The following is a 71,531-nucleotide window of genomic DNA, read 5'->3' as shown; positions in this document are numbered from 1 at the left end:
TTCTCATTTGCCCCTTACCAGTCCTCAGTAGCTTTGCAGAATGCATTTCTTTCATCCAGTCAAAGGCTCTGCTATGTCTACCTGGGCATCAGTACTTGTTTCTCACTTTTGATGAATTTAGCAGCCCTCTCAGGTGCACTTTCCTCCTGCTTCCATCTGCCTTGCTCCAGCCTATGGTGGCATGGGGCGAGGCTGAGCAATGGTCTAACGTGCTTCATTAGGGAGTCAGCCCTCCTACTTTGCTCCATGTTCAGCAGCTATCTGCCTGTATTACTTTAGAGCTTGCATCCTAGATTTTAGTCACTCCTGTGATGTCTAGATAACGATACTTTAAATCTATTCTCAATAGCACTTGAGTCAAAACCACTTCGTCTCGAGTACAGCTGTCATTAGTTGCCTATGCTATGCAACAGCTTCAAACTATTTCAGTGAGCAGGGAGAAATAAATGGAGCTATCTAATCAATAAAGCAGGCTGAACTTGAAGTACCCATCCTTTATTTAAGCTTCTTTGCAGAGAGTCAGTGCTTTATTAATCTTAATCCTGAGAACTGTAGGAAGTTAAAAGAAAGTAATTATTGACATTCACTGCACTTAGCCAGGAAAGTACTTCCCTGTTGGGAGTTCTGCAGGAATACAGACACAATCCAGGGAACAAAGGGTCATCATCAAAAGGTATTTTCATTTGAAAAAAACTAAAATATCAGTGATGAAAACCAACATCAGGCTGCAAATAACCATGGAGAACAAACCTCATGCTTGATGACTGTGTACAGCCACATCGCTGCTTCCATCCATACACAGTTCCCTATTTGGGAAATATTTTCAGGATCACACAGTGCATATGAAGAGAAAAATGCCAGGAGCTCAGATGTGTGACTTTTAGCCAGGTTTTATGGCAGTGCAAGTTTCTCTGGAAAGGTGTGAAACCACCAACCCCAGAGGTGAGCAATAGTAGGAGTATTTGTGCAGCAGTAATTGCCAAGCTTATGCTTGAAATTAAGAAAGTTTTGTATCACTTTTCTCCTTCTTCTCAACAGTGCAAAAACAGAATAAGATCCTTATCCTGACATTTCAGCCCATAGAAACACAGCCCACTCTGTTGTGGCTCAGCTTTGAACACGGTGTCTCTCATAACAACGTGGAAGGATTGCCGTGTGTGGGTACAGAACATAATAATTCTGCTAAGTATCTGTTTGCAGATCAAATCACACTGTGATTTTTTCCTCCAGAATAATAGCCTAGAATAGTGTAGCAGAAATGCTTCCAAAATAACCAGTTACCTGCCATAGTAATTTCCACACCCAGAGTCTAGCTCAGACCCAGGGTTAGGAAAAAGCTGAAGCCTGCCTGACCAGTGGTAACTTTGCCATAAACAAATAAGATTAGGCTGTCTATGAAATAGTATCATAAACAGAGGGTCACTGCTGTCACAGCACCCCACCTCTGGTACTGTCTGTTTGGGATAGTTGGCTTTTTTCCCTAGTGTTTGAGGACACTGGTGCCAGACAATACCTTTCCCATCTGAGTGCAGGCTGAGCTTGCACTGGTTATGTATGTGTGGGGGTGGAATATAAACCAAATACCTTAAAAACTGCTTGAACTGCCTTCAGTTGTGTTTGTCTCATGGCTTTACAAATGACCTTTTTTACTTTCAGATACTGATTTTCCAGAGAAGCTGGAAGTCAGGTGGGAGAGGAAGGAATGGCTCATCTTTGCACATCCATAAGCACAAAGAAGCACTGGTGCCCATTCCTCTTCATAGCAAAGACTGTGGTACACATTAAACTGTGACTGATGACAGCCTGGACAGAAAAGGCATTGGATGACTCACATTCCAAAAGGGTCAGGAAAGCTTCCTTTTTGTGTGGATGTGTAACAACAAGCTGTTATCCAAGTGCCTGTTTCTCAGATAGTACCAAAGGCCACAGCTTGGTGATCACCTAGATGTCTGGGACTGGGGACCAGTTGATTTTGCAGAATTCAGTCCTAGCACCATGGCTGTCTCTGCAACACAGACAAGGATGGAAAACAGGGAACAAGATCATCAAAACTTAGACAAGCTCACCTTTATTTCATTTCACTGGGGAATTCATGTTTATGCAGTTGAATCTAATGGACCACTTGTGATCAGGCAGCACCTTGAATGACTAAGACTTTGGAAAGATTTTCACCACACTGCAGCCAGCAGTATTCACAGAATCATAACATAATTTGCGTTGGAAAATACCTTTATGAACATCAAGTTAACCTAACACTGCAAAGTCCACCACTAAACCATGTCCCCACATCTTTATCCATGTAGAAAGTAGGTGCTCAGTCTACACCATTCATCTACATTTATCTAGACAGCAGGTTCTCATCTCATATCCCAAGGCAGGTGAGGCTTCTCTCTGAGACTTTTTGGATTATGGAGACTGAGAAAATTGGGAAAATGCAGTTCTCTCACCCTTTTATAGAGCTGGCCAGCCAACTCAGGTCCTTACTTGTTAAGTAGCTGAATGGTTCCCCAGCTGAATGTTCTGCTCCTCTTGGCCATGCTATTTATTGCCAGCTGTATACAGGAGCACAGCTCGAGCTGCTGCAGACTGAGAAATACGTGTTCATGCTGTGGGGTAGGACAGGGAGAGAGGAGGCTTGTTGCTGTGTTGGAAATACAGTTATAAGTGTTGATAAAAGCAGCTTGAATATTATCTTTGGCAATTATTATCGGTGTCCTGCTTCTCCTGCCAAAGGCTGGTGAATAAACCTGAGGGCTGTGTGGAAGGCAGACTCACTAAGCCATACCCACAAGGAGCACAGTCCTGCAGTGCGGTGCCATACGGCTCTGTTTGCAGAAAGCCAAATTCCTACCTTGTCTGTCTGCATGCAAGGCTAGGAAAATCCCTCCTGCATGGGATGCTGAAGGCACAATCTTCTTCCTATCCCTGCTCCAGCTCTCCACATGCTCCCACTCACAAGTCACACGTTGTCTCTCCATCTCGCTGCCGCTGGCTCTCTCAGACCATTTCTGGTTTGCTGCCTGGTCACACCTGTAGGAAGAAGGAGTTAGGCCCTGTGCTAGCACTTCCTGGGGCCAGATCTATGTGTCACCATGGCTGTGAAGTGCCTCAGCACATCTGTGATCCTGGAAGGATGAGAACAGCAGCAAAGACAGTTGTCAGGCCTGCAACCCCATCCTTATGTCTGGAGCCTTCTGGACGCCAGAAACCCAGCCCCAGAGCTGATCAGTATTGCCTTCACCCATTGCCTAGTCCCACAAGCTTCAAAGAGTAGGCTCTCTCTCACTTTTGCTGTGTTAATAATTCTGTTTCTCCATATGCTGAATGCTTCACACCCATTCTGAGATCCAGGAACTAAGAAATGTTACACATATATAAAACTTCATCCAAAAAAGTCAGCATGCCACGGAAGCCAGAGCAAAAAAAAGTGCCCTGCTTTGGCTGTTGTGGGAACCAGGAAGGAAATATGAAATTAATATTAAACTTTCCAAAGTCGCACATGGCACAAAATTAGCCAGTTGCCACAGTTACAGTTACAGGGCAGCAAAGCTAAATTTAATGGCAAATTACATGACTTTCTGGAGGAGAATGCAATGATACTTCATGGTATCCACTGAATAAAACTGCCTGAAGAACCCAGACTGATGCTTCATTCCAGCATCAAATGTTGCAGTTGAACTGGATTCCATGTTGCAAAACATCCTATATCCTAGGTTACAGGATTTACCAACTTCAATTTTATTTTCCTTATTTTAGTGAGAGTGCAAGGTGCAAACTCATTCCAGCAAGCCTAAGTCTTCTCAATTAGGTGGCTCATGGAAAGGCATGAGGTTCTTTAGAGAGCAATTCAGACCTCCACAGAAGTGAACTGCAGTCCTTGGAGGAGCAGAAATAGAACAAGCTTTCATAAAAACTCCTGCAACAGATTAGGAGCTGCTGTCTGCAAATGATCTAACAAATTCCCCACCAAGAATTGTTGTCAGCATGAAATAGAAATGTGATAATAAGAAAAACTACAATAGCATGTGTATGTTTATTTCTTACATCCCCACTTTCGGATTTTGTTTTGTATTCTAAGTTATTCTTCTTTCCCTCATCCCTGAAACTCCTTTATTTCTGTCACCAAATGCCTCTCCAATTTCTCATGCTCTCAGACACACCTCTCTCCTCCCCTCCTTTTTCCTTTTGCTGTGAAAGCCGAAGGTCTCAGCCTGGCCTGGTGTGCCTCTTCTTTAGCAGTGGTTTTTGGAGCAATTTGTGGAAATGTGCACTAGAGGATACACAGTCCGCTTTCATAAAGCCTTCCATGGAGAAGAACCAGGAGTGACAGGTAGAGTAGCAGGATGAGAGGGGAGAAAAATTTCTGCCCAGCCATGGCCCCTAATGTGCGGAAATTCCAGATCTGATCTCCACAACAGTTCTTTTCATACACAAAAATAATGAGTCACTGCATGGAGAGTATCAAAAGAAATTCAATTTTTCTGTCATCCCATGAGGTCCAGGGCAGGGGACAAGGCTCTTAGGATTTTTTCCCACATTCCTGCCATCCTGTTGAGTTGGGATGTTGCTGCCATCCCCTCATGGCAGCAGCAGGGGCTATTGTCCTATGCACTCACTGCCAGTCACTCCCAAGCATGAGCCCTTCACAGTGCAGCATGAGTCAGCTTCTACATCTTTCTCTCATTCATGTACCACTTTTCTCATCTTCCTACTCAGATCATCACACTCAAAGACTTCCTGCCATAGCATTACAGGCATGCATTTATGCAGGATCCATACAGAGTGCCACCATACAATGAATCCAGCTCTACTGTTCATCACCAGCACTCCGTGGGGGTAGCATCATTGTGGCAGGCCTTGGACTTATGTCAACACCATCAGCCCCTGTTTCTGTGTGACCTATAAAACTAAATCAGATGGGAAAGATCTTCAGGCTGAGAAATTAACAGGCCACTTCAAGAAGTTGAGTGAAACAAAGCATCTGAGCAACTGTGCAGCAGTGCTGTGGAAAACAACATTTCTCATTCCAATTAGTCGGTTTTGATACACACAGGCATCCTGGCAGCAGGTAGATCACACCAAAGGAGCTGAGACTGAAAAGTGCTCTCACCACTGTAAACAGATGAGGCCATGCTACAGATAAATAAGAGAAGCAAGGCAAAAAGGCTGGTCATGTCAATGGTAAAAATGGGCAGGAGTTAGGAGGAATAGGAAGAGGACAGAGAAGAGAGAAACAGGCATATTGGTGGTGAAGCTCTCAGAATTGTGGCTCCCAAAAATGTTTGCAAGGAAGAGGAACTCTAGACTAGGTCTGTCCCACAGGAAAAAGGGTCCATCCACAACACCACTGTGTGTTTGTGTTAATAGTTACTGCATCACCTCTCACAGAGTGGTGTGACCTTCTGCCACCTTAATTACTACCCAGGTGCTACTGCTTCCAGTGCAACAGAGAGAAGAGACAGGGCTGCTGCCTGGTGGGGGATAGATGACCATTTTCACTTGCCTCACAGCAAGAGAGCCACTGTGCTTGCCAGATGGACCAACACTTCTCTCTGCCCTCTCAGCTCATAACAAACCCATCCTGGGAAGAGGGCACAAAACTTCTCCTGGAAATGTCCATGGAATCACCAAGAGACCCTGCAGTTCCCAGCAGCTTTGTGCCCTACATTCCTCAGGAAACTGCCTTATCCAAGCAGAAAGCAGAGGACAAGAGGCAGCACATCCCACACAGACACAGCACACCCACGGATGTGCCTTCAGCAAGGAAAACTTAGTCTGAGGAGGCATTGGCTGAGCTGGGTCCTTGCTGCCTCCACTGCAAAGCCTTACCATTTGCTGAGGCTAAAAGTCATCATGGAAATGACCAAAACAGAAAAGTAGGTGGAGCTAGCAGGGAATCATCTACCAGTACACATTAAAAATGAATGATCAGCAAAAAAGCTTCTCTCTTCCAATGAGGAAATAATGATGGATGGTCAGATGAAAAATTAGTAAGAAGACAGAAAAGAAATTTTCAGTCCCTCCTGCAACTCAGCAGTCATAAGTCTTCCATTAATTTTAGTTACAGAGAGATGATGTATTAATTAGGTTTTGCCCAAGGCATGTCACTTTAATTAAATATCTATTCAAACTAGGAAAACAGGAAAATGGTTTATTTTCTTTCCTAATTCCTTATCAAGAGTTTAATATTTTCTTACATAATTTCAAAGAATAGCAAACAACTTTTATTAGAAGTGAAGTCTGAAATCCTTAATGAGGCACAGAAATTAAATCAAAGCACGGAGTTGTAGAATACATGGTTTACAAAGATTGGTCACATATTTAATGGAGAAACTATCAGCTTGTTTAAATAGTTGTATATTTTATATTTGACATGAGCTGAAATCCCTACAGTATTTGAAATATCACAGTGCCTTCTGTGAGCCTTCAATTGCAGAATTGCATAATGACTGGTGCCATATAAATGCTTTCAGAAGGATCTGACCTGCTTCAAAATAACAAGACAAGCCTGTCAGGTAGAAACAGGGTTCAAATTGCCTGGATATGACTCAGCACCTTCATTCCCACTGCCCTTGGCTATAAAATACAGAAATACAAAAGCAGAGGGATGAACCATTTCACATCTGGGTTGTAGGTGCTTGAGCCAGCCCCCCAAAACAGATGCCAGAGTTCCCTGCCCAGAGCACAGAGAAGGAGTGTGCCAGAGACAGGTGTCCTCAAGGGCCTTTGGAGGGAGGGGATGCTGCCTGTACACATCTGCTTTATCACTGACATCAGAGAGAGGTAATATCCCTGTGGAGATCCTCAAATTAAAATATTATTTGACCTTTGGGGCTTCCCCAATCACTTTACAAGAGTGCTTTGCTATTATCTCTGTTCAGCAGAGAGCAGAGTGTCTCTGCCCAAAAAGGCTGTTCCTGTCTCCTTTGCCCTATATACCATGAGATACTCTTAATCATCCTGAAATTATCCATATGAAGAGGAGAGGAAGGCTCCTATTTAGAGGAATTTTATTGCTGCTAGGGCAATATGTGTACAAGGTGCCCAAAAGCCAGACTGCTTTATGAGCTGTTCATTGTGGGGGTGAGGGGGCTGTAAACTAATAAAACTATTTTATATAGAACCTTGTGTAATGGAGCCAGGAATCCTACAAAGACATCTACACCAAGCGAGTGATGAAGTCCTGAACCTGAACTTTTACAGAAACCTTCAGTTCACTTTTAACAGATTCCCACCAGCAGGAAAGCGAAAAAACTTTAAATAGAAAATAAATGTGCTTTCTGGCTGTTCTGTTCTCAAGGAGGGGAAAAAAAGAGGGACAAAAAAAGAAAAACATATATTAAACGTAGAAAAATTACTGCCACAGGTTAGAATAAAACTCTTCAGAATGAAAGCTGAAGGGGGCCTATCCAAGGAGTCTGGTTACAATGTCTGTGATAAATTGCATCTAGTCATACTTTGCATTTATTTTTGCAGTCCAACGTCATTCAGGCCTTTCAAAAAGCAGTTTGGTCATTTGTGTTTATTCCTTAATAGAGGAACTTCAGTAAAGTTCATGGAAAATAAACTAATATAGTGTTTGATCTTTTTGGATAGCTTAATCAAATCTGTTCTTGAAAGCTGTAGGTGAAAAAAACTGGCATCTCAAGGCTTATGAAGAAGATGAATACATTTTCCACAACACATCAACCACTGACACTTTTCCCATGCATTTATCAGAAGGGAAGTTGCATAAAATCTTGTTGTTTGTCAGTCTTATTAAACCAGCTAACAAAGAAGGTCACTTGCCAGCAAAGTTGAGCTCTGAAACACTCAGTGTCTTTCTCCAGCCATTGCAGTATTGTGAATTTGCGTGGGAAGCTTCCTCCTGAGGAATTTTGCATATATATATATATATATATATATATATATATATATATATATTCTTGTTCTCAATAGCGCCAGCCATATGCTGTTGAGAAAAGAGAAGAGAAAATCAAGCAATGCATTTTCCCTCATGATTTTATTTTATAAAGACATAATTTTATATGTGTATATGGTGCACCTAGCCTGCAAGTTATCCAGGGATGCCCCTATTCCTTCTTGCTTTTGTTTTCCCCACTTTCCCTGAACTTCTGGCTTTTCAGATGGGTAAGCAAGAAATCCACCTCATCTCCTCAGTACTGCTCTTGTCTCCCTGACCACAGGACTAACTGGTCTGACAGCAAGACTCTTCAGCTGTTCTTCACCCTTATTCTCTCAACTGCACGGCAAAGCATCAGTGACGAAAAATAACATAAGACCTCAATAGCATTGCACATAGCTTCAAATGAAGGAGCAGAGCTGGGACCAATGCCCATGTAGGAAATGTTGTGCAGTCCTGACTAGGCAGGGACAGCCTTCAGTTTTCTCAGAGAAGGTCTGGAACCTGCTGGAGGGGCTTCTTAGAGAGCACCTAAGAGAAGAGGGGTTGTGGTCTGTCCCTCAGGCAGCAAGCCAGGGAGGATGCACATGTGCCCAGTGACACCAGGGATATTCCAAAGCAGATAAGGTTAGGTACCAATAAAAGCACCTGCAGAGTTCCTCACAGAGGGGCTTTTGTGGAAGGGGTGAAGTGGTTGTGTGACAGGTAGAAAATGAAGAGAGTTCTCAAATGGCCAAAGGTGGCAGAAAAAGGGATATTTGCTGTATGGTGGCCAGGTAAAAAGACTGGCAGGAAAACATGGCCATCTACTAGCATAAAACTAGCCACAAAGCACAAATCTAGAAAAATATGATTAGTATTTATGTACGCATCCCGAGGTGTCACTTTCTAAAATCTCTTGGTTGGTAGCATACATGCATGCAGATGCAATAAGTCCCTGGAGTCAGAAGAGATTGTGCGTGCCTGGGATCACAGTGGGAACTCACACCTGTGTGGCTCTGCCCAAAGCACCTCAGTGTAAAAATCTTCTGTACAACCACCATGGCTTTCCTGCTAGAGTGCAAACATCTTTTCAGAACTAGAAAGGACCTGGCCATCACAACAGGATGTCAGCTAAATGCAAATCCAGGAGATCTGTCCTGCACAGCAGGTCAATCCAGGGGCTGAAAATCAGCGCCAACAGCTGCACTCAGCTCCAGAGAGGATTTACTCACCTACTTGCAATAATCATTGTGCTTGTCCTCAGGTATAACTGTGTAGGTGATCAATGCCACTGAAAATCTGACAAGATACCATGAGCACTTGAAACGGAGCCATCTCTGAGTGAAAAAAAAATTAGGCATCTTCATTTTAATCACTTTAAACCTCAGCAGGTATGGTGAGAAAAGGGCAAACTGAGTGTTGGGAGGTTTTCTTTTCCAAAGCTCATTGATCAAAAGGTGTGGAATTGTCTTACATGGAGTTTCTTGCATTCTTTTTTGTTCTAAAAGGAGCATCCTTAGGAAACAGCTCTCTTGGCGATGATTTGGTGCAAGGAATTGCATAGTTAGGGATGTAATTGTGCTCTCTGAAAAAGTTACAGGAAAGATGGAGAGAGATAACTCTTTTCTTTTGCTTAGAATATCTATTTTTAAAATTATATAACACCTATAATGAAAAATCCCTAATACAGACTAGCACAGGAGTCCCAGATATAACAGTGCTTGCCTCTTAAGTTAATCAAACCAGGAATGTTTCCTACTAAATGGAATATAGAATTGTGCAAAGGATTTTGTCAGATATTTACAGAATTGTTAAGGTCATATATTTGGACATGACCTCATTACACAGATGTCTAACAGTTATGATAAAAAATAAATTCCTTGCTGTAAACCACATAATGCTTCAAGACTGCTTTTTTTACTGGGCACTGCTGACAACTATATGTAATCAAAGCTGCTTCTCCTCACCAGATGTACAAGAATCCTCCACTTCAGATGTATTATTTGTAAAGCATTAGGGATCCAGAATTAGATCAGCTGTTCTTGAAACAGGCACCATCTATACCTTTACTGGCAAGACACAGTTTTCCCTCCACTTACCTTCACCTGTGAACAATCTGAACAAACAAGAGACCTGACAGAGCCTGCAGGATTTTTCCTCTAGTAACTTAGAGGACAGGAGTTCTACTGTGGAGAGGTGCAAAACTTTCAAGAGCATGCAATTATCATGGCTCTCCCAGTTCTTTGTGGCCAAGTTCAAATATTTCTTACAACTCTGATGCAAATATTTTGGCTTAGAAGCAGCTGTCCAGAGGGTCACAGATACAAAACCTAACTCACAAAATGGAAATAGCTGCTGAGTGGCAATTGCTGCTGGCCCACGTGCTTGTCCACACTTCTGCAGGGGGGATGACCAGGCTTGACCTGAACAAATATTCCTTTTGAAAAATAATCAGCGAGGGGAGGAAATAAAGAAAAAGCTAAATTGTCTCTGACATGAAAGTGTTGACCATGCTTTGAGAAGTAAGTTGCACTAAAGAACTCTGGCAGTCCCTTCCAGCCTGCGTCATTCATGATCCTGTGCATAGCTCCTAGTGATACCTCTGCTCAACTCTAATGGTAACAAAATCAAGAAAATTCACCTCAAAACAGCTCAGAACATCAAGAATTTCTAGGCACAGTGTCTGCCAATGCAAATGAAGAACTGTAAGGAAATGTATGAGCCTGATGAAGCCAAGCTGTGGGAAAGGACCTGGCGCTTCCATTACTGGGAGCACATTCCTGAGGGTTAGGTCAGCTTGCAACGTGAGTCCCCTCACTGGAAAAAGGTCAGCGGAGGGACAGAAGAAAGACTGCCCTAGTGCTTCAAACTCTAACACTGGTTAGTGTTAAACTCTAACACCCACCTCTAGCTTTCCTAATGAAGGCAGGTGCTTTGTCTTAATTTGGCACTGCTTAGTGATCTGCAGCACTGACCTCGCCGAAGAGGGAGCTGCATTTCAGCTACAACTAGCTTATAAGAGAGAAAATAATGAAGCTGCCTTTATTTGAGCACAAAACATCTTCCTGAACAACAAAAAAAGATGATTCCACAAAATTGGCATGGCTTTACTTTCACGCTGCTTTTCTACTTCAAGCTCTGTTGCACTTGTTAAAGTTTGATCCGCTGGAGAGCAAATACGTGTTTTAAGTGAGGTGGAAATTAAAGTAATGATTCTTAAACAACAAAGTAGCTTCTGATTTGGTTCCAGGCAGTCTGGAGAAAGATGAACACCTCTGTGAATACTGTTGTTGAGAAAGTTTTCAAAAGGAAATAGCTGAAAACAATTGTTGTGATTTAATCCTGCCTGACAATTAAGTACCAAGCAGTATTTGGAGAGGAGAATCTGGTGGAGAGGAGAATCTGAAAGAAAAGGGAAACCCTGTGGATTGTGATGAGAACAATTTAATAACTGAAACAAAATATAATAATTATAGTAATAATTGTAATGATGAGGAGAAAGAGAGTAACAGAAGCAAAACAAGTAATGCACATTACAATTGCTGACTACCCACTGACCAATGCCCCAAACTGAGCCTGGCCCCAAACAGAGCTCAAAACCCTTCAGGTGACTCTCCCAGTTTGTATGCTGGACATGATGTTCCGTGGTGTGGAATACCCACCCCTTCTGTCAGTTCAGGTCACCTGTCCTGACCATGCTCCCTCCCAGTTTCTTTTGCAGTTCCTCGCTGGCTGAGCATGAGACACTGAAAAGTCCTTGACCTGGGATAAGCACTACTTAGCAACAGCCAAAACATCAGTGTGTTATTGACATGATTCTCATACTGAATCAAAATCACAGCACTGCAGCAGGGCCTCAGAAGAAAATGAGCTCTGGCCGGTCCCAAATCAGGGTAACAATCTAGCTGGTCTTGCTCACATATGCCACAGGTGGGCTGAGAAAAGCTTTGCATTCTTTTCTTGGAAATACTTCTATTGGAACTAGAATAGATTTTTTTTAATCAAAAATTTAATTACTTCTCTTATTTTAGCAAATCCACCTTTGTGTTGGTGCCTGTAAGAGACAGATGCTTTATGCTTTGCTATGCCAGGGAATGCAGAAGGAAACATGAGCAGGTTCCAGGAGGAATGAAAACAAACACACAAGGCTGTGGCCCACCAAGCAATCCAGGTGTCATGTGTCTGCAAAGTGAAAAACCGATTTTCAACTCTGCAAGCCTTCCCAAAAATATGTTAAAGGGTAGCACAGATGATTAGAAAAATTTTAAGAAAAACTGAGATATCATAAAAATATATGCCTGTTGGATTTCTCTTCTTTTTCCTAATTTTCTTCCCAATCCCACCTTGCTTGAGGAGCTGAGCAGCTGCCAACAATGAAAAGTTAAAGGTGTAAACTAAAGGGTTATCACAGGAACACAGCTGCAGTGGAAAGCGTGTTACACTTGCAAAATGTTTGAGGAATACCAGTTTGGAGCATCAAACTCATTTGGATGCACAGTTAGAAGCAGTGATGAATGCATCAACTCGTATGCTTTGTCACCACAGGCAACAGTGAGAAAGTTGGAAAAAGGTTTAGGTCTTGTATTTTCTTAGCTGCCTTGATTACTGTTCTTCTTCTGGGTTATTATTAGAGTTATGTTAGGAAAGTCCAATTTAAGTGTGGGTTGCCTGGACAGTCCAATCTTCCCTTGCGCTGGTCTGGCAGCAATCAGAGTTTTCCTGTTTCTAGTGAAGTGGACACCCCACGAAGAGACTCTTCTGATATCATTTTCCAGCATCTTCCTGAAAAGGTGTTGATTTCAGAATGGTACCTGGGGTTCCAGTGTGTGCCTGAGGGGTCAGGCACTGGTAGTGACATGTCCTGATCTGCTGGTGATGACTCAAATTCTCATCCCTCTGCTGACCCATGGACCATGATTGCTTAGAGCCAGCTTGTTTCTGTCCTAGAAAAAATTGAAACATATTCTTAAAGTGTTCCTTTGTTATTAGTAGTAATATTTACAAGTCTGAATACTCTAGTAACTTGAAAAAAGCATCAAAAGTAGAAAGAATACTTGTAATTTTTAAACTAGTCAAACTATGTCAGCATGTATTGTAGAGCATCATTTTAAGATGACAGCAGCCTGTAAGGGCAGAGCAGAGGGCCTTTGTGGACTCTTCCACTCCTTCCCTATTCAAGGACAAATCTTTACAACTGCAACAATGTACTTTTTTTCTACTTCTACTAAAGACATTCTGTAAAAGAAGTTTATTTCATTCTCTTCAGCAGTGTTTCAGAGCAAATTGTAGCATAGTGCAGCTTTATGGGACAGCAATTTCAGTGAGAAGCTTACAACAGATGGAAACCATGAGCTCCTTCCCCTTTTTATATCCTTATTAGGAGAATCAAGAGTCTTGCTTATAATATTAAGAAAGCAATAATCCAGAAGAAAGTAGTCTTCAGGGTGACTGGGAAAATGAAAGAGTAACAAAATTCACCAAGGTGAAAAAACATGAAGTTGTTTTATTTAAAAACAGCCACAAGACAAATATGCAGCCATGTGCCAGTCTGCTTGTAGTCATAAGAACCCAGATGAAGTCAACTCAAAGTAAATAAACCCATAAGCCAGCTTCAGGACACACTTCAGTTCCTCAAGCACCTGTTGCTGCCCTAAGGGAGAGCAGCTAGAGAGCACACAGCAGCATCCTGGGAAAGATGCAGCAGATAACATAGGAAAGTGCATTTTACCCCTCCTGTTTGCCTTTGTCGTGTTAGTACTTAATCACAAAATTTTATGGGCTTTTGTCACCCTAGGACGCTCACCTCCCTCACCTTCTGTTGCTCAGGGCTCAGCCCCTGACACACAAAGAAGCAGTGCTTAAGCCCTGCCCTGGCCACCAAGATATATGTATGCACCCATCATTATTCATTTGTTCACACAAAACCCCTTTGTGTCAAGGGAGCATTTTCCCATTTCAGAGGTGGAAGGAAAAGCCACAAGGGACATTTGCGGATTTCAAGTCCTCAAAGAGACCCAAAGTCAGACCTTTGAGCAGTTGTATTAAATAGCAATTTTCATGCACGGTCTGAAAAAAATCTCCCCCTGACCAAATTTTCAGCTCTTAGCATGCTGGCTCAGACCCACAGTTCAGCTATCTGGAAAATAAAGAGCAGGGAACTTGACTGAAAAACATTCACGTTTCATCTATGGCAGAGGCAGAGCCAGGATTCAGCTCTCCAAGGAAGCACTGGGGCTGTTGCTGCATGTTCCTTGTTTCGCCAAATGCACATCAGCCAACATTTCCCAAAAAATGCAGTTTATAATCCCAACCTTATGGGCTTTTCAGAAAGTATTGCAGAGATTTTGTCTTCAAGGTTTTACACGAGAAATCCTAGAAAGTATGTATAAATCATTCCCTGCTGACTTTCAGTGAATGCAAATGTAGAGTTCCCTGGTAGAATTAAACTTTTAATGCACAGATAAAATGAAAATGGGGAAACACTTCTCCTAATATTTGGAGCATGTGAGAATAACTTGGAATAATTCTACCTTGGTCACTCACAGAGCATTAGTCTGTTACACTGTTACACCCACAGGTAATTTTAGCATACCATCTGTATTTTTCCTGTGGCAGAGAAATACAAACATCCTCTGTCTTTCAGTGGTTGCTGCTCAGTTCTCACTGTGAAATAATGTTCCCTTTTTAGAGATGGAATGGATCCTAATGTCCATCCTGAAAACACTTCAAAGGCCTCTCAGCAAACAAACATTTGGCACCTCCGTATCCAGCATCTACCAGTGCTTGAGTTAAAAGAAACATGGCAAGTGATCACACTTCTGCAGTAACCCAAAATTTTACTCTTGCCTTTGCAACTGCAGAGGAGTGGAGGCTTTGCCTGGACCTCTGTGTATTTTTAAGTTGTGCAGATATTCTGGGATTTGTGTGCTGTAGTAGATGGCTTCTTTGTTCACCCATTTGTGTGAATAATACATGAATGAAGGACTCTTGAGGCTCCTTGTGCCATAATGAAAATATGTCCATTATAGCTTGCTGATTGATTCTTGAACTTCAGCCTGACAACCCAAACAGACAGGATAAACAGTGCAAAAACAAAACCAAAGCTGATCACTTGGCACTCCTCCACTGCCAGCCTTCCCAAAAGAGTACTGACATGTATTATTGCTGCAAGTCTCTCTCCAAGCCCAAATCCAAAGTTATTATGTAGACTTTGGAATGCTTTCAGTGATGCCCTATTATTCACAGAATTAACTACTGAATAGCATCCTCAAATGCCATTGTATGAACTTTGCATCCAAAAGCATCTCATTATTCAGCCCAACAGCCCACTCAAGCACATAGCAACTCCTCTCTTCCAATGTTTGCAACAAGAGAGACACAGGAGAGTTACTTTGAACTGTCAGCCCTGGATTTCCACAGCTGCTTTAAAGTCCTGATGTGAAAGCAGGGAACTGTATATAATGCATGGCCATGAGCTGGCTCCATTTGGACTTTTCTCTCCAAGGACATTACTCAGACAACAATGGAAAAAGCAAAGCAGTTGCTGTTGCAAAAGCTCATCTCTAGGCTGATTGAAGAAAGTGCTGATGTCCCTCCCACAAAGGAATGAACACAAAGCTGGGAGTACTCAGTTCCTTTGAGGAGCCATCCGCACCTTTGTCAAAAAAAAAGGACACCCACTTCCTAGTCAGTGTGATTTTTATAACTATTTCACACTGATTGTGGTTTTTGGCATGGTTGGTATCCAAAGCTGCATGCTGTAAATCAAGTCATGCTACATGGCCAGTAAACCAAAAATGTCACTGATTAATGGGCCAGTGAGCCCACACAGCGTGCTGTAAACTAAACTTAGGTTTATAATCCTTTTCAATTGCAATTGTGTCTTACATCTCTGTTGTGAAGGTATGGTCATGCAAACCTTGATCTTCAGGCAAACTTTGAAGGTCAAGCAGAGATGCTGATAAACCATCCTCACTGCAGAAGTGAGTCGTTAACTACAGTCACCTTCCAATGGTAAATTTTCTGCCTGTGAAAATCAGACCACGACTCTATGATGTAGCACTTGTTCCCTGTATTGCCCACAGCCAGGTTGCTGCTTTTCAGTCCAATATTCTTGCCACAGAATGTTCCTGGTGCTCTTTGCTTAGAGGGAGCTCAGTACCTTAGGAGGACAGGATTTGTACATGGGAGCCTTGAGCAACCAGCAAAGGCCACAGGAGCTGCAAATGTGGGAGAACCTCCCGGATCCTCCTTCTTCCTGACCCACCAGGCAGAATCAATGCTTCCAGGCAGCTGTCAGCAGCATCTTCCTTCTGTGGAAGTGTCCAGCTCACAGTCAAAGCAACAGCCCCCAGGCCAAACCCTCCTTCCAGCAGTGCATCTTGTATCATATTTTGTGGCTTAATCATCCTGTTTTACCTCCTTAGAACTGAGAATCATCAGGTTTTGGGTCAAATATCCTAATGGATGTAGATGTTGAAGAAGGTCTGCTCTTTGGCTGATAACACAGTAGATTCCCTGAAGGCAGCTTCTGTCTCCTGCTGTCACAAGTTTCCATCTCTTGAAATCTCTTTTTAGTTGCAACAGTATCAAAGTGCAGCCTTTGGAGACCCTTTTCCATGAGGTAAATGGATAGCTGTGAGTGGATGCTTTTTTCAATTATTGTTGTCTGAAAGTTTTAGCAAAAATGAGAACGGGGCAAAATAGGTTCAAATCTTTACAGATTGAAGAGGATGTAGAGAACAGGTGTCTTATTTCCTGACCAAGAGCTCAAAGAAACTTTACTAATATAATCTTTTCTCACACCCTCTCTTCTGAAGAGCAGAAGGGAAGGCCCCAGTTTATGCACATCAAAGAGCAGGTATAAATACCACAGTAGCAGGTAGAGAGTTAATTCAGGAATATCTTCAGTTCTTTCTCATTTTCCCCACTCAGACTGATGAAGGATGCTAATCCCACTTTGAGGCACCCAGCTCTCCCTTCCTCACTGGTTAGGTGCCACTCAGCCTCGTGAGTTCCCCTCCTGGAGACATCCCTTCTGCTCTGGGCACTGCAGCACTTGAATCTCACACCATGAAAGTCCTCTTTTCACACCTTTCCTCAGACAGCCACAGGAAGAGAGTTTTATTTTTGATGCTAAAGATGCTCTAAAGTCTTCTGGCTTGAAACATGTTGGCAAGGTCTACCAACCTTCATGCTAGAGAGACACCAGAATAGAATATAAAAATTCATGAAGTGGCTCAAAAATATAAAAGACTGCTTTAAAAGGAAATAAAGAAGCTGGTCTAGAAGAATAACCCAAGCTCTTCTGGGTAAGTAGGCCATTGCTGCATTTTTTTTAAATGCACATTTTAAACATTATTTCCAGCTATCAGGAATATAATATTGTAAATGCTAAAACTTTGCTGAACAAAAATGGGGCAGGTGGCCAAAGGATTTAGAAGAGAGAGGAATAAATAATAATCTTTGTATTAACAGTACACTTTGTATCAAGAATAACCTCTAATAAACACAGCAATTAAGCAAGAGAACTTCTAATATGCTTATATGAGCTGCCTTTCTCCCTTGTGCTGTGTCACAGCAATAGCTGCACATTTCCTGATGATTCCTTCCTTGTGCCTTCTTCCTTGATAATGCTGTCTCTGTGCCATGGTTTCAGCTTTCATTAATTTCCTTCCTTTCTCCAAGGGAAGTTACATTCCCACTGCCTCTTTTCAAAGCCTGCATTAGATTATTGTGCCCATAATTTCATTTTGCAGTACTTCTTTCAGACTGTGATCCACAGTCCCCTTGGAATGGAAGAGCTCTTTGAACCATGTTATTTAGCTCTTGCTTGGCTGAACTTAAATGAAAAAAAAACCTGAAGGAGCACAGAGTGTCTCAGTCCTAACCTCATATCTCATGTAGTGCTTCACTGCATTATTCATAAATAAGGACCTCCTGCAGCGTGGTCAGGAGCAGAGCTGTGTAGATAATGCTGGGATGTGCCACGGTGGAGCAATGAGGCTTCAGCACTAAAACCTTTAGAAAAACCTTTACGAGGTTTACTGGAACTTTGCTGATGGACAGCAAAACTGATGGAGGGGAGAATAGTTGAGGTGCAAGAAAACAAGAGGAAAGGTAATGAATTAAAATTAATTCTTTAAATATATAGGAATTTAATCCTCCATGTTTGACTATTTCTTTCCAAGAAACCAGGGACATGGGACTTCTCATTTCTTTTACTGGTTGGGGATCTTTTATCACTTGAGTGAAAATTACATTGACTTTATATACAGAACCTGAGAAACCCTGTGTGCCATGTAACTCTAGCAGAGCAGAGTAGAAATCCTCCACTAATACTAAAAGCATTAAAAATTGAGTTTTTACTGAATAAAACATGACCATGAATAATGTAGTCTGCACAGTATTTCTTGTGTTATTAATTTGATGGTAAGTTTAATTAACTTAATGCTGCCCTAAATTTTAATTTTCCTTCTACTGCAGAATCTCAAGCTGGAAATGCCAAAGGGCTTTACAGAAGTTTTAGAGAAACACTTGAGTATTGGTGAGAGTGAAAAGAGGACAGCTGGAGCTGCTGGGGATGTAAGGCATGGGCAACTGTGCAGGGAAGTGGAGCACAAACTTTGGTACCTGGGTCTTCCAAAATCACCAGTAATCAAATAATATGCAAGGCTAATGTTGGGAAGGCAGGCAGATGCACACCACAGAATTTATTTCTTACAGGAACTGCACCAAGCTGAGGTAGACTAGGAAGATGTGGAGTGCCTTGTGAGCTGATGCTTAAGGAGGGTTGCCAGCTGAGATGCCTGTTTTTGGAGTCACATGATGATTGATGTTCCAAGAAAAATTTACATTTTTGAGCCCAATTCAGTGGCCAACTCATCATGAATCCCACAGAGATGAGAGGTGTCAGCAGGCAGCATGGAGGGGTTTTTTTATGAGGAGAACCTCCAAAGGGAAGCAGGCTCTAGCAGCAGGGACTATCATTAATAAAATGGTCTCTTCCCAGTTGCTTGGATGCGAGTGTCCTGCTGAAGCAGCAGGGGCTCTTGCCAGTGCTGTGATCTGACAGGTTTTATTCCCCAGGGGATTCACTCACAGGGCTGAAATCGTCTCCTGCAGCTCACACTGGTGTCTTTGAGTATGTACACCCAGGCACAAAGGGTCTGCACTGGGGAAGATCTTTCCACTTGTTCTCTTGGCACTGAGATGTACCCCAGGAAGGAGCATTCAGAAAATTACTTTTTATCTATATGTTTGTTTGGTAGGGCTCCAGCTATGTCAGGCTAGAGCCAGTCTACCCTTACACAAAGGGCAAGAGTCTGACTGCTTTAAAACCAAGGAGGCCCAAGGTGGTCCAAGAGCCAGCATTCAGAAGGGAAGGGTAAATGTAGAGTTACTCTGTGTACTCTATTCTAGCCACTAAATTCTGTACTGTACAGTAAATCTGAGTACACAAAATATATTTATGTGATCCTTCAAATCTTTCTCGGATTTTCTGTCGCAAGGAGAAACACAGCCTGCTGTATTGCAGACCTGCTTTCTAGCAAACTTCCCCCATTTCTTCAAAATTTTCATTGGTAAATTAAGTAGCTGTGCTGCTGGCTGGCTGCCAAGCAGCTCTTTACATTCACAGTTACAAAACAGCATCCTCCTAAAAAGGAGCTGTCACTGACAGCCAAGAAATTACTTTTGTCTAGAAAACAGTACATTTGGCTTTTTGAAGAACCAACCCTTTTGCCCTGGTTTTCCAGGCCAGTGGAGCACAATTCCAGCATTCTCACACACATCTCTGTTGCTAGGTTTTGATTCCCAGCCTTCATCCTTTCAGCATCACATCAAAAATTCTTGGTCCCCATCTTCGGCCAGTTGGTGGGTCTCTCTCTTCCAGGTCCTCCCAGAACTGGAGTTTTACTGGGAGGGAGAAAAGCCACCACAGTTTTCTTCCTGTTCCTCTCTGTCATTGTACATATTCCTCTGAGACAGACGTGGCCTGGCTGCTACTTCTATGAGCAAGGGGCCAATCCACATGCCTGCTCTCAGCCAGAAAACAGTGAAAAACCTCTCATATGAATTCCTCATACCACATATGACTTACAGCTTGTACAGTAATAAGGAAATATAAGGTTAAGAGCTTAAAAGTGCTTCATTTTGCTATTTCCACTTTGCCTTTTCAGGGACAGAAGAACCTTTCAGCTCTTTGTGGATTAATTATTTGTTTGTGATCTCACAGAGAGCTTCAGAGATCGAAGCAGTGTGAGCTGTTCCCATATGGACAAGGCATGCCCTTCCCCATGCCCAGAGATCCTTCAGGAGTGGGGGTGGTAGAGGGACCTGGGAAGATTAAAATCCAAAGGGGATCCCACAAAGACCTTAAAGAAGGATTTGAACACTAGCCTATTTAATCTGTCGTGGAATTTGAAGTGTGAGCTGGACAAGCAAGCGCGGCCAAGTACAGAGCAAGAAGGAGACACAATTTTGGAATAAATCAGCAAAATTTAGTTTTCTCCTCTTTAAAATGTATTTTTATAAACCCATATGACAGATTTTTTGAGGTTAGGTCCACTAAATAGCTACTTTTATTTGCTTTAACTATAACCTGTCTTCACATTTAGGGAATTTCATTTTCCACCAGCAGAGAGATTGACATTTGGAGGGTGTTCCTGCAAAGCTCCTGAGGTCTCTCCCAGACATCCAAGGGCACAACATTAAATCTCACCTGGACAGATGATCTGCAGGGTTTATCCCTGCTCCGGGTATTTGGTGTTCCCTACTCCCAGTAAGTACCAGAGATGTCTCCAGTAAATGGATGGAGTTCACAATAAAGCCAAAAAAAAAGCAGAGTCTCCCTATTAAAGACACTTAACAGCCCAAATAAGCTGCCAGGCACTGGTGGTTGCTGAAATCAAAGAGAAGCACTAAGTCTAATGCTGACAGTCTCTCATATCATGAATAGAGACAGACTTCTCTTAAGCACAGATTGAGAACAGGAGCCTTTTGGAAAACCCCAAAATGGGGCTGCTGCTCCCCTTGATCAAACTCAAATTCATCAACAGAACCAGGCACTGGCCTCCTGCTGCTGACATTAGATTTTAGCCTCTTGCTCATTCCAGTGTGGCATCTTGCAGGTACAGAGCTATATGCCTACAGCTGCTCTGTGCAAACAGCCCTCACATCTTGAAAGCAGACTTTCCAAATCTGTAATGAATATGTTTTAACTCAATAACTTAAATTGGCCCTCATCCTTTAGCATCACTCCAGTGTCAGCAGGCTCCTTCCAGTGGAGATCTACCCATAGCAATGCTTTGCTTTATGTATTTCAAGCCATTCTGTTTACAGGGTTATAACAGCACTGGCTTTCCCTAAAACTAATGATTGCTGCTTCTTTTAAAATTTGGAATTTTCATTTAGTTCCTTTTTCAGGAAGCTGGTGAGTATTCCTTCTCCTCACCAGTTCCACGGGAAGGTGAATAGCTCCCTCAAGTGCCCCATTCAGTCCCTCATCTGATGGAAAATCAGAGCTGACACTTCCTTGGGAATCCTTCTCTCTGTTCTGCAATTCAAGCTGCATCTTATACTGCATCAGACAGAATATGAATCAAAACCATAGCCCAGGAGAACAATTACCATCCAAGCTGCAGCCTTTCCTTCTCTCCTGTTTACATGCAATAAAAATAGGGAAAATGCTCATCCAAAAACCTGGAATTTTGAAGAAGGAGAGTTTGTCCCAAGGCAGGCAAAAAAGCCCAAAGCAAACCACTAAGGTATTATTTTAAATACTTTTTTCACTGTAAGTAATTTTTCTGTATCTCATTTTGCGAGCTTTCATCGTGTGAAAGCGGCATGACAGACATCAGTGGTATGCAAATCCCACGGTTTAGGCTGAACATTCTTGGTTCAGTAGGAAATAGTGGTAAAATAGATATGACAAAATATACTAGAAAAAAATTTATTTTTTTAAAACTCTTTGTTTCATTGGGAAAGTATTCTTCATTTCAAGATTAATTTACCAGGATGTCAATAACTTTTTTACACAAAGATTCCTTTCACCCAACAGTGTTATCACTCCCTGATTTACTGCATTTGCTCAGCGTGTGCATGTGAACCTCTCTATGGATCACATTTGGTATAATACCAAGGAAAGGCAGTTGCTGACAAAAATCTGACTCTGATCAGCAGCTCAGTCTTGAATTCAGTCAGGATTTCAGTTGTTTGAACAAGACAAAAAATGCAAAGGAGGCAAGTGTCAAAATTTCCTTCTGGCCTTAGTCAGTTTGAACACTCATATTTGCAAACATATTAAAAATTCATCTGAGCAGCGTTGTGTTCTGGGTCACTCAGCATCATGTCATCTCAGCTCCTGCCTTGGGGTCAGAGTCTCTCTCTTCACAGCTGTCATGGTTTCACCTCAAGGAAGCACCACACAGCTGCTCCCTCACTCACTCCCCCCATGTCAGGTTGGGGGAGAGAGCTGGAAGAGTAAAAGTGAGAAAGCTCATGGGTTGAGATCAAGGCAGTTTCATCACTAAAGCAAGGGCCATGCATGCAAGCGAACCCAAACAAGGAATCCACTCACCACTTCCCAAGGGCTGGCAGGTGTTCGGCCATCTTTAGGAGAGCAGGGCTCCACCATGTGCAATGGTGACTTTGGAAGGCAAGCACCATGATTCTGAATGTCCCCCCTTCCATCTTTCCCCAGCTTTATGTGCTGAGTATGATGGGATCCCTGTGCTCAGGTGGGATCAGCTGTGTCCCCTCCCAGCTCCTCGTGCACCCCAGCCCTGCTGCCAGGCATGCCCCTGGAACAAGGGAAAGCTGAGCCCAGCAGCTGCTCTGTCCAGAGGGCTGCACAGACAGAGAGAACTGGGGGCAGTGGCAGAGCCCCCAGGAAGAGCCAGCTGCCCTCAGACAGGGTCACAGCTTCCCACAATGAGGGACTAGGTGGGCTGGGAAAGCAGGGAAAGGTTCAGCAAAACATTTGGATAATACAAGCTGAATATGATGCAGTTAAACCCAAGGGTCATGCAGCTGTAGTTCCAGCCCTCTCACCTCAATTTTTTCTGCATTATTTTCTTTTTACATCGCAGTGGTTCTCTCTCCCTTTAAATCCTCTGTGATTGAGGAGTGCAGATGGAGTTTTTAAGAGCAGCAGTCTCAAGGGACTTGAAGGAATTTAATTTCTGCTGTCAAAGATGCTGAAAATTTGAGGGAGAAAATTAGCTTTCCTGCCTGCCAGAAATAAAGGAAGCAGAAGCATTTTTGAAGAAAAGGGGATGTGTGTCAAGGGAGAAGCAAGATCTAATGTGTATCTGTTCTGCTAAACCAAGCCAAGTTGAGGACTTCTCATTGCCCACCTTGATTACTTTTTAGATCACTGCCTTTCTATTTTGGGCTGCTCTGACCAGCTTTCTCCAAGATGTATCTGCCCTGGAGGAAAGTAGCCCTAAGAAGGGTCAGTGCAAAACTATCCCTGATTTTAATAATGAGCACAGACATAAACAGGGAGGCCAAGCTCCTCTTCAGCAATGTCCACTCTGGAAAACAAAGACAGTCTAGGATGAAATAAATGCAGTTTCATGAGGAGGTTGCTCAGAATCTCTCAGCCCTGAGCTGCAGGCATCATCTGGAGGATGGAGACAAATCCACCCCTATAGCTAAGAACATGCCATACTTCCCATTAGAAAAGGAGGTAAGGGATGGTTGTCTTATCAGCACCAGCAAGAAAACAGTTCCTCACTGCAGTTAAACATAGAAAAACAAGATTAAAGGAAATTTGGCAAGATCTAACTCACCTCCTCTCTACTTTTTTCTATAGGTCTCTGCAGGAAATACAGCATCCCAATCAAGCTGTCCTTACCAGGAAAAGCTCTTCCCAGTATCTACTTACAGCCTGAGAGGTTAAGGTATAAGCTTGGTGCTCCTCATCCCATCTACCACAAACACGGAGAACAGATTATTCCTTAACCCTCTTTCTTCACAATCTGTGTTTGCTCTCAGTCACTTCTTCTCTAGCCTAAACAATTCCAGTGTTCTTCTCTCTCTCCTCCCAGGTCAGGTTGGCCAGACCTTAGATCACTCATGTTGGTCTCCTCTTCACTCTCACTGAACTACATCTTTCCAGGTAAGTTGCAAATTGTCTATGTTACTTCACTGAAAATACTGAGTAGAGCAATACTTCTCTTTATTCATCCCTTTAAAATGTATTCCTTTCCCACAATAATACACCTCAGCTGTCTAGCTGTCCTCCTTTTCTGCAGCTGCCATCTGGCCACTGGTTCCCTGGTGTTTGTTACCACTTCTCAGTTGAAACAGCTTGTTTTGCCTCTCAAATTTCACCCTTTAAATTAATTTTGAATTTTTCTCTCATCTTTAAGTGCACATGTGGCCCCTCCCAGCTTTATGGCATGTATACATTTAATGTGAACATCCTCTCTTCACAAATGCAGCTAAAGTTAGACCCAGGACAGACCAGAGCATGACCTTGCTCCCTCTTCAGCAGGGATACACAGGATACACACCACAACTGTTTGGAGCAGTTACCCACCAGCAAGGGAGGCCAAGTGGGATTTTGGGTGAGACAGCACTTCAGAGCCAAAGATGAGTGACCTGGCTTTAGCTTTACCTTTATGAAAGGACAATGAAGAGGTTGATAAACAAACAGAGGGTGGCTGGGAGATGCCTTGACTTGTGAAGATGAATTAAAAATTGAAGAAAAGCCATCTGCAATGAAATGTGAAGAGAGCAGAAACAGTTAAAAGAAAGTGGCTGGAAAGAAGGCACCATGTTCCTATTATTGTCCCCCATCACTCTGCAGCCTATGTATCTTTTGTTCCCCCTTCATTCTAGTTGAATTGGAAATAAATGAGCAGGACCTGTGCATTTCCATCTGTGTGCTATGGTTAAGTAATACAGAGCCCTGATTCCAAATAGGACACCCAAGCAACTTCATCACAAAGATATGAAATAAATAAATACGTGATGGTGAGGTCAAGCATGCAAGAAAGATGAGGGAAACACTCCTGACACCACAGCATCTAGCACAAAACTCAAGCACACACTGAGAAGGAGAGGTCATGTTCAAGTGTGGGTCAACTGCTATAGAAATAAGCAATTCAGATCTCAATGGCCCAGTCTGTGCCAAGTCTTAGGTCAGGGGAGTTAAGTAATCATTTTCCCTTGAAACACAGCCTGTGACTTCAAAATGAATAGACAGCACTAGTGTCTAGCAGCTTAACCACTTACAAAAAGCTAGGTGGGAACCAGACATCTTTCTTTTGACCTGAGGATCACACCAGCAGCTACTGTGTAATCTAACAATTAAAAAAAAAAAAAAAAAAAAAGCCAAACTAGGAACCTAGGAACCTTTACCTTAAGGCACACCTGTACATATTTAAGAGAAAGCCTTTTTTAACTTAAATGGGACTTCACAACTAACCTGTTCAAAGTGAGCTTTGAATAAACAGTCTTTCTGATAAAGCAACACACTTCAAGCAGGATCTTTCCACAGCCACACAAGCATCCACACAGCCACTCAGACCCCCTCCCCTCTGGGAGGGGAGAAAGAGCAGGGTGAAGAAAAGCAAAAGATTCCATGAGTCAACACAGAGACAGTTTGATAAGTGCTGCAAAGGCAGGCACTCACCACCTCCCACAAGCAGACTGATGGCCAGTCATGGAACAACAGCCAGCTTGGAAGACAAACCTTGACAGACAGATGTGGGGGGAAAGCCATCAATCGACAAAGCAACACACAGGATGCATGAGGCAAGCTGCCAGAAAGCAGCAGGGAAGGCAAAGGAAAAGGACAAGTAAAGGAGAGTAGTGTGCTTTTAACACACAGAACATCCAGTGGAGCTTCTATAAATTCCTTCTATAAAGGAACTAAGACCAGAAAAAAATAGTATGGGAGGGCTTGGGGTTAGAGAGGTTTTTCCTGGCTTTCTTTTTTAAAGTAGAATAGTATCAAGCTGTCACAGTGTCTGACAGAGAGCTGTGCTGTAGTGGCATTAGTTTCCTTACAAGAACACTAAGAATGAGAGCTGCTTTAAATCCATTTTCTTTGAAATGGATTTGCTCCAAGTGATTTTGTTTCAAGGACCCAGTCTGATTGGAGGTCATGACTGCAATTCTCTTGGAGGAAAGGAAATGTCAGGTGTCAGAGGTAATCATGTGTGGTCTGCAGAAACTGCTCATGGGGCTGCTCCAAACTGCAACAGACCTGTCATGACAATGATGGGCTGAGGTCCTGCCAGGGAGACCAGGAGGGCAAAGGGTACATCAGTCTTGTGACAGTGATGAGGGCACCATTCAGTACCCCACAGTTGCATGTTTCACTACATTTAGCTCCTTGTATTTTTTTTTTCCTTATTTTTATTTCTATTTTATAGTTATTCCTTATAGTTATTTCTATTATTATCGTTTCTATTCCAAGGACACCACGGCAGCTCACTTACCTTTGGGATCACAGTAAATTAAAGGGAATATGAGGAAAATATTAAAAGCAGACATGCTATTTTCCTGAACAAGTTACATTATTAGTTCAGAGAAAATGGATAAGCAGCTAGTAAATACTGAAAATCGCTGCTGAAGTTTGGCAGCCAGGACACAGCTTTAGGCCTTCCATCATCAGCCAGCTTTGCAAGGACCATGAATGTTGCTCACCTGCTGAGCCATAGTGGGTAGACCCAGCCAAGCCAAGCAATCAGGTCACACCCCACACCTGGTGTGACTCCTTTAGTGGAAAGATTTGATGTTGTCTTGCTCAGAAAAAAGTCAAAAGTGTAGAAAAAGAAGATGAGAGCTCTCTTACTGCTAACTCATGGCACTGAGGACCCCCAAATCTATCTTTGTCTTTCACCTATGATGTTATTTTCCAGTGACCTCCATTCTCACTACAGCCTGAACTTCCCAAGTGCTGGGCACACTCAAAGCTACCAACACCTCTGCCAAGCCTCACCTGCTGCAAGCAGCACTTAATGGGGTAACAAAGTTAATAGGAGCAGAGAGAAAGATACAGCATGCAAACACATAAACTGTTCACAAATTCATATGCATTAATCTCAGCACATTTACACATGCACAGACACACATGCACATATATGCACACAGACACACACAGTTATGAAACTGTTGGCATGTTCTCACTCTCAGAATCTGGATGAAGTATAAAAACCCAGTACAAATACAAACAGTAGTTTCACATTATTTGCAGTGAAGTATTTTAATCAGGCTGTACCCACTCAGATCCCTTCTCATTTCCCTCAAATGTTGCAGAAACTGGTCACCACTGCAAAGAAAAGGACAGACTGGTGGAGATTTCAATCAGCAGAAGTTACAGCAGGAGAGAAACTGCAGGCAAACAGGAACACAGATAAGGCCCCACAGTGGTTTTGAACTTGGGCGCAGATGGAGACCAAACAAGATCATTTAAGTGCAGAGCATGACATAAGTCCAGAAGAAAGTGAGAGTAAGGGGGGAAAGAGGCCTGAACACACACACACACACACACACACACAAAAAAAAAAAAAAAAAAAAAAAAAAAAAAAAAAAACCAAAAAAAAAAAAATCAATGCTGTGTATTTCCCTTAAGGAAACTATATTATCAAAAATGTTAGAAAGTCCAGCACACAGTGCCTTAGGCTTTCTTCCTGCACTCTGAATTTCTATTTTCCTAGAGCCAAGGAGCCAATTACTGCCTGTGAAACCAAAGACACCGTCCTTAAATAACCTGCCCTGCAGACACATAAGACCACAACTCTTTATGAGGGCAAAACTATCCCCATTGCTGTGTATCTATTGCTTGCATATTTGCTCTGTCTCTTAGACAGCTGTAAAGTTTATTCTATTTTAACACATGAAATTTGGAGTCAGGTAGAAATAAATAAACCAAAAAACCTTTTGTCAGAAATTAATTCTCAGTAAGTTCTGCCCTTTAGATTTTATTCTTGTGGGTAAAATTTTCTACTGGCCTCATATCAGCCACCACATTTGAGCAACTTTACTCTTCTGTGCCCTATTCCTTATGGTAAAAACCACAATTGCCTCAGGATTTCCTGCTCATGAAAGTAAGTTGCTCAGCTGTAAATGGAAGAGGGGGAAAATGTCACAAACTAAGCAATAGAACTATGTGCATGGGCCCTTCACCGGGTACTTGCGCTTTAATACATACTTGAAGAAAATCACTACATTTTAGGAGTTGCTTCATTATGATGTACCATATCTTACAAAACTAATGATCCCAATTGACTTTTAAAAATGTTAACTTGGTTTGCAGGGTGCTTCAGTTATTTGCCTGAAATGAAAATAAATGTGCCTGATGTGCTAAAGCTCGCCTTCAGAATTGAAACTTCAGGGTGCAGCCACTGCGTTTTGAGTGATTTTTGCCTCATTTGTGTCTACCTCTAACAACACTCCAAACCCCAAATCACTGCTGACTAGGAGAGTGTATTTATGAGGTATCATTGTTACTCATCCAGATCAAACACCTTTCTGAGGTATCCCCTACTATGTCAGCATTTCATCTGACCCTTGAAGACAAGCCCTGTGATGCAGAACAGCAGTAACTGAATTGCAGGGATATTTACAGTTCACATTAAGTTTTGCAGTCAGTAGTCACCAAGGCTGCCAATGTCTATCCAGACAGGCTGGAACAGCCAGGCTTCAAATTAAATCTAGTGATGAACTCTTCCTTTCTCAGGTGTTTGGTACTCCAACTGCCAGGCAGCTTGCTGGGAAGAAGAGAACAGATGATGTCTCCTCCTCCTCCTCAGCCCCAGCTTCTGTTCACTAGGGAGGTCAAGCTGCACCTTTTTCTCTTCCCTATCTGCCCTCACAAGATGAAAACTGTATGACATATCTTTCTCCAGCCAGTACAGATATTTTGTTACACTGCAGCTTCCCTCAGCTGGGGTACAGCAGTTGAAGACACCACCTGCAGTGATAGCCTCTGTTAGGCAAAGAGGTTCATCAGGCAGACTGAAATCAGGATTTAGAAGCAAGCCTTGGTAGACTGAGGCACAGGTTCTTCACTACAAAATAGCAGTAATTCACTGCCTTCTGCCTGCAGCCCCAACAGCTCAAGCCTGAGCTGCTTCTTCATGCACATCTGACATTGACTTTCTCCTTTGCTTCTATCAGCTTGACATTTCAATTTAGGTATTTACCTTTCAATAGTGTAGTCCTAGCTTGCAATTATGCCTCCATTAAATCCAGGGCTGCTCTTTACTCTGCAAATGGTAAAGAGTAAACTTCAAGCTAGCTACTTGAAGTTTAGCAGTTTCACTTTCATGAAATCAGATTTTTCCTCCTTGCTGCAGGGAGGCTTTTTCAAGGTGTTAATATAAAGGCCTTCCCCCACATCAGATGCATTAGACCCATTAGTAGTTTGAAACACAGCTTTATTCCCAATTCCTCCTGAGCTTCATTTTTTTATACTTTTCTTCCCAGCTGTTCCACATTGGAATCTAGCATAAGAATATTTTTACCCAGCTTTGACTACATCCCCCAACAGTATCTATATTATCACTACTTAAAATCCTACTGTTTTTCCATGAAGGTCAACTATTTCACCAAAGTATCACAGCAGAAATCACAATACTACATAAAACAGAAATTGGTAGACACCATATTAAAAAAGTCTATTTAATATTTTAGGGGGTAATTTAATACTTAATATTTTGGAAGTAAGTTTGACCCTTAGCTTTCACCAGAGCTGTCTTCAAGCACATTGGCCACAAAAGTGCCCTGAGTCCAACACTTGGGGTTGCTGTGGAACATGAGACAGCTAATTTCTGAATTTCAAAACTGTGGTGCTACATTACTCTTACAAAAAGACATTTGCTTTCATGGTATTTCAAAAATAGTTACAAAAGTCTGTACTGGTAACAACTGTATCAAAAGACAGCAAATAATTAATATAAACTACTGTCATTAAAATTCCTGCTTCTCTGAAGCTCTCATCTCTAAGTTGTTTACACATTTTTCATGTTTTGATTACGTTGTTAGGAGTTTTGCTTCTGGCTGTACAGACTAATTTCAGTAAGTCTCCATTCCTACACACCTTTTGATTATCAACATTGCAGTACAGTGTGGGTAAGGAAGTTGTCTGTAAGGCTTTAAATAGATTCTGATACATCAGCTTTGGGCCTTTAAATTATCAACTACACAGCAAATGAACTAACATTCCTTGGTTGCAACACGTTTGATTTAGGCAAACCAGTCTGCAGAATGTTTAAAACATACACATAATTAAAAGGTCCCATAGCACTCTTATACCTTAATTAAAGCAGTCTCCATACTCTTACTTCAAGATACTTACTGGAAATCAGTCAGTCCCTAATTCTGTTTATTCACCATGTGAAATAAAAAAGAATGTTTCCAGACCCACCACTGGAAAGAGCCATGCCTGAGACCTATACATATACACCATATTTGCTGTCCTAGTCACAGTCCTTCCATATTACTGGTCACACACTTCCCATGTCTCCCATCCTGTCTGTAACAGCATCTACAGCCCCTTATCACCAATTCCAAAGGGAAATTCCAGTTTTCCAGTTAGGGAGTATTTGGACTAATTCAAATATCCCACACCTATTCCACATCCACTGTTACAGGAATACTATGGGCTTCAGAAATATCCTAATTGCAAAATACTGCTTTGACAAGTCTGCTACTTGTAAATACATTACTGAGAATGTCAGTATTTTACATTCCCCTCAAAGATGGACAAGACTTGGCCTTTCCTCCCTCTCCCCTACTCAACTACACTTAACAATTCAAACAGGGTTTAAGCAAATTCTGGAACAGCAGGATCTATTTTCGCCTCCATTCCACTACAGATTTGTGTGAAAAGATCATTTCCATTTAAAATCAGCAGCTCACAAAGATTTCAAAGTGAATAGAAAAAAAGCGAGAAGCAAACACACATGCTAAAAATTAATTATATTCTCTAAATTATTCAATGCTTAACAGATGTATTCAAACTACAATTTGAATTACAGTCATCTCTGCAATTCAATTCAAGGCTACTGAATAAAAGCAACCCCAAGCACATCCACATGCCAAATTTAGCATGCTGGATCAACAACACACAATATTCAGTGAGAGAACAGTGAGGATCAAAAATAATCCAGTTTAAATTTGGAGAGTTTAACTTATGCTGATTTTCTTTACTACTGCCAAAAAGACTACTGAAATACACCATGCTAGTATAAAGTTTTTCATTTAATACCCCACTTCTTCATAACACCACACGATTGATTTTCCCACATTTCATATAATCCTTTTAAGTCCTTAGCTCATAACTGTATGATTTCCTATTCTGAATTCCCACCACAGACGTAGCTTCATTATTTCCAGATAAAACTACACTATCATTAGCCAGGAAAATAACATTTCAAACAAAGAAGCCTACAAAATACAAACAAAAAGTGAGTGCTCATTTGGAAACTAAACAGTAAATGGACCATCATCCAAGTTCAGTGTAATGTGAAAGTAAAGTGACAAAAATGAATGGTTATTCATTAGTAGAAGCAGTAGTTCCCCAAGAAGCAACAAAATCCTGCATATTTATTTGTGCAGAGATGAGTTATATTTTAGCAAGATATTACATGCATGATATCTGTCCAAGCTTTTCAACATGGGTTTAATGCATGATATCTGTCCAAGCTTTTCATGTGGGTTTAATCGCACAGTGTACTTCAGGGAGGAAAACAATTAACAAATGTGGCACTACAACTTGACTCCTAAAAAGGTTTTAGTTTGTCTTAAACAATGGCTTAATCCTTGGCTATATGCAATTAATCAAAATGGCAACATATAAAAGAAAGAGAGTAAAAGTTTTGGGAGATATTTTATTAATGTACAATTTTATTAGCGATGTACAATAGACATTTTAATTTTCTATTTATCCTGTCTCCTTGAAGCTTGGTAAATGCTTGTTTGTATACAAAACTACACAATGCTTTTTCGTGAGGACCAGAAACTCTGAAAATATAAGTGCTACAGTATATTTTGTAGTGATTTAACACGTTGTCCAGAAGAGTTACCAGCCACTTCAATGAAGGACTTCTAAAAATATTTCTGATCAAGTTCAAATGCATCTGTTCATAAATAATGATTGGTTTGCTCATGTCCATTATACTGCTAAGTACAAAGGTCTCCAACATAAAATACCGTTTCAATACATTTTTCCACATGGACAACTAGATAATCCAGCCATATTTACTTTTAAACAAGGCTAATACAAATTTACAAGTAAAGTAACTTCAAAATTTATTCAGAATAATTATTTTTTCAACCAGAAGCTTTACTTTGGACAACGCAGTATATTGCAAGTGACATTCTGCAGCAGAAGCTGGAGGCTTGAGAATAACAGCTAAGAAAGACTAAATATCAGCAATACACACTTTTACAAGAATTCTGACCATTCTGAATGTTAACATTAAAGATCAGATGCTTCAGTTTGTGCGCCTGTCAATCAAAACCTCCACACAAAAGAAAAATTAAGAATTTCCCACAGAACACAGTATTTCAGAGAACATGTTAGACACTGGCATGACATTTCCCAGATCAGATTGGCAACTGAAATTTAACATCCACATGAGCTTGTTTTGCTAAGCTTACTATTTCAGACAGCTTCACCACCTGAAAAACAGAAAAGAAAAACTTAATTTCAAAACAATCCTAACTTGACTGAGGGGATCAATCTTTTTAAACAAAATAATACCAGGGAATCATAAGTAAGATATCAGAGGGGGTTAGGGGTGGGATTACTATTTAGCTCAGTACTTTTAAATCACTTTTAATTTAAACATAATCAAGTCTTCTAGAAAACATCCCATGGAGTTAAAAAAGTCTGCTTCTCATTTATAACAAAAATGCTAAGTTATAAATTTTATGTGCCACTTTGTTATTTGAAGTGTGGAGGTGACAGCTCACAAGAAATTCTATATATCTAGAAGCTATTTCTCCTCTGAGTTTTTGTTGCAAGCACTTCTGGATCTTATTTTGATATCTTAAGGAGCCTTATCTTCTCCTGCATAACAACTCTAAATTTCTCTGAACTATTTTCTGCTTCAAATGAAATGTTATAACAGAGTAAGTGGTTCTTTGGGAAAAAAAATTAGTAAGTTTCCCCATGACACAAAATCCACCAGGTATCTTCTAATTTTTTTGCTGTACATTTCTAGTACAACTTTCTTCTCCACAAACAAAGTAAAGAAACACACACACAAATCAGTGCATCTGAATATCTGAATATCTAATTCTTATGAGGCCACATCATGATCAACTATGGTTTTAATCATGCACACTGAATTGCAGTGGTTGATAAAAAGAAGTGTTACATTGCATTTTTCAGCCACCTCAATTTAAGTATTTTCCCCCAATTAATAAAGCTAAGCTCTTAGCCATTACCCCACCAAGGGGAGTGGCTGACCTGGTCATTGATTTGGTTTTGGGTTGCGGGGTTAAACAGCTTCTGACTGCACCTTTGCCCCCCAGACAAATTATGCACTTAGTAACTTGTAAAATATTTGCTTCAGGCACTGGTAGCAACTGGCACTGGGATTTATCCTAAGCTACCTGTAGTTGATTGAATGGAGTTTGACTTTTCAGTACTCTGCAACAGATGCTATGTTCTGAAAAGAATATTCATAACCAGTTATCTTACCATTTTTGCAGCTTCATCCAAGTCATCGCACGCGAGGATTTTGAGGCCACTAGCTGTTATTAAAGCTTTGGCATCATCAACTCGTGTACCTTCAGTAACAGACAAAATGCCACTCTTATTGAACAGGAGATTATTACTACTACTACCATCTACTAGTCTCATATTTCTAGGAAACCTGTTCCAGAAGTTAGTGAATAATTCTAGAAAACAACATTAGTAGTTAAAAAGCAGGAAGTCTCTTTTTATTAACTTTCCAATCCTCACCATCTAAATTCAAGGTTTGCTTTATTTCTCCATTGACTTCAATTCACAGGCAGCTTGCTACACAGTATATAAGCTCAATGACACCTGTCAATTAGAGAGAAATGTATTTAAATATATATGAAGCACACTCACCTTGCAACCGTACCACAATAGGAACTTTCAGCTCCAAATCCTTTACTGCCGTAACGATTCCTTGTGCTATGACATCACATCTCATAATGCCACCAAAAATATTTACCAGAATAGCCAGTACCTACAGAATCAATGACAATATTCACATTTAAAATGGCCAGATCAGATGAAAGCAGCACACAACCTTCAGTCTAAGGATAATTCAAGGGACTCTACAAGAGACAGAACATTTCTGTTCTACAGAATATCAGCAACCAAAGTACAGCTCTGTAGAGTCACAGGTAACAGAACAGTTACTTCAGAAAACGGTATTTGTCAACTATTAATCTTTCCATTGCTAACAGTACTCCATCAGAGGTACCCCCACACCAGTAACTCCACATACTGAAAACAGGAAATTTTAAAAACTCATACACAAGACCCTGTTTACACAGTTTACCTAAAAGCCAGCATGCTTAGAGATAAGCTATTGAAATACATTTTATTCAGGAGAATTAAGCCAACAATTAACGGAACTCAAGTGGTAGAAAGGAAGGGTAAAAAGAACCATGGTCAGAGATGAAAGATGAAACAAAGTAGGAATTGAAATGGGTAGACAGCCTTAGGTGACAAAACAAACTCAACAAGATAAAACATTCCTGTGCAACTGGCTCGTGAGCAGTAACTTGGTTCCCATGATCTTGCACTTAGACTAGCTCATCTGTGTCACGCTGTTCTTCCTCCTCCTACTAATGGGCAACTCAGACTGGCACCTCAGAAGGCTGTTCCAAACGAGCCCTGAACTGAACCCTGAGTTCCATCTGTGACACCAGGGGGCTGCACTGCTCTTTGAGTTTCAGCAACAGGAATCCCAGCTATAGCCATTGCTTTTTGATAAAATAGTGAGCAACTGAAAGAAAGCAGAAAGGAAAAGCTGTCTTAACAAGTCTCTTTGGACATCCTCTGTCCACACATCAGCAGAGAATTTGCATTGCAAAAACTCTGCCCAAATCAGCAACCCTCAGATTCTTCCTTGTTTCTTCTCTTCTCTCCTCTCTGTAATTCAGGTGCTCTGTGACTGTGTCCCTCATTGTTCCCTCAATTTTCTGGAAAAATGTGCAGAAATGCTAATGAGGATGGGCTGATGGAGCTGAGGTGTTTAGCCTGGAGAAAAGGAGGCTCAAGGGGGACCTTATTACTCTTTACAACTGCCTGAAAGGATGTATCAAGGTGAGGTTCTCCCTCCTCCAAAGTAACAAGCAGTCAGATAAGAGGAAATGGTTTCAAGTTGCACCAGGGGAGTTTTAGATTGGATATTGGGAAAAATTTCTTCCCCATAAAGGTTGTTAATCATTGGCACAGGCTGCCAAGGAAGTGGCTGAGTCACCAACCCTGAAGGTATTTTAAGACTTGTAGATGTGGTGCTTAGAGACATGGTTTGAGTGCAGGACTGGGCAGTGTTAGATTTATGGTTGGACTCAATTTTAAATGTCTTTTCCAATCTAAATGATTAAATTATTCTGTAGCACTCTTGGAGCGTGTTACAGACCCTGCATTTGATAATAAGTCTTCCCAATAAGAAAGAGACTAAGCTCCTCTGAAATATCACTCACTATTTGTTTCTGGCCCTTTCCAAAGATGAGCAAGTGGTACATAAAATTGTGGTGCAAAAGTCTTGCAAGATCTTGCAAGTCATTCCCACCTTTTGTGGTTACCCCTTTTAAAACAGTTTTCTTTATTTTTAAAAAGCCCCAAACTGCCAAGTTCCCCCTGAGATAAGCATCTCATATAGACCATCAATCCGGCCTTCACACAATTTTTGTGGAAAACCTCTTCCTCCAGCTTCAACCAATATATTATTTTAATAATATTCAAGCACTTCTGATAAATTTCTAATAGGGTAAACATTAAAGCCCTTCCAAGCCCTTACAAAGTTATTTTATCTTACATTACATATAATCAGTACCTTAGAAACGTTTTTGTGCACAGCACAGCAAATATTCATCTCTACAACTCCACACAAAACACAGACCCAGCTGCAAAACTGGTCTAAAAGAAAAACAAAACTGGAAAACCAACTGAATACTGCTTTCTGTTTAAACAGCTGACAGTGGGAGTTTCTGACTCCAAGATTTCTGGAAAGATTCAAATACAGCTGTAACTTCAACCAGAAGACACAAAAATGCCTACTCAGTACCCAGCCAAAACCCCTATTATTTAAAAAGGTAAAAAGAAATCCATAGATTATTCAGCCTCCTTCATCTGCACCAAGACGAAGTTAAGATTTCCATCTTCTCTCTTTCTAGTTCTGTGCTTATAAAACAGTGCACTAAGCATTGTCTTCCAAATCATAGCCTGTTTTACCACTGTGTAGGACCTTGATATGCCAACTCTTCCCTCACCTTTTTATCAGAGGTAATAAGCTTAAAGGCTTCTGTCACTTGCTGCGCTGTAGCACCACCACCAACATCAAGGAAGTTTGCTGGAGTTCCGCCGTGAAGTTTAATTATATCCATTGTGGCCATAGCTAAACCAGCACCATTGACTACATGAGAATAAAGATAACATTTAGGAATTCAGTTTATGAATCCATTAGGTCCTTTAAAATTCATTAAATAGTACATACCTAAGCAGCCTATGTTTCCATCCAACCCTATATAGTTGAGATCTGCTTTTGCAGCATCCTTGTCTCTTTGGTCTTCCTGTGTCCAATCCTGCATATCAAAGATCTTCTTCTGACGATAGGCTGAATTGCTGTCAAAGTTTATCTTTGCATCCATACACAACACTGAAAGGGAAAACGCCCACCATTACTTACCATCATTTAATATTATAGTAACAATTCAAGTGCTACATGAATGTGTTGAAGTACATCAAGTTAAACCTGTCAGCTAGGTCATGCAGTCCAAACACAAAGTTTTGCTACAAAGACACATGTACTACTATCAATAAAAAGATTCTCTCCTGTTTCCCCATATAATCAGTTATGCACAAAACGGGAAGATAACTATTTCTTGAGACACTCTAGACACTAAAAAGCTTACAAGAAGCTATTTGATAAATCTGAGCAAATTATTTTTTCTCTGATCACTCTGCAGCCTGGAAAAGAATGGGGGGAGTGTACCACAAGTAATTAGCATAAAACTAATCCTTAAAGAAAGTCTCTGATTTGAGGTTTTTTTTCATCCATCTTAGTTTTAGCTTTTAGAACAAACATATATAATGTGTGCATAACAATAATCACACAGAAACAAAATGAAAGAGTGCCTGAGTTGGAAGAGAAAATGCTAGGAAAAAAAACCACAGAAGTAAATTTACTTAAGATTTAGCAAGCAGAAAACCTACAGTATTCTTTACATCAGAACTAACATTGTATCACTTCATTTCTATCCCTCAGTGAAAATGATATAAAAATAACAAGGCATGAGAAACAGATGGAAAAGACTGCTCTATACTGATCACTTAAGCATTATTAAAAAAAACCACACAAAAAACCACCCCAGTGACAGTAATAACACACTTTGATGAAAGAGCTATATTCATATTTAAATTTCAAACTGTTGAATCTGAGTTCAAGCACAAATATTCTCTACAGGTTTATTTTTTGTAGAATGGAACTGGCTGTGATTTAACATTAAATAACTATTCTGCAACTGGATATGCTAAAAGCCTCATAAATATCAAGATATTACTTAAACCCCTACAGTCTTTCCATACATCACACTCCATCAGTTATTGTAATGCCACAGATTTCTCATAGTTGCTACTATTCTGGTTAACATCACAGTACCAATTTGGGATACATGTGGTGGTTCAAGTTTCAATTTATGAATTTTGTAAAGACCTGATTTCCAGGAATGCCTTATCCTGGGTAGATGTGCTCTTTAGTAAAAAATTTTAAAAGGAAGTTACTTACACTTAAGAGCATACTTAGCAATTAAGAGCAGATTCCTACAATATTTAGATTCTCAAATTTATCTGCTTTATTTTTTTTCAACATACCATGTTAACTAACTCCTCTTGCTGTATACAGCTGAATTTTTTTCAGTGTGAAGCAACGCAGATTTGCAAAAAAGTCAAGGTGTTACATGAAGAGTATGAATAAGAAATATTACCAACTCCTGATGCATCTTCCACCATAGGATTTATTTCTATCATGGTAGCATCATATTTCAGAAAGAGATTATATAATTTGATCATATTTTCAGCTGCTTCATCCACCAGATTAGGAGGAAATCCCATTTTCTGGGCAAGCTGAAAGTAAAAGAATGGTTATTATTAACTCATGTTAGGGTGTCTCAGTTTAGCTATTATTTCAATGTCACTGGAATTTGTAAATGTAGAACCCGCCATGTCCACTGGGGGGAAAAAAACAAACTCACTCTTTGGTTTGAACAGATTGTTTTCAATATAGAACACTACACTTATCCTAAAAAAGAGCTATTTTATACATGCTATGCCTTTGCACAGCTGTATAAAAGCTAGATAAATTACTGCCATGCAGTTGGATTTACACTGATTCACCTGGAAATACTTAAATATCTAGTTCAAATCGGTTTCAAACAAGGATTTAAGACAACTCAGCAGGTTGAATGCACACACCCTTCATAAAAATTAGAAGCAACTTTCCCATCCTTACTAATGTGTACTTTCCCACATTAACAATTACCCTAACAGCTTGTTCCTTTTTTATGCCTTCTACTATATCGATGGGTTCCTTAATTATCGCCTCAGGATTCTCTGCAGCAACATCTTCAATATTAACACCACCCTGAGAACTGCCTATCAGCACAGGACCCTAGAATAAAAAGGGAAAAAAATGCATAAGTAATTTGATAGCACACAATCAAAACTTAGTTCTTCCCATAAAATACTTCACAGCAATAAAACCTTTTTTGTTGAAAAATTTAGTGTATCTCCTCAATACCTCCATATAAAACCTTTTAATAATACTTTCCAAATGTTCAAGTGTATGTCAGGTCCACTTTCTTTTAATAAAGAAAAATTTCCTCTGTAAAGCAGCAGCAAAACAATTAACACTGAGATACTATTTTTAAATTTTGATAGAAAGATTCAACTTCATAATCATATACATTTTATCTTTTAGGTGTCACCAGACAAGTGTAACTACCGTCTCACCTCCACCTTCTCCACTCACTCCTACTTAAATACAGATCGAATGCCAGGCACTCATTTTTTCATTCTGCCATGCTCCAACTCCAAGGACAAATGGAGGGCTGCAGAACCTAGTGATAAATTACTGCCAAGCATACCTGCTCACTAGGAACACAGTGCTCAGTAACTAAAGCCTTCACTGAAAGTAAGCCATTGCAAAACAAAACAGCACTCAATTATTCATTAATAAAAGCAATTAAGAAAACAGAATTGACAGCATTTGCAGCTGAGTTTATTTTAAAAAAAGCCAAATCTCAGCAAAAACATGAGAGACTCACTACATGGAACCTAAAACTCTCTCCTCCAGTTCACAGTAAAGACATACCTTGATCCCTTCAACCAACCTTCCCTTATCACCACCCATGCATGGATTATGGCCACAGGTGTACTAAAGCAACATCTCCTATCAGCAGAACTCAAAGATTAAACAGCCTTATAACTGTTGACAATTAATTATAGAAAATGTGACCCTGGTTCAGAGAACATGTTTAATAACCACACCACTCCCCTCCCATTACCATCCTTCCAAATGTAAATACATAGCTTGCAAATTATCCTGCATCTAATAGCAAAATTCAGCTCAATGAACATTTTGGATATTCTTATCTTGAACTGTCAGTAAGCTACAAACTGATCATAAAATAACTCATCATTCCATAGAACTGACCAAAGTGAATAGTTTTGCTTAAAACACAAACCCCTGCTGGCAAATAATAACCAAGTCATAAAGTGCCAGTGTCAGCTGGCTATTTTAATCATTTTTCCCCTCCTTAAAGGAAGAGGTTTACAACAACATCAGGAATAAACACTGTGTGCTATTCAACCTTCACACTTCATTCTTTTCAAAGGCATTTCCTCATCCTAAGTGTCCTATACAAGTTACAGTAATCACAAACACATCTAAAAAGATGACTTATAAAGTAAGCAGTAAAAACCAAGCACATCCCTATCAAAAGTATGATCAGTATATGCTAGTAAGACTTATCTTTTATACAAGACCAAGAACAAGCCATGAAAATATGTTTCCCTTCTTTATCTAATTTGCTACTATCAGTTACAGTAAATTTTATTTCCATAAGTATCATTGCTTATTGCTTACACAAATTTAGGAGTCTGAAGTCTGTTCAATTACAGCATTTTAATGCCACCTTGTGGTGCATATGGTAACACTTGAATGTCCCTTGCTCTATTCCAGGAGCACATCTCAATGGAAGTGCCCAAGTCACATAATTCAACACAACTGATACTCTCCTATCAAAAAGAATACTACAGAGGAAGATAAAGGAACAAATACTTAATTCCTAATACGGCTATAAAAAAAAAAATTAGAGTAAGACCAGTTTTCTCATTCCTCCACAGAAAATTATTTCATTCATATTTAAATATCCCCTAATTACCAAAACCAGTGCCTCTGCAAACTTTAAGCATCTGAACGGACAAAACTCAGTTTTTCTAAGCTTTAGCAAATCAAGCTCCAAGATCTGTTCCAAATCCTGGCTTCATTAAAGTTACTTACCAATTCATGTTCTATGCTCCAAATAGAACACTTGTCTGTCAGAAAACACTGACACATTTCAGCATACTTCAGCACACTTGAATTGTAGCCTAAAAAACTACATACCCACTCATACAGCCCATACACCCAGAAAAAACTGGCTTTCATTTTCCTTAAAGATATGAAGACAGACCTCTAGGCCCAAATCTTCTTACCCATTTCCTGGAAAGCATTAGTATGAGAAAGCTACTAGCACTCTCAAAATCAAAAGACACACCAGTGCACCTCTGGGAACCTTCACACACCAGAGAAAAAGATGTTAGATTTATGCAGGACCATTTGCTCTTCCACAACACTGTCACTTATCTTGTTTCTGACACTTAAAAATAAGGTGTAAATGCACATGCACCCATATAGCTATGGTTTTAAACTAAATTGCATAATCCAGTAGGCAAATGCAAATTAAAACCAAAATGAAAATTACCCCCTTATTCTACCCATCTCCCCTTTGGCCATGTAACTCCGAACTTTAGTTGGGGCTACCAACACTCATTTATTATTCTGTAAATTCAAATTGTAGCATTACATCTTTACAGCATTTAAAAAGAAAGTCAATCATATAGTCAGATACACTGGAAAACAAAATTTAGCTTGTATACTTCTGATTTTCAAAAGCAAGTGAATAGCAAACACTTCTGTTGATTTTTTTTTTTTAATTCAGTTGTAACAAGCTAATTAGCTTACTTCTATTTCTAATATTACTCACTTGAAAAGACCTTTCCATTGTTATTGCAAAATAGTATTCTCTCCTGGGATATCTGCGTTCACAGACAAATACTTGATTGCATATCCTGCCCTTCTCTCCTGTCTGCTTGGTAAACAACTTCTTTCCAATCATTTGGGAGGAGACAGCTTTTGCCTCTTCTGGACTAGAATAAAAGAAGCTCAGAATGTGACAAAGAAACTGCTGTAAAAACAGAAGTGGCATTAAAAAAGTCTTATCTAATTTTTGTTATTTTAAGGTTAATAATTAAAACCCTGGTTTTAAAGAAAGCAATAGGTTTAATCCATAATGTGAAACCTTGAAGTTTTTCCACTTGGATGGATAATTTAGAAAGAACTTACGAAAAAACTATTTTCACTCCTCCTTTGAGGCCACCTTCAAATGTTCCTTTTCCTCTACCACCAGCTAAGACCTGTGCTTTTATCACAATATCCTTTGAACCTAGAACAAAAGAAAACACAAAAATGTCATCTATGACCATAAAACAAATTGCTTCAGGTAAAATAACAAAGGCTGCTTTAATTTTATCCCCCTTTCTCCATGCCCACCATTCAAAACACCAATGTGAATCGAAAACTACATTGCAATTCACAGAGATAGTTCCAAAAATCTCAAATAATCCACAATTTGCAGATTTAGGCTGTTCTGTGAGCAAACTTTGGTGAGTTAGTACTCAGAATGCTGGTGTTCTGATCATCTTTAATACATGCTAGAGTCACATATGATTAAGCACCCAGTAAGAAATAGTTAGCACCTCACAGATTATTAACAAGAAGGAACTGAATCTCTGACACACCATATGCAAGGTTTTCCTCAAACAATTACAAATACCCTGTACCTGTAAACCATTCCCTTCCCAGCAATGATATGTAACTACAGCACTTACCCAAGTCAGCTTGCCAGGTGCACTCTGGCTTTCACCCAGCACAGCACTAAGGAATAAGCTTGAGTGCTTTGCAGAAGTCAGAGGCCTAAACAAACCCATTATTCTTCCAAGAGTAGGCAAAGTAAGCCCTTTAGTTGGCTTTAACTGTTTAAAAATCCTTTACAAAATATTCTTCTAGGAGGGGAAACTGGGTATTTGAGTTTAAAAAGCAAAGCATGAGAATGTAACAAAAATCAACTGGGATACTCTGAACTGTCATTGAGAGACTAAAAAGCAAAGAAAAGTAGTTAAAAAATATGAATGCTGAGAGGACATGAGGAGTAATGGACTGCAGAAAATAGGGAGGCTAAGAATTGCCCTAAATAGGGCAATGTTCTTTTGTTCTTAGGCAGAGTCGTGGGCTATATGCACCACTACCCTGATCCTGGAAGATATTTTCTTAAAAATGTTCTTACTGTGGTGCATTATAGTATTCTGTCAACATACAGATATCCAAAAGAATGTGAGAAAAACAACGTTTAATTTTTCACAATCAGTTTTGGCTGTAACATCATTGGACTGATCCTTATGCAACAACTGAGTCATTAAATGAGCAGATTACTAATGATCTGTAAATTGTTTTCCTCTAGCAATGCAAACTAGCTGCTTGATTGCATAAACAAGTTCAAGGTTTATTTGAGCAGCTCTGTCTACAAGCAATTAAGCTGCACAGATGTACCTGAAACAAACTTAAGACAGTACATCCCAAGAAAACCATAACCCATCATGCAGAAAGTTCACTGTTCAATAAACATTTTTCCCACAGCTCCTATTGAAAATTACTCTAAAACAAGAGGAAGTGCTTGGTCACACACCTCATCTGCAGTGTTCCAGCAGCAGCACTGTCACACAATCTGACACCGCAAAGAACTGCTGATACACAGTAACCCAAGGAAAAAATCTGGAAACCAGCAGCTACCATAGTTTTCTACTCAGTATCAACAGTTGTGCCCTTGTTTTTTTTTGCTTACATGGCTTTGAAATACTGCTAGGCTTGTGTTTCAATGAAAAATAGCAGTTTCTGCCCTGGAGCAGATAACCCAGCAGACACACCACCACAGAAGTGCCATCCTGCCTCCAGCCCTCAGCTTTTCACTCCAGCCTCGCTTCTTGTGCCGGCAGAAGCACTTGTGCTATCATGCCTTGAAGCACATCAGAACAGCGATTCCCTGAAGGCAAAAGCTCATCCAGCAGACAGACAGTGCTTCAGCAGACTTGTGCACCATGTGACAGGCACACACACACAAGAACTTCAGAGAGCAGGACTTCAGCTTTAAGCAGCAGTAACAAATTGTAAAGCCTTAACACAGGGCACTGGAACACCAGTACAACTCATGTGGGCAAGCAAGCTAAAGGCCAATGCACGAATCTCTAAACAAACATTTGGTAAGCATCACATTTCCATGTTAATGGCAGTCAGATCTAAAAGCACATATAAGTACAATAGCCTGAAAAAAATAGGAAATGCTTAGAAAATTAAGAGTAGATACCAGTGAGAACAGGTGTCTGAAATCAGAACACAGATTTAGCATTCATCTGTTCAGGACAATAAAAATCTATAAATTTACTAACACTACAGTTATCACCTTCAACAATCAGTTATTAGCTAGACAGTGAAAGAGTTACACAGGCAGCAAACAAAACCATCTTCACTTCTATCAATACTAATACCTATTTTTTGGAAGGAATAATTTCTGATTCTACAATTTAACCTTTCAAACTGTGAGAAAGATCAATGCATGCAGGCAAGCAGAAAGATATCCATATAAAATGCAATCTTCTAATAAGCTTATTAAGAGGCAAGAAGGGTCATTGTTCCACTGTATCTCTGCAGTTTCCTGTGCAAATTGAAAGTCCAATGATTACAGCACACAGGCCTGATTAAAATGTTCTGCTTTACAAGTTTTCATTCTGACTTTTGTCAAATCACATTAATTGCCACTTCTCTGCCCAATACTATCTGTAGCAGAGGTACTGCTTTCCACATATTACAGGCACCTTCAGAACAACCATGCAAGCCTAATCTATTCTGACAAGGCAGACAACAGTAAAGGGCAGTGGCAGGTTAGTAACTAACGTGTCAACCAAGTTCTCAACTACTATTCAACTGCAAACTTATCCTGGGAGAGACAAAGACCTGTAACTTCTGCTTCAGTCTGTTTTTCAAAGTTCTTGCACCAGAAAAAGTAACCCTCCATTTATAGCACAAGCTATTTTTTTCTTGTTGCACAGATACAAAAAACCTAAATTTAAACAAAATCTAAATTTAAATATTTACTGGCCTTAGGAAAAGATGGGTTTGTAACTAACAACAGGAGTGTCAATATAAATAAAATTCTGACCCTAATTCTGTCAACAGAGCAGAGAATCTCTTCAGAGTACACTGCATTTCATTAGTAAGTATAGCCACTGGGAATTTTAACTTCAAAATCACATTTTTTCAGCATTTGAAACCTTTGGGTATTAGAATACTCATTGCATGCAAATCAAAAGTAAAACGATTGAAATAATTATGTGCCAGGAATCCTCATTCTTTCACTGAAAGGACTGTACCAATCGGGAGACTGAACAAGATGTTTTGCTATTATAAAATATCCTCTACACAAATACTTCCTGACATTAATCAACTGCATCAAATTCATTATCAGCTCACAAGACAGGTTTGGTTTTGTCAACAGCTAAAGTAGAGCAATTAAAATACAGAGGTAAAAATTTGAATGTGCTGGTTATACAATTCTATTTTAATTAGTGAATTATCATCAACAATGTCTTGATATTTTAACTTCAAAGGAGTGAAGTGCTACAGAAGAAAGCAAAGGCTGAAGCAAATGTAAGATTCAGATGCCAAAAAAAAATAACATCTGCCAGAATGTAAGTAAATGTTTGGTTTCTAAACTACAACTGCTGTTTATCTAGAGATTTTGACCAGGTAAGTAGGAACATAATTGCATGACTTTTTTAACACCTGAGGAACTTCTGCTTAAGTTTGCCACCTTAGATCATCATCTATATCCTAGAGCAACTGAATAAACACTCTGGAATTTCAGACAGCCTGAAAGACATCAGGAACATAGACAGAAAATTGACCAACAAGGAAAACTGATAATGGCAACCAAAAAAATACTATATATAAGTATGGCAAACATGAGTTCTCACTATGACATAGACTAGAAAACCCCAAAAACTTAAATCAGACAGCCAAGATGAGTGTGGCATACACTAAGGAGAAAACCATCTCAGCTTTTTCCCACAGTGCCTGGAATATGTTTTTTCATGAGCTAATAAAGAAAAAGCTAATACTTTACCTAGAAAATAATTGCACACATTGTACTAAGCTTTGACTTCTGACTAAATCAAGCTTGGGATCAAAAATTCTATTTTTAAATCTACCCAGGTTCACACATTACTTTTTAAAGATTTTTTAACAGATATAAGTTGTATGTTTAAGCAACAGATGGAAAAATAAATAACACTGATAAGTACTTAAAAGATGTTAGTAACATTGAAAAAAATCTAGAAGGTCTGAAAAAAATCATGTATTAATCACGTAACTGTCAGCAGGAATACAGCCAAAGCAATTACTGGAGCTATTCTGTAGAAAGCATACAAAAACAGAACATTCTTTATAAACCACACGGACATGGAGCTGCACTGGACCTCAAACTGCAACAGCAAAAGTAGCACACTCAATTCCAGGACCTTTCAATCTCCTTTCAAGAACTCTGATGTAGAAAGGTGAAATGTTTTGCACTCACTCTCTCAACACCTCCTATTTTATACAGCTTTATATTTTACTAAAATTTGGGAGTCTGCCATGCACAAAAAGCTGTGGGATTCATTACCTGAAAACCCAACAAAATCACCAGCACACAAAAGTGGCTTCAAGATATTAATGTCTTACGAAGTCTTACTTCTCAAATCATCATGAATCGACATACATGCTATTAAAAAACCCAGACAAGCACACAATATGTCACTGCCTTTAACTCCACTGTTACCAGAGGAAAGGGAACAGGAAGCATCAAAACTTGAGTTACAACAATACATTGCACCTATGGAAGTATCTCTTAACAAATAGCAATGTTCATTTCAAATAGTGTGTTCTGCTGAGCTACCTGCCATCACACTGATCAAGCTTCTGTTCACTAAACAGTCTTTAGGTCCATTAGTCATGTTCTTGATAACACACACATATCAGCTTCTCAGTCAGAACTGGTCACAGTGCTAGCTGGAATGCACACATGGCTAAGAGCAAACCATAAACTTCAAGGCAACCAAGTCATGCTGCAGTCTCTTATCAAAGCTGTGGAACAGAACTTACTCAGCTCATTTGTTTCTCAAAATTTAAGTGAGTGATTATGTAACACTGATTTAGCTACAGCCACAACTAACCTATGATAATCTCTGCTAACGAGAAGTTCTCATTTGCTATACATTGGGATAAAAATTTACCCATTTCTAAGTGAAGTATTTACAAAAGGGAAGAAATCCAATGCCAAACTCAACCTTTAGTCAGAAATCTGCTCTGTGTAAATTTACCAGGAATATGTGGATCAGCGCTAGGGAAACAGAGCAAAGAGTATTACCAACTGTCTTTGTAGTGGTCTAGATAAACATTTGATTAAACAGTTTAGCATATAAAAAGAAAAAAAATCCTATCTACTGGCAACTACTTCCACACAACAAAAATCAACAATGCGTGGGTGGACTAAAAAAAGTGGTGGACCAAAAAGTGTTTTCATTCTGATAGAGTTTGGTTTGTGTTTTGTTGATTTTTTTTTTTTAAGTACTAAATGAAAGAAAGCAGCTAAATGCCTACAACAATAAACAAATCCAAAACACTGGAGCAAAGAATAATGTTACCACTCAGAATGAGTTCTGGACTTGTTTGAGCAATGCCTCAAAACCTCAAGCTCCTTCAGTGTGTCTTCTCCTTTCAGGAAGTTTTCCCGTCCTCATCTCAAGTACCAAAGAAAGTCACAGCATTGACTACACACCAACTCCAATAAATGTTTGGCTGACAACCAGAAGTCCTGAATTCCTGTACTAAAGGGATGCCAACTCACACACTTCACAACTTCATTGTTTTAATCCCCAAGAAATTGCCCAGAGTCCCACACTCAGATAACTGGCATGCCTATGATGTCACAGGGATGACACAGAGCTATAAAGCAGCAGCCAGATCCATACCCACACTGCTGGGGGAGCCCTCTCTGAGCAGGAACAAAACAAAGGAATCCTGACCTACGAGTTTCCAGGCTGCTGATTAAAGAGCCACAGACAAAGGTGCTCTCCTTTTCCTCCAGCAATATCTGTGCAAACATTAAAGTAGAGAAAAGGGGTATGCCTGATTTGGGAAGTTTTGATCCTGCTATAAACTCATCCTTAACAGACGGTAAGGTTTTGAAGTTTAAATCATTCTCAGAAGTATATCAGCAACTTCCTTTCATATTAATGAAATTATTATAATTTTGTATCACTCACTCTAATAACAGGAACAAGACAAAGAAGGTATCTGACAATACCTGAATTTCTGGGACATCATGCCTGAAGGAAAAGCAGCCTTTCAATTCTTTTCTACATTACAAAGCAGCATAACTCGCTCTAGAAGAAAAATTATCAGTTTTTTCAGATCTCATTTCTCACACTAAATCTCCATATGAAACTGAAATGAATCCAACAAAACCTATAACCTCAGGAATCACTATGAATATATCCCTTTGGAGGTGAATAGAGATTTGAGCATTTGCATAGGAGAAAGGAATATGACAACCAAAACTTCACTAAAACTTTGTGACAAGCCTAACATGTTTTTCCAGTGAGGAAAAAAAAATCCCAGACTTTAAACTAAGAAAATCCCCCAACAAACAAATCAATCAACCAAAAAAATCCCTATCTTCTAATATCTGACACAATAGAAGCTGACTTCCAAATTAAATTCAAATTACACAAGATTTTATGAGGACAGATTGCAATTAAAGTGTCAAATTAATAGGCAAAGTCAAGTCCAAAATTAAAGCTCAATTCTAAATTAAGTATTTAAGTACCCAGCAAACGAGACTGGATACTTTTTCATTAACAAGACAGGAATTTAGCATACAACTATAAGCCATCAAAGTCCTCCCCTCCTGTGTGAATTAGCTGCATTCTGCCAGAAAAGCACACTCACAAAGGAATAGGATTTTACTCTTTCCTTGTAGCCTAAAGAGAAATATGGTTTGCATCTTCTGTTCTACATGAGATCTTGTCACCTCCACTGAAACTCTTCACACAAGACTTCCTCTAACCTTGCTGAAAGTAGAAAGAAATCCAAGACTTGCACAAAGTAGAGTCTATTACTCATCTCAAAGAAGTTTAAGTAGTTGTATTAGTCTAAGCTAATAAAATTTATATCTGACCTACTCCTTCTTAACAAGAAGGCTGCTTCACAGGGAAGGCTCTCCTAAAGGGAAGGTATATTCAGAACTCCAAGCAACATCTTACCAAGAAAGACAGAAAAAGTAGGTACACCTTGTATCAAACCCATGCCTATTAGTGTATGTTCTCTTTAATATTATACCTATTTCTTTTGCTATTTTGTAAGCTTCGTCTGGCGTATTGGCAACCACTCCATGTGGAACAGAAATGCCAGCCTCCTTCAACAGTCCCATGCTCAGGTATTCATGCAGTGATAGCCTCCTCTGTTGCTGTTGCTGCACTTGAAACCCATGATTGTTGAGTATTCCTGGACTTCCAGCAAGTACCTGAAGGAAAAGAATAAATGAAAAAAAAAGAAAACAAAAAGAAGAATGTGACTGTTGTGAAAGACTACCCTCTTTGTTTAGGTTTAAAAACCAGTCTACATATTAAACAAGTATATTTTAGTGTTCCAGTGCAAACACCTGAACATTTAATCCTACCCTTCCACATTAGTCATTCATATCAGGTCTCGTATTTGATTTTGTGAGGTTTTATTGGTCAGGGGGAAAGAGCTGGTGAAACTACTAGCACTGACAAGGACTGTAACATAAAGATCAGCAACAACAAATGCAAAAAAACGTTTGTTGCATCTTTCGTATTTCACTATATGCAAATAAGACCTTAATTTTATACACAAACAAAGCAAGAAACCTACCGAATTCAGCTAATCCACGAATATGGATGATGACCAAAAGACTCAACGTAAAAAGATTACAAACCAAACTTACATACAAAACAAACCTTTGCTTTTATTTTTATTTTTTTAGTATGCACCACTGGCACAAGCACCGTAAAAACCAGCCTGAACTAGGAAGTTTCTAACAAGCTAGATTTTTTAGGCTCTATTTCACTTCAAATAAAGGAAACAAGCAGACGACACATGAGATTTACTACAGCATTCCAAGCTAGCGAAGCGACAGGGCCTACGTAGAGGTTCCTTCTCCAGGCAGGACGTCCTCTCCTTGGCACGACCCCAGCGGAGGGGCGGCCCGGGAGGCTGCGTGTAACTCGAGAGGGGCACTCAGGGCGACCTTCCCCAGACGTGGCAGAAGGAGAAAGCGGCAGCGAGCGTCACACACCGTGTCACACACCGTGTCACACACCGCAGCCTGCCGAGCTCCTCCGTGTCACCGCTTCCCACGGGTGCTGCAGCCAAAAACAAGCCCGCACCCCTGAATGGCATCCAGAGGAGCCAAGAGCAGAGGCTGGGAGGGGGGAGCTGAAAGAAGAGTTGAACTGGCACAGCCCAACCCCTCCTAGCAGCAAGGTGACGGCGGAGATGGAAACACGGGGATTTCCAAGCAAGATAGGGGACGGGGGCGCTGAAAAGGAAGGGAAAAGCAGCCACGCAGGAAGACCTGCCACAAGCAAGAACAGCGGCTGCGGGGAGCCGTACACCAAAGCTGAGCGCCGGGCTGCCAGCCGCGCCGCAGGGCAGGGCAGGAGGGCGGCGGGAGCGCGCCGAGACGGACGCTGCTCTCGCCGTCGCTCCGCAACCCCAGCCGGCCCGACCCCGCTTCAGCCCCGGCCCGGCCCACCCCCGCCTCCGAGAGGCCGCTACCTTCCCCGCGGTGGAGCCCAGCGAGGCGCGGAGGCCACTACCCCTCAGCCCGGCCGCCACCCGGCTGCAGATCATGGAGGCCGCCATGGCCGAGCCCCTTCGCCCTCGGGTGCCCCCGGCAGCGCGCACGCGCCGCTCGCGGGCCGGGGCGGGGCCAGGAAGCGCCAGGCGCGGCCCCGCCCCCGCAGTGACGCCCGCCCGGCGGCGGGGAGGAGCGGCGCTGAGGGGCGCGTCCCGGCCCCCTCGTTCTTTCCACCGTTCTGGTTTTAATAAAGGTTCTTTTTGCTTCGCAAGGATCCTAAATGGGTTGTAATCCACCCACAACCACGTCGGCCTCGGTTAGCACCGCCAGTGTTAAAAGGAAGGAAGGAAGCACAGCTCCCTTATGCCACGCCCACACTCCCTCCCGCTTCAGCTTCGCAATAGCAGAACTTATGTCTTTTCACTCCAGAGCATTACTATTTTTGGTTTCGTATTTCAGGGTGTGTCCGTGCAGCAACGTAAACACAACCATTCTTGCTTAAGACAACCGTTCTTACTTAAGACAAGGGGGAATGGTTTTAAAGTGAAAGAGGGCAGGTTTGGATTAGATGTAAAGAAGGAATTCCCTGTTGTAAGGATGGGCGGCACTGGCACAGGTTTCTCAGAGAAGCTGTGCATGCCCCATCCCTGAAAGCGTTCCAGGCCAGGCTGGATGGGGCTCTGAGCAACATGGTCTAGTGGAAGGTATCCTTGCCAATGGCAGGTAGGTTGGAATTAGATAATCTTTAAGGTCCTTTCCAACCCAAACCATTCAGTGGTTCTAGTATTTCTAGATATTTTGCAGCCCCTTCCCCATGCCACGATCCTCATTTCTGCCTCTCACAGCTCCATGCTGTGCCGCCCCCCCTGCAATTCAGTGTCTGTACTTTTACTTGGGTGGCCTCGACTCAGGTCACTAAGGAACTGAAGCAGGGGACAGGTGTCCCTGCAGAAACTAGTGGCCAGACCTTGTGATTCACCAGCAGGCAAAGCTTTTTCCTTTAAAACAAAATGGTAATTGGGAAAATAGCATTGGCCTGGGAAATTGGAACAAGAATGCCCTCTACCCATAATAAGGAAAAATGCAGTTACTTCCATACATTATGAACATCAAAGCAAGATCTGATGTGAAATAAAGCCTTGTCAGAGTTGTGATTCTTCTTGAGTTTTGTAACTTGAATTATCCAATAAATAACTGGATGAGTTGCCTCTTTTTATTCTGGAACTGAAAATGCATTACCATAACTTCTCCTTGGGTGAGTATTGCAAAAGACGGAGTTCATTCTGGTTCAGTTCTTTTGCTCCTAGTCCTCTGCTGGCCTGGAGTTACTGTCACCTGTTAGCACGGCAGTGAGCTCTGCAGAGTGCTTAGCTCTGCACCTCTGTGTGCAGACACCAGCTAGGAGTATGTGTCACTGAACCTGGAAGCAGCTGCAAAATTTTGATAGATCATCCAAGATTTCCGCCACAGCTGATAAAATACTGCTTCTGGCCAAGGCAAGAAAGGGAGGAAGGGAAGAAAAAGCACTTGAACTCTGTGCTCTTTCTGCCCCCTGTACACACAGTGGCTCTTCAGTAGTCACAGGACCTGCTGCATGGATGCCATTTCCACCTACAAAGACATCTCCTAACTCCAGCAGACTCCCCAAAATTACCTCCCCCCCGGAAAGGATTTGCAACAATGTTTACAAGAGGATGTAATAGATCTTGGCAAAACTTTAAACTTTAACCTTAAAAACCCAAAGCTACTGTTCAGAGATAAGTACTGGCTGCAGGTCAGGAAACAAGACTTATATCCTTACTCAGTTGCTTGCTACAGGAAGGAAATTGGACAACTCTCTTTGTTGTGTAATTAATTAATTATAATTAATTAATTAATTAGAATTAATTCTTGCCCGAGCAAATGACTGTAAGACATTCAGATTACAACTACTACTGTATCTTCTCACTAGCAGTGACTTATCCTTCCAGTTTCAAAATGAAGATGGTTGTTACCTTATACATCAAAAGAAGAACTGTCACATGGCTGACAACATTGAAGGGCTTGTAGAAAGACTGAGGCAGCTGCAGCTGTTTTCTGGAGTCTGATACACAGCTGTATGGAGAACTTTAATTATCTGAATGTTTTATTGTCTGATTTCCTCTTGCCTGTGAAAACTTGTCTAACTGGGGTGGACTGTAAACCTGCTTGGATTTCTGTCTGATCACCAGTGCCACCACCCGGCTCTGACTGTCAGCACAAGGTGGTTGTAAACCCAACTCAAAATCTTAAAAACAATAGTTCTTGGAAATGACACGTGCACCTTTTCTTTATTTTGTTAGACACACAAGAAAAGATAACACTTGGCTACAACCAGACAAATTCCTAGTGAGCCCAATATAAACTCAGGTTTGTATAGGCTCAGCCTCATTCAATATCTGACTTACAATTGAAGAGACTGCACAAGGAATGCACTGTAGGATTCCAGCAGATATCCAGAGGTTTTGCTAAATCTCCAGAAACAGATTCCATCCTATTCAAAGTTTAAAATTAGGAGATTTCTTGCGAAAATCAGAATAAGATTTTTAACATAGGATCAAGGCCCTCTCTGAAAATCTGTGTTTAAAACTATAATGAAGCAAGGAAAAGGTACATAAGAAACGAGATAGAAGGAGCCAAGAAGTTTTAACAGATAAGCAGGACAAATAAATAATCCAGTTTGAGGCCAAATATAGCATCCTGGAAGAGTCAGGCCTTATGAATAGACATGAATTTGCTTTATTATAAATTTATCACATCCACGCAGTGACAATGGTACAATCTGATTTATTTCCCAGACCTTGTAAGCTCCACTGGTTGATACTTTGTAGTTGAAAAACATCAGGAGAGATGGTCTTGCCAAGAAGGTCAGAGTCAGAAAATGAAAGCCTCTGCCAAGGCCAAGAGTTCAGAGGGTAGGAAATTTCCAAGATGAAATTTAGCAGGGGCTTAGAAAGCATCCCAGTACCTGTGGAGAAAATCATCACCCTGAGCTTTCCAGAATTCTTTTTGTTGAAGACCGGAAGAAAGAGCCCACTTTTTTTTTTTTTTTTTTTTTTTTTTTTTTTATGGTAGATGAGTAAACAGGTTCAGCTGATGAATCAGAACAAAAAAACTGACTTTGGTCAGAACAAAAAAACTGACTTTGAAGCAGTGTGAGAATAATCCTTCAGTGGTGTCTATACTGCCTTACATTGCATGTCTTACAGATGGTGAATTCTCTCTGCGTCACTTGTCTGCAGGAGTACCATCCTGGCTGTCTCTTGACAAACTACAGGTTGCTAAGGGGACCCTCAGGCTTATCTAACAACATAAAACTATTCACGGCACCCATTTGCAATATTAACAGGCTATTCCATCTCTTCTCCCAGTCATGCAGAAAAGACAATCCAGGGTCCTTCCCTGAAGGTGCTCTGGTGTATTTCCTGCAAGGATTCTGACATCTGTCCTAGCAAACAGGCCTTTGATGTGTGCACTCTCAGGTCTGGATAGGTGCAAGTTTTCTACAGAATACAGTATGAACATGAAAACACTAATGCATCATCTCTTCCCAACCAGTGAAGGCTGGTAGATGAAAGGCTCAATGAAAGCAAAAGGATTTGGTTTGCAAAAAATGATCTTTCACATAGCTAAGCTATAGAGCACCTTGCCACAGATGTTGCAAATAATGAAAATTTATATGGGCTCAAAAGGAGTTTTGGTAGGTTAAAGAAGAGAAACAAGAAGAAGGTTAGTTAGTAAATACACAGAAGCCACCTCTGCCTTGAGAAGTCACTGAGCTACAGATGGCTGTAGAATAGTATTCAAAAACCCTGTCATGATTTCTTGCCTACTGTATTCCAGACATCCATTCTGGACCTCCAGGTACTATCCTAGATGGATAAGGAACAGACACTTTTTTATTCTTCTGATTCAGGGTCCCCTGGGATTGAGCACACACAGAAGTTTCATCAAAGCACAATCCCTCTTCACCTACCTATGAGTTGCCCAAGGTCACTTAGAGTGTTGATGACAAAGCTACAAATAAAGTAGAATTGTCTCAGCACCTTGACTCATTCCAATCACTCAGTCCTGCCTGGACACAGAAAAGAAATAATTAACAAGCAATGAAGGCAGCACACCTGTAGTACAGCTCTAATTTGTCCTATTGCTCTTGCACACACCATTATTCTCTCCATATGTAAATGTGATCAGAAGTTATTTACATTTCAACATAAAAACTGCGTATCACATTTTGCCTAATTTCCACTAATAATGTTTATGAAGCCATAATATTACAGCAAGCAGTAATTTATGGTGAAAGACAGCCATTTAATAGAAACATGTGGTATCATGGAAATAATTCTGCTAAAATAAAACTGAGGAAACAGTTAACAATGTTACATTTTCAATATCAGGGTTCTGGATAACAACCAGCTGCTTGAATGCAAGAGAAGAAAAATATTTCAAGTTCAAGTTTCAGCCAGGTTGCTGGCAGGACTTTGGGGTCATGCACTGAGGTCACATTCCACCCAGCTTCTGAATGCCAGTTTTGCAATGTAAAATATTTAAATATAATCCTTATATCTCCTAGTTCATACTTCTGCTAAGAGAATGCAAATATATAGTAAATTCCACAGCCAGGGAGCCATGTGTATGAAATTCTCAGAAAGATGGACGTTTTCTGCTTGTGTAGCTGCTTTCCAATAAGCTGTTGTACACTGTGTGTTTTACTAACCTGCTTTGCCTATGTGTGCTCTTCTTAGGGAACAGCTGTGTAGTCATTTTAATCTGACATAAATCTGGCCTGTCTCTAATACAGTTAGTCCCACCATTCTTGTTCCCAGCTGATCTGACTCACTGCCTCCCTCACTTATGTCCCTGAGCTGTAAATTGCATCAGGGATCACATCCTACTAAAAATGTAATCTCTCTCTCAGTTTGCTGAGTCAGGTTTAGCTTTGTGCTGTGTTTAATCTGATTGAACTCTGTCCTGTCCCTTCCCTGTGCCACCCACAGCATGCTAGAAAACAGATTAATTGTTTAAAAAATAGGTTTTTTTGATCCAGATCACCTCAGACATACAGTTCATTCAATAACACTTCAATCAATAAAAGCGTTAGCATAAAGAACAAGGGATTGGCCCTGAAAAATATCTGCCTCTTTTCCAGTAGCTGCTGGACACATGCTGGTTCAAATACACTGTTTTGGCACACAGAAGTACTTTCTCAGATGAAATATTAATAAACAAATTTACAAGTAGATATAAATCATAATCTTGCAAGCTTTTCAAATTGTGGCAGAGGATTTTGCTACTTTCTCATTCTTGGTTTATTCCCATATCTTTCTTCAGTGGACATCTGTTCACCATCAGACTCAGAAAACCAGCCTGTATTTACTTCATGATCTGCAATACCTGGCTACATAGGCATGTCTTAAATAAATCCTAGAATGAAACCAATCAGAACAGATTCAGTCAACAAAATGCTTCTTTTCATACAGTATTCTTTATATTAATGATCACAAATGTAAGGTGAAAAAATTGAAACAGGTCTGAACATCTGTATATGAGATTTCAAAACCTTAACAAAAAATTAGCCATTTTAAAGTTTTGTAGAAGGGTAATACTTCACATCTTTGTTGTGATCAAGAAGATGGTAGAGAGGAAGGGAAAATCTTAGTGTACTAACAAATAAAAATTTATTGCTTGTAAAAACATACTTTTTACATAATCATCATATAACATTTCTACATAATCATCTTTATATAACATTTTCATTTAATTGTATCCTGCTAATATAGTAAATAAGCATAATGAGCATATGGACTTTTTTTTTAAATTTAAAAATAAATCAATGGGTCACCTTCAAGACTTGTCACTAAACGCTGTTTGGTAAAAGGTACAGGAAAATGGTGTACATAGAAAGTAGAATGTTTTCACTGTTCAGGTAAAAAATTTTGTGGTGTTTTAAAGTATTGGACCAAAATGAGCTTCATGGGTGAGAAGGAATCCTTGATATGGCTTTTGTAAGATTGTTGTCTTAAAATGTAAATACAGACATGATATAACTCATATGTCTGGTGTTTCATCTGGAGATTAGGATACTCCTAATGGATGTCCTCATGCATTAGGATACTTAGGATACTCAGCTGTACTGGGGAGACAGATACAAATGAATGAACTTGGTTTACAAAAAGTCTTGTTCGCTTGGCAATTTGCTCAAGATTATTTATTATTATTGCTGTTATTTACCAATGTCAGTAATTCAGGGTATTATCACTGAAGGGGTATCAGGGAGAGCCAAAGGTGATACAGAGACTCCATCATCAGAAGGCATGAAAAGGCACTTTATTATTAGAAATCCACAGTTCTTATAGAAACAATGGGGGGGCCTAAGACCTGATTGGCCTTTAGTAATCTTCTCTCACCTATTGGTCAAGAAGGGACAACTCCTTGTAAACATCTTTGACAAACGGAGATTGCCTGCCAGGTGCAGAGGTTGAGATAATTGTTTTGATTCTTTCTCTGAGCTTTCTCGCAGCTTCTCAGGAAAATCCTGGGAGAGCTGTGTCTCTCTCTGTTCAGAGGATATGTGATTACCACAGGGTATGGGCTGACGTCACAGTTAAGCAGCAGGGCCAAATACTGGCAAAGGGCAGCCTTGCTTCTAGCACACCCAGACATTTGCTCCCGACATGCCCTTCATGCCAACAGTGGGACACATCTGATGCTGCATTGAGCCACTTCGGGCAGTTAAACCCCAGAAAACTGATCCCCGAAAATGTGATTAAGCTTCAGCCAGTTTGGCCCTGTGACTTTCATATGTAAATAAAAACACCTGTTCACAGATATTTTAAAGCCTTACCAAAATAATCCCCAAAACCAACCAAACAAAAACCCAAAACCAATTTGAAAGGTCTGCAAATAAAAAACTTCTTTCTCTGTTGTGATCAATAGGCTGAAGAACGGGAAAATCTGATGAACTTTACAGTTGCTTATAAAGAAAATGAAAGCTGAATTGTATTCTACATATCTCTGTAATTCATAAAAATGTGAGAATGAAGGTGTGAAAAATGCGTATTTTATTATTAGCTTTTTGAAAATATTAAAATGAATATTATATGTGTTGTGTTAGAAAGTAATGCTGTATTAGTTCTCTTAAGTAGTGTGTTAAATAGTTTTGGGTTATAAAAAATGTTAAAATAGAAACTATGCTGTGTAGGATACTTTTTTTAAAGAAAGGACTTGCAGTGAGATAGCAGCCACAGGACAACTAAATCTTTCAGAGAAAAAGAATTTATTGCTCTCTTATCAGAAGAAATGAACTTCTTCCTGCCTTGAAGGCACTGTTTGGATTCAGAGGAAGAAGTTGACACTGACCAGACAGAATCCTGTGTTTGAATGGAATTTATGCATCATGTATGAAGTGTATGAATATGCAACAGGCTATTGCTTTTAAAGGTTAATCCTTTGTTAACGGGGGTCCTTTTTCGGGCTCGTGCTGCCCAGAAAAGGTAAACGAACGTCCATAACTCTTTGTCTCTATTGTCTCATATTGTCCTAATTCAAATTGTCCAAATTATTATTACTCTAATTGTATTACTATTTTTATAACCATTTTATTTCTATTAAACTTTTAAAATTTTAAAAACAAGTGATTGGCGTTTTTTCACAAAGGTAAGTATTTGCCAGCAGAAATTTTTATTGTTTCTTTATCAGTCAGGAACTGTTATTCTGCCTGTGGAGTTCTGCTCAGCTAAGTTTGTAGCTTCCTTTTTAAAAAGTTCACGTGACACTTCAGAGTCAGACTCTTCGCAGGCCAGAAACAGTGGGCTAACCAAAGAAGGGCTACTTTTTAAATCCTGAACAAATCTGCAGTCAGAGACCGACTGGCTCCTTGACCTTCAAAAATCGAGTCGCATCTTGCTTGTTTTCAGCTGCCCCTCGTTTGCACAAAGGCCTTTTCTATTCCCGGTGCGCTCACAAGTCCCTGCGGGCTGAGAGGCCAGGATCCCAGGCACACAGCAGCACAGGGCACCGCTCCCTGTCGATCCTGCCTTGGAACCTCGCCCGCTTCCTCACCAGCGACGTCACCACCAGGCGCGCTCGCGCTCTCCGGTCACACCCCCGCCAAGGGCCTGCCAAAACCCGGCATCCCGAACCGCGATTGGCGGATCCGCTCCCGCCTGCCCCAGGGAGCCTCGCCGAGCGCCGGGGCTGCCATGGGCGAGCAGGCGGCTCAGCCGCGGCGGCCGGGGGTCGGCGTGGGGGTGGTGGTCACCAGCGCCGCGCACCCCGGCTGCGTCCTCCTGGGCAGACGGAAAGGCGCGCTGGGCGCCGGCACCTACCAGCTCCCCGGAGGCCACCTGGAGTTCGGGTAGGAGCCCCGCGCCCTCCCTCCCTCTCCGCCCTGCCCTTGCCCGCCGTGCCCTGAGGCGGCCGTGCGGTGCCGTGCCGTGCCTTCCCTTGCCTGCCGCCCGCAGGGAGAGCCTGGCGGAGTGCGCGGCGCGGGAGACGCTGGAGGAGGCGGCGCTGCCGCTGCGCCACGTGCGGTTCGCGTCGGCCGTGAACGCGGCGTGCCCGGCCCAGCGCTACCACTATGTCACCGTGCTCATGAAGGGCGAGGCCGAGCCGGGCGCCGAGCCGCGCAACCAGGAGCCCGACAAGAACGAGGGTGAGTAAGCAGCTAGTTCCAAGCGCCGTGCCGCGGGCAGGGACACCTGCCACTAGGTCAGGTGGCTCCCAGATTCATCCGGCCTGGCCTTGAACGCTCCCAGGGATGCGGCATCCGCAGCTTCTCTGGTAAATGAAAAAGCTGCTCAGGCAAAATGACTCTGTCACCTGTCTTTGTATTGGTAGTTTCTATATGACCCATCTAGACTTGAAGAGGAAGAATTGTTATATCACAGAAAGAAAGAATATCCTGAGTTGGAAGGGACCTCCAAGCATCATTAAATCCCATTCCTGGCCCTGCACAGGGCAGCCTCAGCAATCCCGCCTTGTGCCTGAGTTGTCCAAACACTCCTTGAGCTCTGTCAGGCTGCACTATGGAGCCTATTCCAGTGCCCCACCACCTTTTCCAAACATCCGGCCTAAACCTCTCCTGCCACAGGGTCCTGTCTTAACTCTTTACTCAGATTTTTCTTCCTTTTTCTTTTTTTTTTTTTTTTCCCTACAGGCTGGGAATGGGTCAGATGGGATGAATTTCCTCCAGCAGATCAACTGTTCTGGGCCTTACGCTGTTTAAGAGAGCAAGGCTACAATCCTTTTACAGAGGAGCTCGATCATCTAAAGGGGTACACGGGAAGTCACCAATTAGAGTAAAAACAAATTGTATGTTATGTAACAAACAAAAGGACAGACCTGCTATTTTGGTGTAAAAGAAAAAAAGATACGAAGTGCTCACCCTGCCCATGTGAAAATATTATCTTTTTCCCAAAGAAGAATATGCCAACTGTTTCAGTGCTTTTCCCATATTTCACATGACAGTTGTCTCTCATTCCAGACCCATTTCTAGGTTTAGTAGTTAATAATTAACTTTTTCTTTTACAGAAAACTCAGTGTTTTACCTAGTTAGTCCATTGATGACCAGCCATTTGGAAATCAGCACTAGCCCAGGAAGCTTACTCACTTAAAAGCAGTTGCAGCAAAACTTACTCATTCAAACCTGCTTTCCTGTAATTATTAGACCAATTTTAAAACTTGGCCTTGTCTCGTAGCTTCACTTATGAAGCTACTGTCATGAGCAAAGTTACATTTAATAGACAATGCCTTTTTGCCCTGCAGACAGCAGTATACACTTGAAAATCAAAAGAGTATTATAAATGTGAGAAGATTGTCATGACTTATTGCAGGGAATGAAAATTCCCTGACCCTTCTTGCCAGCTATTTTCATAACAGAGTTCTGTTTAGAGCCTCATTTACATTGAATTTATCTGCAGAAATGTCTCGGATCTCTGCAATTTATCGGAGTTTGTTACTGAACTCTTGGAATGGAGAGGTGCCTGCTCTACTAGGCTGACACAAATCTCATTTATAAGTGTAGCTCCATGGCAAAAATCATACTTAGTGGCTAAAAAGAGTTGTGAGTACTAAACTGCACACATGGGTGTAGTTCTGTATGGCTGACTATTGAGATTTGGTAAAATTGTGCATTTTCAGTTTGACTGATTAAATGACTGTGTTGTTAGTGAATGAAATTACAGTACCCAACAGTACATACAAAACCAAGAAGTTAATATTTTTAATTTTTCTAGAATCTGTAACTAATTTTGATTCTTTTCCAGCTGTTGTCACTAAGACATCAGTGATTAATTTTAAGATATAACTTTCAAATCACTGGTTGGCTCATTTTTTTTCTTGTCAGGCTTCTTTTATAGCATACCTCTTGTCTATTCCCTTTAGATATATTCATTGTACAAAAATGTTGTAAGGTTTCTTTAATTTCTTTTGAATAAAGTACAGGCACAATACTGAGAGATTAAAATTGCCTGGAATTATGAATTGACTTCTCAGTTCTTAAAAGAAATCAGCTTGAGGGATTTAAGGCTCTTCCTTACTTTGAACATACATTTTTTTAAATGACGATGGCTTTTCTTGCTGAGAAACAGAGTGATGAGGCATAAGGATGCTACTGCCCCTGGCAATCCTCCTAATTAGAGTTTGAAGTATTAATTATGTGCAACTTCCCTTAGGACAGACACCCGTTCTCTGAAGTGAAGAAAGAAGCAACGTTACACAGCAGTCTTGAAATGGGAAAATTCACCAAAAATTCCTTTGCTACCATAACTTTGTAAAAATCTTATTTTTCTATTCAAAAGTGGAGATTTGCTTCCTGCAAGCAACCTTATGTACACTGAAAATTATTCCATTCAGCTGTCAACAAAGAAGCTGTGGGAAGAGTTGACAGATGTCCTGCCCATCTGTCACAAAGAATAATGAAGAAAAAAAATTAAATTATTTAGTACAATTTTTTATTTTAGAAAACATCTAGGTCCTGATGAGAGAACAGGGACCAGTGTAAAATGGTCTGTCATGCAATAAATACTTTCTTGGCATATTTTGTTAATGGATATATACATTCTATTTCTTGTAAATACACAAATAGACACTGAAATGAGGACACAACAGTATCTCCATATGTCAGCATTTCTGTATCTTTTCAAAATGGACAGATTAAAAGACTACAGTGCATTACTGCAACCAGCTGTCAGCATTCCCCAACTTAAATAACTTTGTATGTATCACACATTTATATTTCCCACCCCTCCAGAAAACGTGGTTCTCAGTCAATTTTAGCTGCCGAGACTCAGTCCTTTCAACTAAGTCTTTACTTTGATTTTTGGTACTTTTGCTAAATAGGAAAATCTATTATGTTCATATCTAAGCCACCATATCATATCATGGTTCACTAAACTGCTTGTAACTTGACAGAATTCACCTAAAATGGCATTACAGTTAGCCAGCACTGAGAAGCATACTCCTGAACTGCACATAGTTTGAAGCACTGATGCAAAGGAACTGATTAGAATGCATCTAACAATACCCAGAGTTTGATTTTATGCTAAGTTACCAGGAATAGGTAAGGCAACAGCACTGCCCACTGTTTATTAGATGTAATATATTGGTTACATTGAATCCCATAACAGAGTAACTAAAAAGCCAGAAAAAGAAGCGGTCATTGCTTCAGTTCCCTCTTATGTCTGAAAACAATCACCCACCTCCACAATGTTTCAGTTGGTGAATTACATAGATACAGCCATGGAAGAGTTTTGAGTAGACTGTAACACTACACTTCCCATGAGCTTTAATTACATACGTTTGTATTTTGTTTCAAGAATGTCCTTGTAAGTTAGAAGATAAAAGAGGCTAGTGAACTGTGTGTGCTGTGTTAAGAGAGGGGCATTTAGAAAGAAAATACCAATCCCATTATCCAAAGCATTAAGAAACTCCATTTTGTAATATTGTGTATGATTCTGATCACTAATGTGAGCTAGAAAAGGGGTAGGCAAGGTTAACTAGAATGACTGGGACAGGGCACATGTATTTGGATTAATGTGAATTAAAGAGGAAAGACACTGGAGATAAGCACCCGAGAGGAGAACATGATACTGAATAAAGGTTACAGTATGTACATATATTAATAACTTAAAGCTGTGAAAGAGGTGACAGTTTAATAACTCTGAAAATACTTCTAAAAGGAAAGCTGAGACAAAACCAAATTCCCAATTTCTCTGAAAACAAAACCCACTGCCCCATAATATGTGATTGAACGTGACTGAAGTCCTTCTTTCTACAGCCTGAAGGGATTTGTACAGGTTGGTCACAGGTGGCAGCATTACTGGCAGCAATGTTTGAAATATTACTTGAGCAAAGGAGGAATTACCTGATTCATCAGATACTTCCTGTGAGGAATCTACAAAATGGAAAAGAGAAGAGAATTGTGATCTCTGCTGCAGGAAGCTGTGCTGCAGGACAGAAACCTTTAACTGCCAGGAGCAACAGTTCACATGAGTTTTGAAATTCTATCAGAGGGTTACATAAAAGAAAAGCAGCTGTCATAAAATGACTCCTTAAGCAAAACAGAACAAGGAAAGGAAAGCCAAGGGAAGTGCCTTTGGAAAGACAAAATAATATTGCAGCTGATGGAGGAAATGCAGTTGTGAAAGTAAACAAATTAGCAGGTTCAAAGAACTGAAAAAAATTATAGATGACAAGGACAAAAAAATCCTTGAGCACTTTGATCTGAAAGGAACTAAACCTGCAGCATGCCCCACAGTGTGTCACCTCCAGGGTCCCAGGACACTTAACCAAGTATTAGGGGCAGCCTTGTGGGTGGGCACGCGCTGCTTCAGGGTCTGGCCAGCTTTGTGTGCGCCTGGAAGGGCTCACCTGAAAAGGAAGGACAGGCTTTCCACCTCTGACTCCTCCTCAGCTGCTTCTAATGCTGACTGGGCATTTTTTTGCATGGGGGAAAAGGGAGTACAACCTTCTGAAACTCAGTCAGAATTCAGCCACAACTGGGATAAAATGTGCTGAGTATTGAAGTTACATGACAACTCATCTAAGATTCAAGTTTGGAAAACTGAAGTTAGATCAAAGCTGAGTTTATTTATGACAAATCATTCATTATATATTACAATAATTACAAACTCTTTTATTACACCTTATTGCCATATTTTTGTCCTTGATACACAGATTATCAAGAACACAGATTTAGGCAGTAACAAAAAAAAGATACATTACAAACTTCATGTTTCATTTCTGTGGCATAGAAAAGGCTATCATCAAAAAAGTAAAGTTACTAACAAACATACAAGGGGATTCCCCTTACACATTTTTTTCCCAGGAACTTATGTCATCTAATGTATAGTAAATACATATATATAAATATATATTTACACATCTCTTGCAAACATACATTTACATAATCACTGAAAATCTGACATTGCTCTCCCAGCAGACAGCTCCCAGACATTTCTCCCAGCTCCCAGAACATCTAACAGGAAAAAAACAAGTCTCTAGTCCATGGTTTTAAATTAGTCACCCTATTTCTGAGCCAGCTGTTTTCTTCTCCCTACACAGGGCTGCTGGTGTAACAAAAGGATATTGCAGTTTGTGACAAACAGCATCTAACCTACCTTCACCACAGGAAAGGTCTACTAGGGATACTGTCCCCCTTGTACCTAGTCTGAGTCACTGCTGCTGCTTGAGGAGTCTGTTGACATAACTTCTACATCATCTTCATTCTCTTTATTGTGTCCTGGAGGCTCCAGCATGAAGTCATTACTATGATTAGGAGGTAGCATGTTCATTGACATATCACTTGACTGCCAAGGATACTGAGGAGCAAGCACATCTGGAAAAACAGGCATCATCAAGAAAACTTTCAGTTTTGTATATTGACAAATTCAACATGACAGCTCAACCAGAATTCAATATAAAATCAAAACAAATCTTGAAATCCTTTCAAAATTTTGGACAGATTAAACCCTCCAGAAAGAGCTGGAAAACATCTCATGATGGAGCAATTCTATAATTGTAAAAGTCTGCTCTGCCAGACAGGCCCATTTATGTGAGTGGCTCTTGATAACTCATATTCAATACAGAGCTTTTCATCTTCAAAGCACAGTTTGAACTGATTCAGCATTCACAACTACTGGGAGTAATGAAAATTATCACAGTCTGTCAGTATGCAAAAATAGATTAAAATATTAGATTTAAAAAAAATCAGGCAGAACATAAAAATTCAGAGAAAAAGGCTTTATCCAAATATGCCTGAAAAGCAGCTCAGAATGGAATGTAGTGTTTTGCATTGTGTGGCCATGCTTCAATGCTAGAAGCAGTCTGCTATTAAACCAGGCTGAATGGGTGTGCTAAGCAGCCTCAAAGTTTGGAGGCTACTGAGCAGTCCAGAAACTGGTCTGCACATTCACCAAGGACTCAGTAACTGGACATCTCTGCAGGAATCTCCAAAAGGACTAGATCCCATAATTAGCATTCTCAGGACATGCCTCCACACACCAACAGATTCAGCATCCCTACACAAAATGCCCAGTCAGCTTCAACTTTCTTGTAAATCAATGTTTCCCTCTTACCTTGACAGTCTGTGTGAGTGTTTAATCTGACAGAGGAGCCCAAGACTCAATTAAGAATTCTACTGGAGGAGTTTAAATCCCACATTTTCCAGCTTCTCAAGGAAAATTCCTAAAATTCCTGGAAATCCCTTTCAGTTCTTATAGAGACAGCACTCAAAAGTAAATGGATCAAGTCTGCATCCTCTGAGGCAAAGGAGCCAGCCAGAATGGGCTCTACTAAAACATACACAAAAAATATGCAACTTCTAGTTACCTTTCTTTACTAGGTATTCACTGCTAAGGAACATTAACCACAATTTTCATTGCTTTACCAATGATTTACCTTTGCTAAGGGAAATGTATAACTGCTATGAATCTACAAGCAATAAAGAAAAAACAAAAGTGAGTTTCACTTACCTGGCAGCCTGCCTGCTGCAAGTGCATCCCCTGGTAAGTGTCCATTGACTCCATTGGTGGGTGGGTTGTTCATCTGACCCAAGAGACCACTTCTCATTTCCAGATCTGTAGGATATGGCCTACGTGGGTCCCCTTTAAGAAAAAAAGGAAAAAGATTGCCTTGAAATATTTAACAATTGTCTTGCAGACAGCTTTAGCTTCAGAACCTAGCTGAATGACCAAAAAACCCCATACTCTGGTTGCTTGGATGAGTAATGACCATCACACCTGTTTATTAAAATTCAAATCTGTCTTTCACTCAGACTTTGTTTGTTCACTCAAACTTGGCAGAAAAAGCATATTAAAAAAACCCCTAACAACACAGAGCAACTCAAAACAAAACAAAAAAAAACCCATCATGTTTAAAAGATATCTTTGCTCACCCTGCTACTTCACAGCTAAACAGCAAGGACAGGAATTGGATCAAACACATTTTCATTTTGGACAAATAAGGTTGTACCCAAAATTGAAACATGTCATAGTAAAAGTTTTGCTTCTGGCTCCACTGTTTACTAACACTCTCTGAAAGAATATTGTACGGGGCAAGATGGAACACAACCAAACACACAGAAAAGCCCTTTGCATACTTGGCTTTGACTTATTATCAGGGTAAACATTCAGGGGAAAAAGGTCAACAAGGAAGAACAGAGGCCAGTCTGTTAACGAAAGCAGACAGTTTCATAACCTTTTGGAGATGTATGTGAAGTCCACAGGATTTTGGATATTCATTTTAGATAAAACTAAACATTTAGAATTAAATATTAGATATAACAGCTGAAAACAATTCTAGTCTAATAAACCCTGGTGTTTATCGCTGTATAAAAACATTTTAAGAGCAGATATTAACCATGACTTATTATTAAAAAAAATCTACTGTCATAAACACAACAGTTACCTGGTACCCACGTCAGAGGGGCACAAACAGCATTGCTAGCACTGATCCTATGGGCATATTTAATTATTTCTTCAGAGGAAATGGCACCTGGAAGAGTGGAAAAAAATGTTGCTGCATTCTCAAGAGATTGTGTCATTTAATTATTTCAGAATATTGACCACCAATATCTAAAAGACTGGGAATGTGATTTTGCCAAACATTAAGGGCCTGGTTCAAAAGCAATGACTGTTTAGAAGATTCTCAATCTATGCAAAGATGAGCTTTGCAGTGAACTGATTTTACACACACAAGTACAAAAGACCTTCAATATCAATGGTTCTTCAACCTCATGAAAACCACAATCTCTTAAACAAGACTACTTGACAAGCACAAAAAAAGTCTAAAACTTCACCTCCTGCTTACTATAGAATTTTCTGTAGCAAAGAAGTTTAATTTGTTTGTTTAGTAACTATAGACTGTAGCCAGAAGAGTCCTTCCAAATATGTGCTTGTATTAGATTAATAGAAACTTTATTCAATTCCTTGATTTTCTAGATGAAAGAGGCATTACAAAATGACAGAAGACACCATAAAAAAAAAAAAAAAAGAAAAAACAAAAAACAACCAGAAAAAACCCAAGCAAAACAACCTGAAGAAGATGCCTTCCCTCCTCCAAAAAAAGTTAGTTTGGGAAATGCCACAGAATGGCAGGAATTGCTACAATTATAGTCTAGTATCACCTATCACCAGCAGTCAGTGTGTGCATATACACATAAACATTCTCTTCCTTTCCTTAGCAAACCTCCTGAGGAAATCTGGTAAGGTACTTAAATAATCAGACATACTATTTTCAGTTCAAGAAGACTGCTGAGACACTTCCATATTAAAATATGTTTGCCACAAAAAAAAAAAATAATTCAATGCTGTCTTTATTCTGAGAAAATGGTTACAGTTTCATAATGAAATGGAAATTTGTTTACACACAAAGCATCTGAAATCTGTGATGGAAGAATTTAAAAAAATTTAAAAGGCCCAATTTGAGCTCACTAACAACTTTCTTTAGAATTGCATTTACTTAGTATGTACAATTATGGATACTCACCTTTTCGTGCTTTTTCAATTGATTTCAGTTTTTCCTTTGCTTGATAAACAGCTGTTGCCTAGTTGTAAAAAATAAAAACCCACAAAGGAAACCAAACCTTCAATGCATCTTTCATTTATAAACATCTACATAAAGTCAGCTTTGTGAATAAACCCTTCCATTTAATTGCATTTTAGAAGAGAAACTTCTGTGAGCATTTTCCAAACACACTGAAATAAAGCAGACTTAGACGCAAATTAGCATTATTTTAAAAAAAAACCTTAATACCATGATAACTAAACAGTGTTTAACTACTGAGAAAAAACCCAAACCAATAAGCTCTTATGAAGTTTTAAATATTTAAATCTTCTCAAACTAACACAACACCACTTTGCCCAGAACCACCTTTTCTACAAGAAGATGCTCAAAAGCAAACACATCATAATGAACTTACCAGTATGTGCTCTGCTTCTTTAAGCTGTTTCTGCAGCTGCTGAATATCATTATCCCGCTTTTCTACTACCTTTTCTAAGAGCTGCATTTCATGATGGATTTTTCCCTGATCCACTGCCAACTTCATCAGCTCTTGAAACTCTCCATCTCTCTGAATCAGCAGTTCCAGGATCTATTGAACAACAGTTTTGTACAACTTTTAATTTGGCTACAGTAACAACACACCCTCAGTCATGCTAGGAAGAGCAAATGGCATCCATAGGAGTATTTTTGTTTGAATGAAAAATGAAACAGAATTTCCTCCTGTTTGCAGAAACAGCCTATGAAGCACATAAAAAATGAATAAAAAACAGGAGAACCAAAAATGCCTTTGCAGCAGGGCCAAAGCCCCATTGTGACCATTAACTCGAATATAGGCATGGACAAAGGGAAAAAGAATGGAAAAAAGTTAGAAGTAAAGCATTATGCTTACCCAAAGAAACACAATTCAGAAAGTCAGCTTACCTGGCTCTCCTCTCCTGGTTGTGGAAGTTTTTGGTTTCTTGAAATTGCCAAAATTTCAATTAGCTCCCTGAAAGGAGAACTCAGTTTGAACAATTTTCCAAGGCATTCTCACATCAAGTCATCCCAAAATTACCCAGAGGACTGGTATCATTACGAAAGCATTCATGGACCTGAGTATTTTATATTTTATAGTACAGTGTGGACAGGGATTTTTCAACCAAGAAAACATATTTTTTTCTTTGTTATTTGAGCTATTATTTGTTATTTGAGCTATATTTGTTACTTATCATGAAGCCCCCATGTATTTGAACTCAAGAAATGTGCTAAGTTCCTGTTAAACCATAAAAGACATAAACAGAAGATGAGAGAAGAAACGGCATAAGGGAATGCCCTCAGACCCTTCTTCTACTACCTTTATTTGTTGCAAGAGGGTCTTCACTGTTTTACCTCTCTACTTTTCTCCATTTTTTCCCCAATATACTTGTTATTTAGAGCAACTAAGTCTACACTTTCAAATACCAACAGAGTCTGTTATGGAACCACTTTTACAAGTATTTCCACAAGAATATATTAGCTGTGCATCAAGCACACAAAAAATAAAAAAGAACCCTGGTAATATTCTGGTGCTAGAAGTGCTTCTCAAACCGACCTCTTGATCACTCTCCCAGATATCCAGATACTCTGCCACTGTTCTGAAGAACCTCTGGGTATCACAATGCAAAAAGGCATTTTCTGTAAACTGAGCAAAGTTATTTGGCTTCTAAGACTCTGAATGGCAGTTCAACCCTAAGCACGGAGACACTGCCCTTGCAAGCACTGGTTATTTGCTTGGTCCAGCTCAGTGGGGTGTGTAATACAGCAGTGGAGCCAGAAATGTCTCAAAAAAAAAACCCAGTAAAGTTCTGATCTTGGTCTATGTCTCTTGCTCACTCCTGAACACTACTGTGATTTGAAACAATTAGAGAATAAAGAAACTTGTCACTGTTACTAAAGCTTTATTCCATCTGACCAACACTGAGCAGCAGCAAATCCATTTTAAGTAGGTCAGCTACCACCATCGAGGGTGATGTCACAGGGTGCTGTAATTCTGCCCCGTGTCAGCCACTTAATGCACAGATGTAGATTCAAAACTACAGAAAGGTGACAGATTAGACATGTGGCTTAATTTTTGCCCCTACCACCAAACGAGTACTGTGACAGAGAAAGGCCTACCCCCAGGGTGCTGCAACACTTTGCTGATCAATAGGAAGATTCTCTAAATGCCACTGAGCGTTGCTGTGGCTTCATTGTGGTAGAACACTAGCGTTCCAAAAAAAGTAAGTAATTTAGATAAGGAACAGGTTTGCTTTCATTTTTCCATAAACACATGCTCTCCAGCAACTCTTATGTCACAATAAAATCTGTGACTGAGGAGAAAGCTTAACCAGATACAAGCAGAGCAACTCACCAATAGCTTATCCTCCTCTTGGTAATCACTGAGCAAGCAAGCCATACACATGGATAGCACAGGTTATTTCCTCTGAAAATGCTTTCCTAAGCTCCTGCTGTCCCTGAGGTGTGGAAAATAATTAGGAACTATCTGAACTTCACTGCCAGCTGTGCCTCCACGACATGGTTGACAAGGGGGATGGGGATTACCAGCCAGGACTCAAGACCCTGGATTACGTATCTGAGCATTTCTATCACTCTGAAGAGGAGCTCTGCAGCCTACTTGGAGTGAACGTAGCACTAATACAGGCAGTGACCAGGAGAGCTGATGTCATGCAACACCATCTACGCATTTCTGACTTAAGCATATTTTTTAGTGAGTAATAGAATGCCTAAAATCGGCGTGTGAGTGTGCACTTCACAGAAAACGCAGGTGCCAACCAAGTGACAAAGGCAAGTGGGAGGAAAAGGGAGCTGCTCCTTCTCTCTGCAAACCACCGATGCTTTCCCACAGGGACGAGCGCCGGGCAGCGCTGCGCAGGGCCGGGCCGAGCCCCGCTGCAGCTCCAGCCCCTCACCCGCAGACGCGGCCTGGGGACGGCCAGAGAGCAGGAAAAGGCGAACCCGAGCGGCTCCGGCCAGCGCCGGCTCCAGTCGCGCCAGGCCCCTCCCATCCCACCCTCGGGGGCTGCCGCTCCGCCCGCCGCGCACGCACCGCGCCGGGAGCCCTCACCCCGCCCCCGGTGCCCTGCCGCCACCCGGGGCCGACGGGGGCCCGAGCGCGGTACCTGGCCAAGAGCTCGAGATCCTCCAGCGCCGCCAGGAGCCGGTCCCGGGTGCTGCTCCGCTCCCCGCCTCCCCCGCCCGCCGCCGCCCCGGCCCCGGCTCCTGCCGCCGCCGCCGCCATCGCCATCCGGGCGCGGACCCGAGCGGGAACCGCCCCCGGCCGGCGCGGGCGGGCGCGCGGCAGCGCCCCCGGCGGCGGACGGACGGGCTGCAGCCGCGAGGCGGCGCGCGCATGCGCGGGGCGGGGCCGGATCCCTCCCCGGGGGGGCCGGCGGGGCTCGCCCCGGGGACCGGGGCGTGAGGGGAAGGGAGGGGAGGGCGGTTCTGCCTCGTCGAGGCCACATGCGAGTCTGTCAGAGGCCTGTCTGACAGACAGGCGGGGTTGCTGCGCAAGGATCTGCGCTTGTTGCTCTTTGAATCACAGGGTCATTTAGGATGGAAAAGAGCTCTGGGATCATGGAGTCTGGACAGCATCATGTCAATCAGACCGCCACGCTAAGGGCCACATCCAGTCTCTCCTTAAGCACCTCCATGGGTGGTGACACCACCACCTCCCTGGGCAGTCCGTTCCAATGTTTAACTACCCTTTCTGTGAGGAAAGTCTTCCTAATGTGCAACTTAAACCTTGCCTGGTGCAGCTGAAGACTGTGATCTCTCCTTGTTCTGTTGGTAGTCACTGGGGAGGAGAGGTCAGGCCCCACCTGGCTGCAACCATTCCAACTGGAATGGATTTGTGGAGTCCCCAGGTCTCCACAAAGAGCCTCCAGATGACACTGATGTATGCTAAAGACACAGAAAACAGGTGAAGTGTGTGCAATTGAATTACATCTTCAGGGGTTTGGCTCCATTTTTGTGAGCCTTGCTGTCCAAAAATCTCTCAGGTGCCTTTGATCAGACGGAGGATGAAATCACAGAATCACTGAAAGGGTCAGGTTGGAACCACAGAGGGTCTTCTGGCCCAACCTCCCAGCTCAAGCAAGGTTTTCCTAGAGCACACTGCACAGGATTGCATCCAGAGGGTTCT

General features: G+C 40.9%; 3 protein-coding genes across 4 annotated transcripts; 1 reads left to right on the top strand and 2 right to left on the bottom strand.

Annotated features, from left to right (window-relative positions):
* Positions 1 to 30,811: 30,811 nt before the first annotated feature.
* SUCLA2 (succinate-CoA ligase ADP-forming subunit beta) lies at positions 30,812 to 50,514 on the bottom strand. The gene is made up of 11 exons (XM_058824076.1): positions 50,332 to 50,514; positions 48,871 to 49,054; positions 41,728 to 41,827; positions 41,369 to 41,531; positions 38,602 to 38,730; positions 38,048 to 38,186; positions 36,559 to 36,720; positions 36,335 to 36,477; positions 33,954 to 34,074; positions 33,558 to 33,646; positions 30,812 to 32,530 (listed from the first exon to the last, which is right to left on the bottom strand). The coding sequence occupies exons 1-11, from the start codon at positions 50,416 to 50,418 to the stop codon at positions 32,456 to 32,458; spliced, it is 1,392 nt and encodes a 463-aa protein (XP_058680059.1). The 5' UTR covers positions 50,419 to 50,514; the 3' UTR covers positions 30,812 to 32,455.
* An 8,052-nt stretch (positions 50,515 to 58,566) lies between these two features.
* NUDT15 (nudix hydrolase 15) lies at positions 58,567 to 61,516 on the top strand. 2 transcript variants are annotated; one of them, XM_058799926.1, is made up of 4 exons: positions 58,567 to 58,727; positions 58,834 to 59,024; positions 59,529 to 59,683; positions 61,045 to 61,516. In XM_058799926.1, exons 1-3 carry the CDS (start codon positions 58,573 to 58,575, stop codon positions 59,672 to 59,674), a joined length of 492 nt encoding a protein of 163 aa, XP_058655909.1. In that variant the 5' UTR covers positions 58,567 to 58,572; the 3' UTR covers positions 59,675 to 59,683; positions 61,045 to 61,516. The 2 variants fall into 2 exon arrangements, with proteins under 2 accessions (XP_058655909.1, XP_058655908.1); XM_058799925.1 differs by having other exon boundaries at positions 59,529 to 61,516.
* Positions 61,517 to 63,449: 1,933 nt separating this feature from the next.
* On the bottom strand, positions 63,450 to 70,635 carry MED4 (mediator complex subunit 4). Its single transcript, XM_058799932.1, has 7 exons — positions 70,510 to 70,635; positions 68,294 to 68,360; positions 67,791 to 67,961; positions 67,358 to 67,415; positions 66,278 to 66,364; positions 65,344 to 65,475; positions 63,450 to 64,208 (listed from the first exon to the last, which is right to left on the bottom strand). The coding sequence occupies exons 1-7, from the start codon at positions 70,632 to 70,634 to the stop codon at positions 64,036 to 64,038; spliced, it is 813 nt and encodes a 270-aa protein (XP_058655915.1). The 5' UTR covers position 70,635; the 3' UTR covers positions 63,450 to 64,035.
* Between the last annotated feature and the right edge of the window lie 896 nt (positions 70,636 to 71,531).

This window comes from Ammospiza caudacuta, chromosome 2, assembly GCF_027887145.1.
Source record: "Ammospiza caudacuta isolate bAmmCau1 chromosome 2, bAmmCau1.pri, whole genome shotgun sequence".
Taxonomy (NCBI): Eukaryota; Metazoa; Chordata; class Aves; order Passeriformes; family Passerellidae; genus Ammospiza; species Ammospiza caudacuta.
This window is presented reverse-complemented; position numbering and strand designations above follow the sequence as displayed.

What these genes read in the sequence shown, in the direction of transcription:
- SUCLA2 (XM_058824076.1), bottom strand. Translation starts at nt 50,418, where the DNA reads ATGGCGGCCTCCATGATCTGCAGCCGGGTGGCGGCCGGGCTGAGGGGT. An exon ending in TTATTACCTCTGATAAAAAG is followed by an intron (nt 34,075 to 36,334) that starts GTGAGGGAAGAG and finishes TTGATTCTGTAG; the next exon opens with GTACTGGCTATTCTGGTAAA. An exon ending in TATTGTGGTACGGTTGCAAG is followed by an intron (nt 33,647 to 33,953) that starts GTGAGTGTGCTT and finishes CTGTTACTGAAG; the next exon opens with GTACACGAGTTGATGATGCC.
- NUDT15 (XM_058799926.1), top strand. Translation starts at nt 58,573, where the DNA reads ATGGGCGAGCAGGCGGCTCAGCCGCGGCGGCCGGGGGTCGGCGTGGGG. An exon ending in GGAGGCCACCTGGAGTTCGG is followed by an intron (nt 58,728 to 58,833) that starts GTAGGAGCCCCG and finishes TGCCGCCCGCAG; the next exon opens with GGAGAGCCTGGCGGAGTGCG. An exon ending in GGAGCCCGACAAGAACGAGG is followed by an intron (nt 59,025 to 59,528) that starts GTGAGTAAGCAG and finishes TTTTCCCTACAG; the next exon opens with GCTGGGAATGGGTCAGATGG.
- MED4 (XM_058799932.1), bottom strand. Translation starts at nt 70,634, where the DNA reads ATGGCGATGGCGGCGGCGGCGGCAGGAGCCGGGGCCGGGGCGGCGGCG. An exon ending in GATCTCGAGCTCTTGGCCAG is followed by an intron (nt 68,361 to 70,509) that starts GTACCGCGCTCG and finishes TTCTCCTTTCAG; the next exon opens with GGAGCTAATTGAAATTTTGG. An exon ending in AAGAAGCAGAGCACATACTG is followed by an intron (nt 67,416 to 67,790) that starts GTAAGTTCATTA and finishes TTTTACAACTAG; the next exon opens with GCAACAGCTGTTTATCAAGC.